This window comes from Ictalurus furcatus, chromosome 6 (assembly GCF_023375685.1).
Source record: "Ictalurus furcatus strain D&B chromosome 6, Billie_1.0, whole genome shotgun sequence".
Taxonomy (NCBI): Eukaryota; Metazoa; Chordata; class Actinopteri; order Siluriformes; family Ictaluridae; genus Ictalurus; species Ictalurus furcatus.
The window spans coordinates 844,601-916,689 of record NC_071260.1 but is presented as its reverse complement, the minus strand read 5'-3'; the positions used below and the strand labels follow the sequence as shown (position 1 = coordinate 916,689).

The 72,089-nt window shown below is 41.5% G+C and overlaps 4 protein-coding genes across 11 annotated transcripts; 2 read left to right on the top strand and 2 right to left on the bottom strand.

Annotated features, from left to right (window-relative positions):
* The first annotated feature begins 15,796 nt into the window (after nt 1-15,796).
* On the top strand, nt 15,797-27,173 carry LOC128609324 (aspartate--tRNA ligase, cytoplasmic-like). Its single transcript, XM_053627857.1, has 9 exons — nt 15,797-15,884; nt 17,039-17,173; nt 23,350-23,497; nt 24,013-24,159; nt 24,241-24,283; nt 24,547-24,627; nt 24,717-24,828; nt 25,258-25,329; nt 26,320-27,173. The coding sequence occupies exons 1-9, from the start codon at nt 15,797-15,799 to the stop codon at nt 26,409-26,411; spliced, it is 918 nt and encodes a 305-aa protein (XP_053483832.1). The 3' UTR covers nt 26,412-27,173.
* Nucleotides 27,174-27,252: 79 nt separating this feature from the next.
* On the bottom strand, nt 27,253-35,452 carry LOC128608436 (protein lifeguard 3). 5 transcript variants are annotated; one of them, XM_053626126.1, is made up of 12 exons: nt 35,320-35,452; nt 31,851-32,080; nt 31,137-31,207; nt 30,916-30,980; nt 30,782-30,835; nt 30,630-30,680; nt 30,505-30,544; nt 30,250-30,287; nt 29,926-30,013; nt 29,537-29,632; nt 29,312-29,365; nt 27,253-28,938 (listed from the first exon to the last, which is right to left on the bottom strand). In XM_053626126.1, the coding sequence occupies exons 2-12, from the start codon at nt 32,056-32,058 to the stop codon at nt 28,789-28,791; spliced, it is 915 nt and encodes a 304-aa protein (XP_053482101.1). In that variant the 5' UTR covers nt 32,059-32,080; nt 35,320-35,452; the 3' UTR covers nt 27,253-28,788. The 5 variants fall into 5 exon arrangements, with proteins under 5 accessions (XP_053482101.1, XP_053482104.1, XP_053482102.1 ...); XM_053626129.1 differs by having other exon boundaries at nt 29,965-30,013; XM_053626127.1 differs by having other exon boundaries at nt 31,851-32,077; nt 35,320-35,400.
* gmppaa (GDP-mannose pyrophosphorylase Aa) lies at nt 35,306-44,037 on the top strand. 4 transcript variants are annotated; one of them, XM_053626121.1, is made up of 14 exons: nt 35,306-35,436; nt 36,670-36,726; nt 36,869-36,966; nt 37,525-37,628; nt 38,061-38,253; nt 38,452-38,511; nt 38,606-38,736; nt 38,899-38,913; nt 39,906-40,040; nt 40,447-40,544; nt 41,343-41,389; nt 41,875-41,967; nt 42,194-42,362; nt 42,758-44,037. In XM_053626121.1, the coding sequence occupies exons 2-14, from the start codon at nt 36,687-36,689 to the stop codon at nt 42,856-42,858; spliced, it is 1,284 nt and encodes a 427-aa protein (XP_053482096.1). In that variant the 5' UTR covers nt 35,306-35,436; nt 36,670-36,686; the 3' UTR covers nt 42,859-44,037. The 4 variants fall into 4 exon arrangements, with proteins under 4 accessions (XP_053482096.1, XP_053482098.1, XP_053482099.1 ...); XM_053626123.1 differs by lacking the exon at nt 35,306-35,436 and adding an exon at nt 35,666-35,814; XM_053626124.1 differs by lacking the exons at nt 35,306-35,436; nt 38,899-38,913 and having other exon boundaries at nt 36,533-36,726.
* A 400-nt stretch (nt 44,038-44,437) lies between these two features.
* Nucleotides 44,438-54,176, bottom strand: si:ch1073-416j23.1 (rac GTPase-activating protein 1). The gene is made up of 15 exons (XM_053627856.1): nt 53,965-54,176; nt 52,625-52,827; nt 52,279-52,415; nt 51,241-51,313; nt 51,071-51,127; nt 50,785-50,883; nt 50,014-50,149; nt 48,976-49,127; nt 48,635-48,796; nt 47,547-47,642; nt 47,071-47,269; nt 45,606-45,711; nt 44,899-45,324; nt 44,714-44,851; nt 44,438-44,624 (listed from the first exon to the last, which is right to left on the bottom strand). Exons 1-15 carry the CDS (start codon nt 54,044-54,046, stop codon nt 44,570-44,572), a joined length of 2,121 nt encoding a protein of 706 aa, XP_053483831.1. The 5' UTR covers nt 54,047-54,176; the 3' UTR covers nt 44,438-44,569.
* Nucleotides 54,177-72,089: the final 17,913 nt, after the last annotated feature.

Here is a 72,089-nt window from a genome sequence, read left to right as displayed (position 1 = left end):
CTACTACTACCAGCACCTCTACAACTACCACTACCACCACAACTACTACTACAAGCCCCACCAACACTACTCCTACTACTACCACCTCTACTACTACCACCACCGCCACCACTTCTACTATTATTAGTATCACCACCACCACCAACACTACTACTATTACCACCACCACCACTACTACTACTACCACCACTACCACCACTTCTACTACAACCACCACCACTACTACTACCATTACTACTACCACCATCACTACTACTACCACCACCACTACTACAACCACCACCACAACTACTACTACCACTACCAACACCACCACTACTACTACCATCACCACTACTACTGCTACTACTACTACTACCACTGCCACCACCCCCACTTCCACTACTACTACTACTACTACCATCATTACTATAACCACCACCACTTCTACCACTAAAACCACCACTACTACTAACTCTACCACCTCCCCTACTACTACCATTCCCCACAACACTACTACTACTACTACCACCACCAACACCACTACTATTACTACCACCACCACCTCTACTACCACTTCCACCACCACTACTTCTACCAATACCTCCACAACTACTACTACCAGACCCATCAACACTACTACTACTACTATTACCACCACTACTACCACCACCACCACTACTACTAATACCTCCACTACTTCCGCCACCACTGCCACTACTACCATCACCACTACTACTAATACTAGCACCACCACCACCACTACTACTTCTACCACTAGCACCACCACTTCTACTACCACAACCACCACTACTACTACTACAACTGCCACCACTACTACTACCCCCACCTCTACCACCACCACTACCACTTCCACTACCACCACCACCTCTTCCACTACTACTGCTACCACCACCGCCACTACTACTACCACTACCACCACTACTACTACGACACACCACCACTACTACTAGTACCACCACTACTATTATCACCACCTCCACCACTAGTACTACTACTACTACTACTGCTACCACTACCACCACCACTACTACTACCACTACCACCACTACTACCACCACCACCACTACTACCAATACCTCCACTACTACTACCACCACTTCCACCAGTACTACTACTACTAGTATCACCACCACTACTATTTCCACTTCCACCACTACCATTACTACTAGTACTGCTACCAACACCACTACTACTACGAACACCACTACTACTGCCACCACCACCACTACTACTACCAGCCCCACCAACACTACCACCACCACCACCACTACTACCACCACCACCTCTACAACTATTACTACCACTACCTACACCACCATACTTCTACTACTACTTCCACCACTACTACTACTACTACTTCTACCACCACCACCACTATTACTACCATCACCACTACTACTACCACCACCGCCACCACTACTACTACTACTGCTCCCACCCCCACCACTACTACTACCACCACCACCACCACTACTACAACTACCACACCACCACCACCACCACTACAACTACTACTACTACTACTACTAGTACGACCACCACTCCTAATACTACTATTACTACGTCTACCACCAACACCACTACCACTTCTACTACTACTACCACCAACACCACCAATACTACTACCAATACTACGACTACTAACACTTCCACCACCACCACCACTACTACGAATACCACCACTACTACTACTACAAAACTCGTACCACCACTACTACTACCACTTGCACCACTACTACTAAATCCACCACCAGAACTACTACCACTACCTCCACCACTACTACTACTACCACCACTACTAATAGCACCACTTCCACCAGTACTACTACTACTACTAGTAGCACCTCCACTACTACCACCACCCGATTACTACTACTACCACCACTACTACTACCAGCCCTTACCAACACTACTACTACTACTACCACCACCACCACCACCACTACTACTACTATTAACACTACCACCACCACTACCACTACTACTACAACTACTACCACCACCACCACCTCTACTATTACTACCACTACCACCACCACCACCACTACAACTCCCACTACCACCACCACCACCACTACTACTACTACCACCAGTACTACTACCACCGCCTTCACCACTACTACTATCAGTACTACTACCACCACCAACACTACCACTACCACCACCACCACTACTACCACTACCACCTCCACCACTACTTCTACCAACACAACTACTACCACAATCACTACTACGACATCTACCACCACTACTACTACAACCACCACCACTACTACTACCACCATCACTACTACTACCGCTTCTACTACCACCATCACTACTACAACCACCACCATGACTAGTACTACCACTACCACCACCAACACTGCTTCTACCACCAATACTAACACCACAACCATTACTACTAATACTACTACCTCTACCATCACCACCACCAACACTCCCACCACTACCACAACTACTACTTCTACCACAAACACCGCTTCTACTACCACCACCACCACCACTACTACTACTACCACCACCACTACTACCACCGCCGTCACCACTACTACTATCAGTACTACTACCACCACCAACACTACCACTACCACCACCGCCACTACTACCACCACCACCACTACTTCTACCAACACAACTACTACCACAATTACTACTACGACATCTACCACCACTACTATTACAACCACCACCACTACTACTACCACCATCACTACTACTACCGCTTCTACTACCACCATCACTACTACAACCACCACTACTACAACCACCACCATGACTAGTACTACCACTACCACCACCAACACTGCTTCTACCACCAATCCTAACACCACAACCATTACTACTAATACTACTACCTCTACCATCACCACCACCACTTCCATTACTACTACTTCTACCACCTCTACTACTACCTCTACCACAACTACTACTACTTCCACCCCCACCAACAACACTACTACTACTACCACCACTACCACCACTATTATTACTTACACTACCACAACCACCACCACTACTACTACTACAACCACCACCACTACTACTACCATTACTACTTCCACCACCACAACTACTACCACTAGCACCACCACCACTACCACTACTACTAATACTTCTACCACCACCATCACTACCACCACTACCAGCACTACAACTACAACCACCACTACTAATACCACTACCACTCCCACCACCACTAATACTACTACTACTACTATTACCACCACTACTATTACCACCAGCACTACCACCACTACCCCTACTACTTGTACCACCAGCACTACTACCACCACCCCACTATTAATACTACCACCACTTCTGCTACCACCCCCACCACTACTACAACTACTGCCACCATCACTACTACTATGATTACCACCACCACTACTACTACCAGCCCCACCAACTCTACTACTACTACTACTACCACCACTACTACTATTACCACCACCTCTGCTACTACTACCACAACCACCACAACCACCACTGCTTCTTCCACCACTTCCACCACCACCACTACTGCTACCTCTACTACTACCACCACCACCACTACTACTACCACTACCAGCACCACTACTACTACCAGCCCCACCAACACTACTACTACCACTACTTCCTCCACTACTACTACTACCACTACCACCACTACTACTACTGCCACCACCACTACTACTACCAATTCCATAACAACTACTAGTACCAGCCCCACCAACACTACTACTACTACTACTACTACCATCACCACTACTACTACCACCACCACAACCACCACCACTACTACTAATAGCACCACTGCAACAACTAATACTACTACCACTACAAACACTACTACCACTACCACCACCACTACTACTACCAATACCATCACAACTACTACTACCTGCCCCACCAACACTACTACTACTACTACTACTACCACCACCACTACTACTACTACCACCACCACCACCACTAGTACTACTACTACTACCACCAACAACACTACTATTAATACCACCACTACTACTACCACCACCGCCACTAATACTTCTACCTCCTCTATTACCACCCCCACCACAACTACTACCACTACCACCACCACTAATACTACCACCATCACCACTACTACTACTACAACCACCACGACTTCAAGTACCACTAATACTACCACCACCACTACTACTAGTACCACTACTACAACCACTTCCACAACTACTACCTCTCCCAACAACACTACGACCACTACTACCACCACTACTACTACCACCACCACACCACCACTACTACTACCACCACCACCACTGCCAGTACCACTACCACCACCGCTACCACTACTACTACTACTGACACTACCACCACCACCACTACTACTACCACCAACGCCACCACTACAACTACTACGATTCCCACCACCACTACTACTTCTACTACCACAACCACCAACACGACTACGACTACAACTCCTACCTCCACCACCACTAGTACTACTACCACCACCAACACCACTTCTACTACCACTACTACTACCACCACCACTAATACTACCAGCCCCACCAACACTACTACTACCAGCTCCGACACCAATATTACTACTTCCTCCACCACTACTACTACCACTACTACTACCACCATCACCACTACCACTACCATCAACAGCAATAATACTAACACTACTACTACCACCTTCAATACTACTACCACTTCTACTACCACTTCCACCACTACTACTAACACTGCCGCCACCACCACCACCACAACTACTACCACTTCTACTACCACCACCACCACCCCTACCACTACCACCACCACCACTACTAAATCCACTACTACAACTACCACCACCACTACTACTACAAGCACCACTAACACTACTACTCCAACACTTCTTCCACTTCTACTACCACCACAATCACTACTACCACTGCCACTACTACTACGACAACCACCAGCACTACTACTTCCAGCCCCACCAACACTACTACTACTAATAACACCACTACTACTAATACTGCCACCACCACCACCACAACTACTACTACTACCACTACAACCACCACCACTACTACTACCACTACTACTACCACCACCACCACTACTACTAGCACTACCACCACCACTACTACTACCAGCCCGTCAACCGTACTACTACTACCACCACCACTACTACCACCACCCACTACTACTACTACCACCACCACTACAACTACCACCACCGCCACCGCTACTACTACTACCACTACCACCACCACTACTACTACCAACCCCACCAGTACTACTACCACTACCACCACCACTACTACTACTACCATCATTACTACTACCATCAGCACCACTACTACTACCACCAACACTACCACTACTACTACCTCTACCACCACCACCACTACCACTACTACAACTACTACTACCACTACCATCACCACCACTACCACTACTACTACCACCACTACTATTACCACCAACACCACTTCTACCACTACCACTACTGCTACAAGCCTCACCAACACTTCTATTACTACTACCACCACCACCACTTCTACTACCACAACCACCACCTCTACTACTACTACCATTACCACCAATACTACTACCACTACTACTTCCACCACCACAAGTACCACCACTAGCAGCACCGTCACTACTACTACTAGCACCACCGCCACCACTACTACTACTACCACCACCACCACTACTACTACCACTACTACTTCCACCACCTCAACTACTACCACTAGCACCACCACCACTACCACTACTACTAATACTTCTACCACCACCATCACTACCACCACTACTGCTACAACCACCACCACCACTACTACTACCGCTATCACCACCACCACCACCACTACTACTACTACCACTAACACCACCACCACTTCAACTACTACTACTATCACCACTACTATTACCACCAGCACTACCACCACTACCCCTACTACTTGTACCACCAGCACTACTACCACCACCCCACTACTACTACTACTACCACCCCACTACTACTACTACTACCACAACTACTATTACCACCCCCACCACTACTACTACGACTACCACCACCACTACTACTACCAGCCCCATCAACTCTACTACTACTACTACCACAACCACCACAACCACCACTGCTACTTCCACCACTACCACCACCACTACTACTTTCAGCCCCACCACCACTACTACTACTACCACTACCACCACCACCACTACTACCATTACCTCCAACACCACTAATACTACCACCACCACCACTATTGCTACCACAACTACTACCACCACCACCACTACTACTACCACAACCAGCACCACTACTACTACCTGCCCCACCAACACTACTACTACCACAACCACCATACTACTACCACTACTTCCACCACTACTACTACTAACACCACCACCACCACAAGTACCACTACCACCACCACTACTACTAGCAATACCAACACAACTAGTATGACCAGCCCCACCAACACTGCTACTACTACCACCACCACCACTACTACTACCTCCAACATCACCACCACTACTACCACCACCACTACTACTAGTACCACAAACACTACTACTACCACCACTACTTCTACCACCACTGCCACCACTACTACTACTACCACTTCCCCCACCACTACTACTACCACTATTACTACCACCACCACCACTACTACTATCACCACCAGCACTACTACTGCCACTACCACCACCCCTACTACTACTATCACCTCTACTACTACCACCACCACCTCTACTACTTCCACCACCACTACCACTACCACCACCACTACATCTACTGCAACCACCACCACCACTACTACTACTACCACAAATTCCACCACTACTACGAAAACCACTACTAGCGCCACTCCACTACTACTACTACCACCACTACTACTACAACCTCCGCCACCACTACTACTACTACCACCACCACCACTACTACTACCACTACTACTACTACCTCCACCACCACTACTACTACCACAACCTCCACCACTACCACAACCACGACCACTACCACCACCAACACTACCACTACTACTACTACCACCACCCCAACAACTACTACTACTACCACCACATCCACTACTACCACTACCACCATCACTACTTCTACCAATACCACCACAACTACTACCTCCACCCCCACCAACACTACTACTACTACTACTACGACCACCACTACCACTACTACCACCACCACTACAACTACTACTAATACCACCAGCAGTACTACTACCACCACTACTTCTACCACCACCGCCACCACTACTAATACTACAACTTCCACCACCACTACTTCTACTACTACCACTACCACCACCACTACTACTACCACCACCACCACTACTACTACCACCACCAATACCACTTCCACCACCACCACTACTACTACCACTACCACTATCACCACAACTACTTCTACTACCACCACCACCACCACCACTATGACTATTACCATTTCCACCACCACCACAACTACTACTACTACTACCATCATCCCTATTACTACTACTACCACCACTACTACTACTTGTACCACCACCACCAACACTACTACTTCTACCACTTCCATCACCACTTCTACTACCCCTACCACCACTACTACTACTATCAATACCACCACTACTACTACTTCCACAACCACCACCACCACTACAGTACTACCACCAATACTACTACCACCACTGCCACCACTACTACTGCTAGTACCTCCACCACCATTACTACTACAACCACTACCTCTACCACCACTACCACTACTACTAGTATCCCCACCATTACTACCACCTCCCCACTAATACTACTACCACCTATACTACTACCACCCCCTCCACAACTACAACCAGTACCACCACCACTAATACTACCACCACCACCACTACTACTATGACTAAAACCACCATGACAACAACTACCACTAATATTACCACCACCCCTACTACTACCTACTACTACCACCCCTACTAATACTACCACTAGCCCTTTCTTAATTTTCAACCATCCTGTGTGTTCTCCTCTCTCTCCATTCCTCTTTATCTTGTAGGATTCTGTCTGTATCACACTATTGCATAAAACCTTCTGCCACATGCTGAGTTCCCAAACACTGTTCACATGTGCTAGGCTATTCTTACCTGTTCTGCCGTCTTCTGGATTCAATCCAGAGTGATCAACATGACCCTCTAGCCAGTTCTGAAACTAGGCTAGTTTTTCTGGTGAATACCCTTTTGATGGGTGTTTGACAAAAGAGGTCAATATTTTCCCTCTCCTGGTCCCTAGCCTAGTTTGTACCTTTTCTACTAGGCCTATGGGTGCATGACAGGTTCTAGTGTTTGCTACTTGCTTTAGTGTTATCGTTTTTAGAATACCCTTTCCTTCTAATATTTCACATCTCAGACACTTCTTTACTTGCCATCCATCCCAATTACAGAGGCAGGTCTTACCTAGCTCTCTGTAGGTGGACGCACAGTATGAACATTTCAGACAGTCACATTTTATGTTAACTTCTTGTTCAAATATCGCTGTTTTCAGGTACTTCACTCTACATGGTCCACAGACCACAATACTACCTATCTGATATTCAGGTAGGTTCCAGTCTCTAAGTTCCAATCAAAGATGTTAAGGTCCCCTGAGGTCAACCTCTTATATGGGTCTGAGTCTCTTCTAGGCCCTAGCCACTTCACTCGGCTACTGGGCTCATTACAAATGACACATGAGCCCTGTGGGTAGGGTGTGTACAGTAGGTCGACAGGTGATCAGGCTCCGGCTTACCCAGCCTACCCTGGCAACGATCCTTTTCTCGATCCATTGCCCTTGCTATTACAATTTGCTTAGGGTCCACTATTACCCTTTCTATGCCTACTTGTTTAGTTATCAGGGAAACCCTCCGTTCCCTGCTCATTCCTCTATCCTGAGGATTTCCTAGGTCTTGTCTACTTTCCATATTAAATCTCTTATGGATTGTAGTCCGTTATTCTCCAGTAGCACAGCATTTGATCCAGTTATTTCTTTAACCTGATCCTCTGTTCCTAACGCCCTTTGGAACCTCTTTCCTTTCGGTTTATGACATCTAGTTAGGAATACTGTATCGCCTACCTTTAACGGATTCTTGCTGATATCACCCTTTTCTAGTGTCCTATGTCTTGGGTATATCTGTGGATTGAGAAAGTACAGACATTCAGGGATCAATTCATCCCAGTCCCCTAGTTTCTCATTCCTCACAAACCGCTCTTTTACCTCCCTGATAGCTCTCTCAGCTATTCCGTTGGTTTCAGGTCGGTATGGCACTGAGTGTATTATTTCAATTCCTTTCCCCCGGCACCACTTTTGAACTTTATTACCACTGATATTTTGGGCATTGTCCGTTCGTATGCTCATGGGTCTAGGATGGTGTAAAATCCATTCCTCTAGTGCCGATATTACTATGTCCTCTGTTGCTCGCCTACAGGGTTTTGCCACTGTCCATTTTGTATGGTTATCTATTATTACCAGAAAGTATACATTCTTTGCTTTGGTTTGTTTTCTTATCGGTCCCGCAAAATCAATACTGATCTGTTGACCTTCAAATTCATGTGGTAATTCAGACTGTTGTGTCTTTCTATTAGTTACTGTTTTTCGGCATTGAGTGCATTCTAACTTCATGCCGTTATAGATCTTCACTATGTTAGATATATTTAAGCCTAGCGTATTACACTTGTGCTTGATTACCTTCGTACTTGGGTGTTTTAATTGATCGTGAAAAGTTTGAAGCGTTCTTTTTGCATCAGTTTTTGTGACTGCATTTATGTGGTATAAAAATCTATCGACCATGCGATTGCCTTCTGCTGTGTCCATTATCTGTTGTGTGTGGCTCACCTGATGATAACAGAATGATTCAATGTTTTGTCTGAGTGAATTTATTTTCTCCCAGTCCTCTGACTGTGATACTGATTTCTTTCTTGCATTAAAGAACCCATTGTGTTCCCAAGTGTCTAAGCCTTCTGTCATCCCTTTGTAGCCATAATATGAGTCGTTTATGATTACACATTCTGTGATTCCTAATTCCTTAGCCTTCTCTAGCACTTTCAGAATTGCTCTTATCTCACCTGCTTGTGCTGATTCCTCCATGGTTCCTTTATCTTTAGTTATTTCTCTTTTGTTTTGTGTTAAAATGTAACCCCAAATAGTAACTCCATCTCTGTGACTACCGTCTGTATAAAACCTAGGTAGCTTGCTCTGAGACTTACTTAATTCAGTAAGCTTCTTTTTCCTCGGAGTAGTAGGCCTCTGAAAGACAAACTGTTGGTCTTCCAAAATCATCATCCAACTATCCCATCTCTAGACATGGATTTTTCCCTGTAATTTTACTAGGTTTTTCCTGTACCTATTCATTTCTCCTATGGGAGATACAAGATAAATCTTTTTGTTTTTAGCTAGAGCTTTGAGCGGTAATAGCCTCTTAGCTATTCCTGCTAAGATTTCTCCAGCTGATCCTGGCTCTAATTTTAGCTCTGGTCCTATTTTAGTATCTGTAAGGAAACAAATGGGGATTTTATCTCCTTTATTCCTACACACTATGGTTAGGCTACCATGTTCACCTATTACCTCAATCTCTAGGTCCCTCTCCAGATCTCTACGGAGTATTTTCCCTGAAGTTAAGGCTTTGTGAATTAATTCCTGCCTTGTTCTTTAGCTCTGTCTGTCCAGGCAGAATCCTTCGCATCTCCACGAGTGGTGTCAAATATTGGTTTGGCCATTTTTGCAAAATTTTCAGTTAGGCATCTACAGAATCCTAATGATCCCATTAAGCTCTGTACATCTCTCTTACTGCTCATTTGTTTTGTTTTTAGATTTTGCAGGGTTTCCTTCATAGTTTTTGGAATGCCCTTGGTTTCCCCTGTCAACTCAAAACCTAAAAAAATTACACTATCACGTAAGGCTTCTATCTTCTTAAGACTAGGTTTTAGCCCTCCTTTAGTTAGCCTATCTAGCACTTGATCTAAGGGGTCTAAGTGCCCCTCCTCAGTTTGAGTAATTAATAGCATGTCATCTATGTACACGGTTACTGGCAGTCCTGCCAATATTTCTAACATACATCCTTGGAACACATTTGGTGAGTTACAAAGTCCTTCAGAAAGAACTGTGTACTCATATTGACTTTGCTTGTGAGTGAAAGCTGTCTTTCCTTGACTTTCTTTATCTATAGGTATTGACCAAAACCCATTCGCTAAGTCTATCTTCGTCAGGTACTTCCCTTTTTGAGTACTATCAACTGCATCTGAAGCATTTATCAGATATCTAGTATCTGGTTTCGTAACCTTATTTAGTGCTTTGTAATTCGTAACTAGTCTCCACGGCCCATCTGGTTTTGCTTCTGTTTGTATTGGAGAGTTAGTAGGTGCCGACTCATTTCTGTCGAGTTTTCTTAGGATACCTAATTCAGTTAATTCATCTATGGTTTGATCAGTCTCTCTTGCAGCCCTGGGGCTTAAAGGATATTGTCTCTGTGGCCGATGTATACCTTCTTCTATTTTATGAGTATACTTGGGATCTACTTTTCTGCAATCATTTTTTAAATTTTGCATAGAAGTTTTTGTATTTCCTCACAATTTCTTCCCATTTATTTTTATTCTTTCCTGTAGTTTCCTGTAATTTTTTTTATTATTCTCTGTATTTCAGCTTCCTGATCTACCTCTTTGTTCAAGCATACTTTTCTGACCTCTTTTCCTGCTAGTAAATTTTCTGCGCCTATTATACATTCTAATTTGCCCTTTTCATGTAGTCGTTTAGTAGATTCTGTTCCATCATAGCTTTGTATGATCACTCATTTTTTCTAATGGATTTCCAGCCTCGCTTGGTTTAACTACTGTAATGTCCGCCCCTGTATCTACTTTGAAATTTGTACCTTCATATTCAAGATACAAGTTATCCTCATTTTCTTTGATTTTTTCTGAGGTCAGCAGCTCTTTTAGCGAGGCTGCTGGTTCCTTGTTGGTATACATAGCTTGGTTTTATTACATTATTTTCAGGGGAGTTTGATCCTATTAAGAGCTCTGGTGTTTCTTGTCTAACCATCCCTACTCTCTTGTTTGGACTATTTTGAGGTGTACCACTGTCTTTCTTCCGTTGCATTCTCTGCTTGGGTGTAAGCTTATCCCATTCTTATTTGGGAATCCAGTTAGAGGGTCTGCTTTGGGGTTGCTTTCTGCCTTGTGTTCCCCCTCCCCCTGTCTGCTTATGCTGTGGCTGTGTTTGCTGAGATTGTTCTTGTTGTGGATTATAGGCCTTTTTGAACCCTTTAAAGTATCTATCTTCCAGTTTCTCTCTACGCCTTTGGTTAAAGGGCCTATGGCCCCTCTCTTCCCAATCCTGTGCTTGAGGATGTAGACCTCCTTCTGGTTTTATATATTTGTGATGTGCAGCTGCCCTTCGCTTAGGCCTTCCCTTTCCTGGTTGGGGAGGGTGCTGTGACTGGTCAACAATTCTGTTTTGTCTTTCTCTTAATAAATAAGTATTTCTGTCATATCTCACGCAATGATCTGATAAAACTTTATCATGACATTCTTTACCTAGTAGGAGAAATTCCCTTCCTCCGGGTATGTATACCTCTCTTATAGCTTTTTGCAGGTCTTTCAGAATACCCCAGGTATTCTCTCCCTTCTCTGCTAAACCTTTGGCTGTTACGAACATTCCTAGAGTTTTGACAGAGTGGACTAACTCCTTCTGTCTCTTTTCTTCCTCATCCTCAGGTATTATAGCCCTATAGATTTCTAACATGTGCCTGGTGAACCTGCAGTTTATTCTTAATTGGATAAACTGTTCTAGTATTTTTCAGCCCCTGTCTATGAACGCTTCTCTCTCATAAAAATCTGGTTGTGGCATGGGAGTCGAGGCTAAATGCATTCTGGGGCCCTTTGAGAAGGATTTGGATTTTTCCCAAGTCCCCGTCCTTGGGTTTGGTCTTAGACCATTATCCCACTCTGTTCTAGCATTTGGTTCATTATAGTAATGCTTATAGTGGTCTAGTGGCACCACCTGCTGGGCTAATGCGGCTACAGCATTTTGCCTGGAGTCAGCTTTAGTGGCTAATAAATTAATTCTGGTGTTTCTGTTTATTGTGGGATCCTGTAATATTTGGAATGAGTTTCCTGCATTTAACGCAGTGTAAAGGGCTCCGTTTGTTAACCATGGAACCTCCTCTTCTTCCCACTTATCTTCCTGTGCTAGGTTTATCGCTTCAAACGGTTTACCTGTGTGCGTCATTCTATATTGTACATTACCTATCTCTGCCATGGGATAGAGCGGGGTAGGTTTATACATAGGAAGGGAGTTCTGTGACTGGATTACATTTTCCCCTTTGGTCATTATTTATTTCTGTTTGGGGCAATTTGTCATTCCATACTCTTCAAGTTGTCATGGTTTGAATGTCACCTGAGGTGCTTGGGAGTATGGAATTATGTGTGATGGCAGCCTAGGCAATGGGACTATATGCCCTGGTTGCAGCCCTTGTGGATTATTTGGTGGACTTTGGTTAATTAAGGCCATTAGTCCTGTCTGCATTTGCCTTCCTACCTCATTTATTGGGTGTACCAACCTTAATTCTATCGGTTCACCTGCGGGGTCGTTGGCTGCCTGTTGAATCCCTATAATCGACTGTGCTACACAATCCATTACAGGACAATTAAAGACTCCGGTTGACAAGTATGGCATCACTATCACTTTTACCCTTTCTGCTCTGCCTTTATTAATTACTGCCCTCATTATTTCAGCTATTAGAGGAGTCTTTTCCTCTAGGTCTGCCGCCATAGGATTTACAGGCAGCAGTGGCCCTTCTACATGCCAGATCAGTTTAACTTTTAATGTGTGTTCTTTCCCTAGCTGCTGGGCAACTATAGCTCCTTTTGGAGTTGGCCCATGTCGAGCTACGTAGTTAAGTCCTAATGCCTGGAAGCCTTCTCCCGCATTATCATAAATAGCCCTAGCCAACCGTCCTTCATGACTGAGATCAGCATTAGCTGGGTTCACTAGTACATCCCCTTGCTCTTCTAGCACATCGTCTGTAATTACCTGCACTGTTATCCCACCTCCCATATATATGGGAGTATACATTCTGTTTGGTTTCACAGGTAACGGAAGATTGATAGGTTTAGATTGTGGCGTGGGGGGGAGTCGGCCTTTGGGGAGTTTGAGACGGTTTGGAGGTCTCAAACAGCAGGTTTGGATATAAGGGCACTGTAGAGGCTTCGTCAGAACCGGAGCCTTCTCCGTCTATCTGTCTCCTTCTTGCCCTCAGCCTTCTACTTAATTCTGCCTGTAATCCCTCTAGTTCTGCTCTAGATGTTGCTGATGACATGCTTGGGGGTTTCGGAGGTGCAACTCTTTCCTCCTTTTGCGGAGTTGTAATTGATTGCCCATTCATATCGTACACTTTTATTTTTAGTTGCAATATCAGTGGTATATTAGCGGGTGCTGGGGTGCCTTCCCTAAGGAACATAGCCACTTCTTTTCCATTAAGTGCTCTTATTAACTCTGGCCACGGCCATTGTCCTCCTTCTACACTTATTTGCCAGTGATTTTCACCAGTGATTTTCATTTCATCAGAATTAATATCCCAAATTTTAATCCTCTGCTCGCTTACTCTGTCATACAACTGATAGAGCATGTTAAAACACTTCTTCTTACTTTCTCAGAAGGTGTTGTCCAACAATCCCTCAAACACACACACACCCAAAGTCTCCATAAAACAAAAGAACAAAGGAGACAGCAGTGTTTCCCACAGTAACCAAAAGTTGTCCACAATGTGAAAACAACTCGGAGTGTAAGCTGAACTAACCAACAAATATTACCAAATCAAACAAAAAGTTCCATCAAGAGAAAAGGCCCCTACTGACTTCAAGTCTGATAAACAGTCTGCACACAATAACAAATATAATGTATTAACTTTTAAAGACTTGTTACAATAAAAGTAACAGTGTAGCACATAAGGCTGAGGAAAAAACACTAATAAATTTAAATAAACAGAAACTCTAACCTAGTCAGAGCATCAAAACAGAGAACCACATTATTACAGAGGTAGATTTAAGAGGAGTGAGTCCATAAAATCTAGGAGAAGTAATGCAACGACAATATTTTAAATGAAAATCGGAGTACTGTAGAGCTGGAATAGTCCCCTGCTTCTTACGCTGAAATAAAGTCTTTCTGAACACCGTTATATGTAATGCGAAGCCGAGCTGGGTGAAGTATTCCATAGCGAGCGCCCTCAATACCATGAAGTTGACGCCAAACCTCGTTAAAAGCAGCCCGAGCCCGGGCAATCTTGGCTGTGTGGTCCGGAAATACTGAGATGGTCAAATCCCTCAGTTTAATCCGCTGGAGCTCTCTCGCGCGGCGTAAAATGTCAACACAGTCACTGTGATAGTGACTGTGACCGGGAGTGATATCTGCACACAATAGCTCGTGGTCGTGGTCTAAAACCAGACCAAACGCCTCCTTCAGCAAGGCCACTACAGCAGCAGTTGTACAGGTGTCAGGGCCCTCTGGATCTCCGACTATCCTAATGCTATTGCAGCATGACCTGGACTCCAAATCCTCACATTTATTCTCTAATTTTGTCACGGTCGCAGTGAGAGACTCGATAGTAGTCTTCATTTGAACTATGGCATCAATGCAACCGGAGAGATCGTGCTCCATTTCCTCAACAGTACCTTTCAGTGTTGATAAAGTAGCATCGGTAGCAACTTTATCACTGACCAGCTGTGTTTTAACGGCTTGCAGGTCAAGCTTGATAGTCGGCAGCGCATCCCAGAGAGTCTCCTGGAGCTCCTTTTTAAAAATATCGGCAATGACCTTCCTCAGCAAAGCCAGCAACTCAAGCGTGAGGGCAGCCAAGTCAGAATCACCGCTCTGCGATGTGGATTCAGGGGAACAAGGCAACTCGCTCACGGCACGCACAGTAGTCCTCAGTTGTGTCTGAATAGTACTATGGGTTTTCGTGTTTTTTCCAGACATTTTAACATACCACAAAGTTAAAAGTGCAAACAAAAAATGGAGTAGAATAAGTCAAAATCTATTGTATGACCGAAAAGCGCAAGTTAATAACAATTTTAATCCAAATCAGCAGGAGCCTACAACTTCGCGTCCTACTCCATTGGCAGCCCAGCAGCGCCCCCTTCTGCTGTTTTTGTTATACCCTATCCAGTGAGAAAGAAGAGAAAAAAAATAACGATCGCTTTCACTTGCCCATTCTCGCCGCCGGCCAATCGGAGCGCAGCGTTCGGATTCGAAATTGGCGCTTTTTTCGGGTGTGCCACCTATGGTTGGAAAAAGAAACACGTTGTTCTGATGAAAAACCACATCCAGTGACTGACTCACACACACACGTGCAGAGTAGAGCACACTGTCCTTTTTGAACACGTTCGTGCGACATATACTTTTGATCCTTATCGAAAGCATCAGTGGGTCTTGTTGCTATGGCGATGCTGGCAAACGTAGGTGTAATATTTAAATTCTGAAGCTTATCTTTTGTGAAGCATAATGTTTTAGCACCCCTCTACACACACAACCGCACCCCCTTCTAAAGCTAACCGGTTAAACGGCAATGAAATAATGCAGTGATCAGGCGTTTGATCGCGATGAAAGTGAAAATGAGCTCTGATGTAAACAAGCACGGAGAAGCAGGTTGCCTTCGGATACCTGAATGACACACACGTGAAACGACTTCCTGTTCTTTCATGTGCCAGATTTAGCTGTGTTTATCCTGCAGCAGCGTGGCTCCAGGGGAAGAGCACTGATTTTACCTGAGATGCTCCATATTCACAAAAACATCATAATAATAATAATAATAATAATAATAATAATAATAATAATAATGATACAAAAATTAAACAACTCTCACATCTCATGTTTTTAGCTGCATTTATGTATGACATCACTTCCTGTAGTGCATTAGTACACAGATTAAAAACGCACACATGGACGTGTAGGTCTTGGAGAGAACTGTTACAACTCCAGTCAGTTTTAAAATGTCCTGGTAATATAATATAACATTGTGTGTGTGTGTGTGTGTGTGTGTGTGTGTGTGTAGCGCCGAGTGAAGGAGATACAAACGTCTTCATCGTGTCCTATTTTAAGACGAGTGCGTACCTGACTCAGTCTCATCACATCTACAAGCAGATGTGTATCTGTGCTGACTTTGACAAGGTCTTCTGTGTCGGACCAGGTAGAGTACATACACTCACACACACTCACTCACACACTCTCACACACTCTCTATCACACAAGCACCATTCTTTAGTCGAGTCCACTTCATCATCTTTACTAGTAACATTTTATTCTATTCTATTGGTCAGAAAGGGTGTCTGTCTGTCTGTCTGCCTCTCCCTCTGTCCTGTCTGTCTGTTTGTCTGCCAGTCTATCTCATATCTCTCTCTCTCTCTCTCTCTCTCACCCGCTCTCTCTCTCCCTGCCGGTCTGTCTGTCTGTCTGCCCACCTGTCTGTGTGGTCAGTATGAGGTGTGTGTGATAGCTGTGTGTGCTCTGTGTAGTGATGAATTCAGGAAGATGAAGCAGAAGAAACTCTGATGAATTGTGCTGGGCTGAAACACAGTAAAGGATAACAGGAAGACAGGAGCGTGGGACTAGGTGAAATAAAGGTGAAGACAGAGGTGTGTGAAGAGGAGGTGAAGGTCAGACTGGAATCACAGCCTGGATCAGGAGATCTCTTCTCTCTCTCTCTCTCTTCTCTCTCCCCCCTCTTCTCCTCTTTTCACTCTCTCTCTCTCTCTCTCCTCTTTTCCCTCTGGTATTAGAGCTGTTCTGGATATAAAGCCCGGTTCTAGATGAGCTCTCTCCAGGTATCTTGGTCCGTTTCTCTCTGACAGCTGACGGAGGTGATGTAGATCTGGTCTCTGTCAGTATTTAACAGCTGTACTGATTGAAAGTTTATTGCGTTATTCTTCTTGGAAAATGAAGCACACGAGTTCCGAGAGAAGAAACGGACTGAAAGGAGTTTAGCGATAAGCCGTGTGATGTTTTTGTCAGCATGGTTTGGGACTGCTCTGTTTCTCAGTGAACTTGTGAAAAGTCGTTTAAACGCAGCAGAGGAAGAAGACCGGCTCATTGGCATCCTCTAGTGGTCACATGACCGTACGTGTGAAACCCTGATGTGTCCCCAGAGCAAAAACAAGAATAATGAGTAGTAATAATAATATGAACGCACTGGGTTTGGTGTGTGTGTGTGTGTGTGGTTATATGGTATGTCTGGCGGAGACGTCTCCTTTCCCTAAAACTTTATTATATGACATTTAAATGTATTATTTACACAAAAGATATAACACTGGTGTTAAGAGATATCGGAGATGTTCCTCTTTTACGGAACTCTTTTTACAGGTGTGTGTGTGTGTTTGTAGGACGGTGACCCACACTCTCTCCCACACCAGCGGTTTTGGGGTTCCCCTGGGTTCTCGAGCTCAGGCAATCACCCTTGTACAGAAAACCCCAGACCACAGAGTTCTTCAGTACAGCAGACTTAATGATCTGTATTACTAATATACCTCCCTCTCTCTCTCTGTCTCTCTCTCACTCTCTCTCTCTCTCTCTCTTTCTCTTTCTGTTTCTCTTTGTCTCTCTCTCTCTCTGAGGATTGTGGGTAGTGGGCGAGAGTGCAGGTGGTTAAAGCATGTCTCTAGTGTTTCTAGTTTTTTTCACATTCTTTCTGTTTTCTTTTTTGGTCTATTGTTCTAAAGTAAGTGTTTTAGTGAGGTTAACAGTGTGTGAGCCGACTATTGTCGGCAAAACTCGCTCCAAAATGGAGATTTCTCCCGCCTGACCCTGAGACATGGGTGTAAATGCATGCCAGATGACTCCATACTAATGGAAGAAGTTCTAACTTCTTTCAGTAATCAGGTCGGTGGTTTAAACATCAGATCAGCTTCTCGGATGAACAAAGCAGTGGTGATTTTTCTTGCCGAAGTTGAAATGGTTGATTCGCTAATTGAACAGGGGCCAGTGATAAACAGTGAGTATGTCTGTGTGTTTCCACTTCCCAGAGTCTCTAAGAAAATCGTGCTGTCTAACGTGCCTCCTTTTATTAAAAATGAAACTGTAAAAAGTGTGCTCGAGCACTACGGAAAGTTAACAGCACAGATTAAAATCAATCCTTTGGGTTTAAAAAAAACGGACATTAAACACGTCATGTCTTTCCGCAGTTTCACCTACATGATCCTAAACAAACAACACGAGCCGGTCTCTCTCTCTCTCTGTTAAACTAATGCTAGGGAATAAAGATTACACCATCTTTATCAGCTCTGAACAAATGAGATGTTTTGTGTGTGGTGAACACGTCCATGTCAGACAGACATGTCCGAGCAGACAGAAGCAGACAGGTAGAGACCCCGACAAACCCAGCGTGTACCGAGCAGCCGAGCGTGTCTACAGCTCGTGCAGTGCCAGTGACGAGTCCTACTAGAGGCAGAAACTCTCACTAACCGACCTGAGACAGGTGTAACACCTGACAACACTGCTGAAACCCCAATGGGTCACAGCGCTGATCCAGCTCCACAACGTAACCCTAGCATTAAAAGGAAAAAAAACTGCAAAAAAGCAAGAACTTCCACCCCCACAGCCTCTGTCCCTGTCTCAAACAGACCCTACCGGAAGTGAGGAGCACTCACAGCCTCTGTCCCTGTCTCAGACAGACCCTACCGGGAGTGAGGAGCACCCACAGCCTCTGTCCCTGTCTCAGACAGACCCTACCGGGATTGAGGAGCACCCACAGCCTCTGTCCCTGTCTCAGACAGACCCTACCGGGAGTGAAGAGCACTCACAGCCTCTGTCCCTGTCTCAGACAGACCCTACCGGGAGTGAGGAGCACTCGCAGCCTGTTCATCCAGAAGCTGATCTTAACGTTTTACCAGAGCTAGAGAAGGAAATGCAGAAAACTTGTTCTGAGACGGCTTTAGAAAGCTCACAATGTGATAATGAGTCAGAAAACGAATTTGAAGATATAGAGAGTGGCTCTGATGAGGATGCTGATTCCTCTAAGATGATAGCTAGACTACACAAAACTTTCAATAGTTCTCAGATTTTTATACCACATCGAAGATAAAAACTTTTTAAGATCTGATGAAAGGGGTTAAGAAACCCAAAATTGATGCCTTTTTTCCTAATCTCTCTTGTTTTTATCTGTCATGTCATGTAGCAATGCAGAATGCCCCTCTTGAAGAACTTGACCGACCAAAACGCTACCGATTAAAAAAATTAATGCCAAAAGTGAAAAGTATAATACAATACAAGTCCAAAAAGAAGAGGCAATGTTAATTTAATTTAAATAAATAAAAACATGGCCTCTCTAAACAATTACTCACTTGCTGTCACTACCACATTGAGCACTTTCCAGCAGCATCACTGGCATTTTAACAATAGGTTATTACAGGATCACCACTTTATTCACGCTTTTACACTTTTCTGGAAGTCTTGGAGAGAGAGAAATTTTCAGTATGCATCAATAAACCAGTAGTGGGACATAGGTAAAGTTCAGATTCAGATCTTCTGCCAACAGTACATGAAAAACAGCACCAGAGAAATCAAGGAAAAGATCGACTTTCCTGAAAAAGAAATACTGAAACTGACAAAGATGACAAAATTCTACGGATGTTGTCTATTTATGAGGAACTGTGCAGCGGTCGGCCATGTGATCCTGAGGCCACTGGAGGGCTTCGGAATGGACTGCCACGGCTGAGCGGGTGTGGGAGAGGTGAACTTGGGGAACCGCTCTCGTTTGGGGGGCTTAGTGCAGCTGCTCGACGGCTGTCGAGCGGAGGGTCACCGGGGCTGGATGGACTGACCTCTGAATCATATAAAACATTCTGGTCTTTGAATTGCTCAGATCTGCACTTTGTTACACTTGGATGTATAGAGACGGAAGTCTTGCTCCTCAGCTGGAGAGGAGCTTTGGTCACTCTGTTGCCCAAAAAAGGAGACCCTGGCAGCTTAAAGAACTGGCGTCCTGTGTTTCTCCTTGGTACAGATGATAAAATCTTTTTAAAGGCATTAACAAACCGCCTTAAAAGACTTTTAGTTGCGGTGGTCTATGAGGACCAGTCATACTCTACCCCAGAACACTCTGTGGAAATGTTTGAAAAGACATGGTGCGCAAATGAGGGTTGTTGTTTTTTTTTTGTTTTTTTTTAATAACAGATGATGGTGAAATTGTTTTTCACTGCTGATTCTTTTTATTAATCTAACCATTTCTTTACTTTTTCATATTGAAACATTTGGATCTATTTTTTTCTTTTTCTTTTTGAATGAGTGATTATTCTGTTTTTTCCTAAATAATTGGTAAATAAAGAGTTTTAAAAGTAAAAAAAAAGTCTCTCTGTGTCTCTCTGTCTGTCTCTCTTTCTCTGTCTCTCTCTCTCTGTGTCTCTCTTTGTCTGTCTCTCTTTCTCTATCTCTCTTTCTCTATCTCTCTTTCTCTGTCTCTCTCTGTCTATCTCTCTCTCTGTGTGTCTCTCTCTGTCTGTCTCTCTTTCTCTGTGTGTCTTTCTTTCTCTCTCTGTCTCTCTCTCTCTCTCTCTCTCTATGCGCATGCGCGGTAGAGGAGCAAGTGCAGCTTGTTGAGCGTGTGAGAGCGGTTGGCATTTTGCCAAAGTTTTTCGTCATTTAATGCAATTTTTTCTGTGTAAACATCTTGGATTAATTACTTTTTTGTGTGAACAAGTGTGAAAGTGAGCAAGTATGTGTCTGTGTGTGTGTGTCCCGGTGGAGGAGCATGGCGGCTCCGAACACGCAGCTGTTTGAGAGTTTGACTCGCCGGCATGGTGTGAGGATGGTGTGAAAAAATGTCTTACAGGGGACGAACGCTGGTCATCAACAACTTGGCAGCATCAACCCTGTGGCACAAGCTGGCATGTGTGGATCCACCGCCAAACCTGCTCTCAAACGTCCAGGCCCTGCTAGTGGACTTCTTCTGAGACAGACTATAGTGGATCCCTCAAAGTGGCCTTCATCTGCCCAAGGAGGAGGGGGGGCAGGGGCTGGTCCACGTAGCCAGCAGACCTGCAACGTTTAGACTCCAGTTCATCCAGAGACTCCTCACTGGACCCAGGAGTTTGGTATGGAGAGCAGCAGCCTATAGGCTGTTGCACACAGTAGGAGGACTCGGGTTGGACAGAACTTTATTTTTAATGGACACAAGAACACTAGACTTTGCTGGATTACCAGTTTTTTATCGTGGGCTTTTTAAAATATGGAACCTTTTTAAAAAACAAATCAAGGGGTGCAGAACACCACACTGGCTGCTGGAGGAACCCTTGGTTCATGGTGGGCGATTGGACATCTCTGGTGTGACCACTCCTTCATTATCTAGGGTTCTGGTCTCCTCGGGGATTGTGACACTCCGGCAGCTGGTGAACATCACAGGGACGGACCTGTCACGAGCAGAGGACTTAGCAGCGCGCCTGGGACTATGGTCCCTATGCGTTGCAAATAAGCTTCTACATCACTGAAGGTCCACCCTAACGTCAGAAGAGCGTGCTCAGCTGATGGACAACAAAACAAGCGAGACTGGGCCTACAGAGGAAGAACCTTTTCCCCAGCTGGGCATCGCTCCAGACCTATGGGTGTGGGAGTCCCCCCTGGAGGTCAGAGGTGACATGAACATTGAGACAGTGTCTGGTAAACTTCTGTACAAAGTCTGTGTGAAAGATCAACAGGTTCAAGTGTGAGCTGATCAATTTTATCTTTGGCTAGGCAAAAATGGCGATATACCTGAGCAGGAAAAACAAAATGGCACAAAACACAGACTGTGATGCCATAAAAGTTCTCTCCAGACTGATCAAATGACGAATTCTGATTGATTTGAACTTTTACAGAAGTATGGGAGACTTGGAGATGTTCAAGGCAGTGTGGTGTTGTGAGAAGGCTCTGTGTTCTGTAGTGGAGGGAGAACTTTGTTTTACACCAGTGTTAGGCTAATAATGTTCATAACAGCTGTTCGTTGTTGCGCTGACATTTATTTATTTATTTATTTATTTATTTATTTATTAAATGCTCCTTTAAATATTTATTTATTTCTATATTGAATCACCTTGACTTTAATGTGTATAGTGTGACTTTTGATAAATAAAGGATTGTAAAAAGTCAAAAAGTCTCTCTCTGTCTCTGTCTGTCTCTCTCTTTGTCTCTCTCTCTGTCTTTTGTCTCTGTGTCTCTCTGTAATTGCCGTGTGGGGTGTGGAGTGTTGGGTGTGGGGTGTTGGGTCTGTTTGTCTCTCTCTCTCTCTCTGTGTCTCTCTGTCTCTCTCTGTTTGTCTCTCTCTCTCTGTTTCTCTCTCTGTCTGTCTGTCTCTCTCTGTGTCTCACTCTGTCTGTCTCTCTCTCTCTCTCTCTCTCTCAGTGTTCAGAGCTGAGGACTCGAACACTCATCGTCACCTGACGGAGTTTGTTGGTCTGGATATTGAGATGGCGTTTAATTATCACTACCACGAGGTCATCGACTCCATCACCGACACCATGGTGCAGATCTTCAAAGGACTCAGGGACAAGTGAGACAGACACACACACACACACACACATATAATAATAAACTGTTTAGCAGGTTTTTACACAGTGCAGGGTCCCGTGATTTTCGGAGGAAATATGATTTATGTATCATCATGTGTTCAGAGACGAATAGGGAAAGTATTTGTTTCCCCAAAATGTTGATGGTTGAAAGAAGTTTCTTCTCTAGAACCGTGAGGAAAAACCCCCAGCTGTATGTGTTCTCTGGAACTGTTTGTTTTGGGGAGTATTGTCTGTGTACTAACTTTACTGCTTCGATATGGTGAGAGAGCAGTACGTGATGGTGCTCTGTAGCTGTTAGATCATCTGTAGTGTTCAATATCAAAAGCTGCTGACTCTGTGAAAGTCTCGGCTCTTCAATACTGTAGATCGTAGTGTGAAGGCTTTTGCTGTTATCTAGTGGCCAAACAGAGTAAATAACGGACTCTCTCTCTCTCTCTCTCTCTGTGTGTGTGTGTGTGTGCGTGTGCGTGTGTGTGTGTGTGTGCGCGCGCTCCAGTTTCCAGTCAGAGATCCAGACGGTGTGTAAGCAGTACCCCAGCGAGCCATTTAAGTTCCTGGAGCCGACGTTGAGGTTGGAGTTTACGGAAGCCGTCACTCTGCTGCGCTCAGCTGGAGTGGAGATGGGGGATGAGAAGGATCTCAGGTAACACACACACACCTACCTATACACACATTCTGTTTGTACCCAGTTTTAGTTATTAATAAATATATTTGACTTCCTCAGCACTCCTAATGAGAACCTGCTCGGTCAGCTCGTCAAAGAAAAGGTAATAATAATAATAATAATAATAATAATAATGAACTGGCTTTATTTACATTTTATTCTACTTAGTAGGAAAATATCTAATTCAGTCCGATCCTGTAACGGATCCTTTAAAGGACACCGATTAGAATTGGATTTGGAAAAGGTTTTTTCCTAATTGCTGTGTGGAGTGTTGGGTGTGGGGTGTTGGGTGTGGAGTGTTGGGTGTGGGCTGTTGTATATTGTGCAGAATACGATAACGTGTCGATGTGTTCACGTGTGCTGCAGTATGATACAGATTTCTATGTCCTGGATAAATATCCTCTGGCGGTGAGGCCGTTCTACACCATGCCCGATCCCCACAACCCGGTGAGTCTCTGTCTGTTTTACACTGCTTATCTGATCCTCTGCAGCATGGCTAATATGTGTGTGTGTGTGTGTGTGTGTGTGTGTGTCAGAAATACTCCAACTCATACGACATGTTTATGAGGGGAGAGGAGATCCTGTCTGGAGCTCAGAGAGTCCACGACGCTCAGCTGCTCACAGAGAGAGCACTTCATCACGGCATCGGTAATCTCTCTCTCTCTCTCTCTCTCTCACTCACACACACACACACTCTGCAAAACTCTATTTTGTTTTTCTGACATTTTTAAGATTAATGTGTGAAATGTATAACAGCTATAAACGTGAGTCAAGTGATTCGACTCAGTTGTCAATCAGTATTTAAGTGTCACTATAAACATTCCTATAAATTACTTTAGCATATATGGTGAATCAGATGAGTCAAATGCAGTGATTCTAATGATTTGATTCAACTGTGAATCAGTTTTAAGTGTAACTGTAAAGTTATAAATTAGCCTATGCAGTGAATCAGATGAGTCAACTCAGTGATTCAAATGATTTGATTCAGTTGTGAATTAGTACTGATACAGTGTGAAGTCACTCCTCTTTTATTTGGATTGTAACTGATCAAGTGTGTGTGTGTGTGTGTGTGTTTAGACTTGGAGAACATTAAATCCTACATCGACTCGTTCTGTTACGGAGCTCCGCCCCACGCTGGAGGAGGAATCGTAAGAGACTATCCTCTGTTTCTTTCTTCACTACTTAGCACACTTGATTGTGATTTAGGACGTAGCCCAAGTCTTATGTTCTAAATGTTACTCACTTAGTTAAATAGTAGTGTGCTATCTGGACTTTGTATGTGCAGTAGTACTGTGTGCTGTTGGGACGTAACCGAACTCTTGGGTTGAGATAACTTTACATATACTCTTTAGCACACTACAGTAAGATTTGGGACACACCCAAAGTGCAGAAAGTATTTATAGCAAGTCTTAACCATATTACACTAGTGTATGGTTTGGGACGTGGCCCGAGTTCTCTCCTGTTTGTGGGAAATGTTCACGCACTGTTATGCAATGTGAGACATAACCCAAGTTTAAAAATACTAGCATGCTAAATAGTATGCGAAAACGTACCTCCAACAACGTAAGCCATGCCCCAAATGTGTGTACTGTCCCAGTATATGTACTGTTGCCCTAGAGTCAAGTATTGTCTCTTGTTATTAAGTACACTAGTATGTGACTTTGTTTAACGTTTACAAGAGTAGTTTCCCAAATACCATCATGACTTTGACTGAGTACACTATTAGGAAATTAGGATATAGTGTAAATCATTGCATACTAAATAGTGTACAGTAGTATGTGATTTGGAACACAGCCCAAGCCTAATTAACGGTGTGCTAGCTCTGTAGCATGTGATATTGGCTTGTAATTTGGGGCAACCAAATTCTAAACAACCCGTCTAAATACTAGTGTACTACTCAATAGCATAATTAAAATGGTTTCTGATTTGGGACACAGTCCAAAGTCTCATATTGTGTGAGGTCAATTTTAACACAATACTTAGTGTGCACTACTCTGTGATTTGGGACACGGCCCGTGTCTGAGCGCTAATGTACCCTGATGATCTAATTGGCCACTGTTTTGATGTGCTGTTTAGTGTAGTGCTGTGTGACTTGGAACACAGCCCGATCTGTATGTGTGTGTGTGTGTCCTCTGTCAGGTTTGGAGCGAGTCACCATGCTGTACCTCGGGCTACACAACGTGCGTCAGACCTCCATGTTCCCCCGTGACCCCAAGCGCCTGACACCCTAAAGGCCAAAGGTGGCACTTCCTGGCTGACCTCACTAACACACACACACACACACAGAGGTTATGGGATCTCTCCGTGATTAAACGATGATAATAAATTAAAACCAGCTCATTTTTTAACGTTTGATACTGATGTGTACGATGAGGTCCATCCTGACTGGTGAAGGGACAGAGTGAACATTAAACAAGTGTGCTTCAATCTGTATAAAGGGAATCTGTGCTCTAATGGTGGTAAAGGGGTGGGTCAGGCCATGTCTCAAACCACACAATACTGCACTAAATCGTGTGAAAGTATTATGGCAGTGTTTTTGACAGTTCTACAGTGTAATTTTGGGTAAAGTCAAGTAATACATATTGATGTATTGAGTTTACTACGCTAGTATGTGATTTAGGACGTAGCCCAAGACTTAAAAATAGTGTACTTAATAACATGCCACACTATACTAAATAATAGTGTACTAAACGCCCTGATTATGATGTTTTGTATATTTAATCATGTGTTTTGGGACGCAGCCCGAGTCGTACACTGTCTGAGGTAAAAGTTTTGACACACTCGCACACTGCAATGTACTAGGGTGTGGATTGGGACGTGGCCAAGGTCTTATACCGACTGAGATAAACTGAGTTCAGGTTAGTTGTTTTCTACAGAAATCATGTTTACTGCCTGAGTGCAGAGGAGGAGGAGGAGTTTTAAACATCAGAGCAGTTTAATAAATAAATAAAGACATTACTAATGAATTAAAGAACAGATTCTCATTACTCTAACACACACGTGTGCGACTTTTTATTTACTCAAGAAGAAAACTTCAAAGGAAAATGAGGGGAAAAGGAAGGAAAAAATATGACAAGGGAGTGAAACAAAAAGAGTGAAAGAGGAAAGAAGAAAGATGATGAAGAATCACAACTGCTCACGTGCAGCAGTGAAAAAAAGAATGAAGGTAAGGAACAAAAAAGAGGATGGATGGCTTGATGGATGGACTGATAGGTGGATAGACCGATAGATAAATAAAGCTTGTAAAAGCTTGTAAAGAAAGAAAAACAATGAAGAGAGGAAAAATTTTGTGTGTGTGGAGTATAGCTGTGTGGAGTATAGCTCCCTCTAGAGGTGAATTTGGACAAAACTTCACGTCACTTAGTCACTATAAAGCTTGGTCTGAATAAACCACACTGTTGTTGAGACACCTTCACGCCCTGTTCGGGGACTTCACTGTCACGTTCGTTTTGTGTGATTGGCCTCACGATGCAGTGATCCAACTTTGCTGATGATTGGACAAATTTTTTTTTTTAAACTCACAGTGGTGGGAAATCCAATTTGCAGAAACTACTTTAAACTCTGCTTGACCAGAAGAATCATGGGAATCGAGGAATCGCCTTTCTACGATGTTGTATTGTTATTATTGTAAACATATTTCCATATTTGGCCTGTAGGTGGTGCTATAGTGCTGGAGTGGTGTACATTAGAACTTCATACACAATGGTGGAAGCGTTCTGATTTTACATAACATCCAAATCCACTCAGGTGCTTGGCCAATAAAATACAACCTAATGAAGGAGAGAAACTTTTTTAAAAAGAATATATATATATATATATATATATGAGAGAGAGAGAGAGAGAGAGAGAGAGAGACAGAGAGAGAGAGAGAACAGGTCGGTAGTGAACTTCTCTCCTACAGGTCCACACAGAGCTTCACTCAGACGTTAATGAGATCGTCCTCTCTGTACTGAAGAGTCTGATCTCATCTGTTCTGTGTAGATCGGATGACTGACGAGACCAGCTCTGCTTCTCTTTGTGTGTCTCAACTCAGTCACTATTACACACACACACAAAACTCTGCAAGTTGCATTGTGAATTTAGAAAAACATTGCAGCAAAATTCAACTGCATGAAATCCTGTACAGACTGGATATAATGATAATAATAATAATAACGAATAAATGCACGGTTGAGAGCGAACACGAGGCACACACACTGATTACTGATGCAGATTCGCTTTTATACATCGGTTTTATTTTTATATTATGAAAATAGAAACTGTCTGAAGTGAAAAACATTAACACAGAACATTAACACTCTGACTTAGTAAAGGTGTGTGAGTGTAAAAACATTATTAACAGCTTAGAAAAATTTAATAACAGGTTCTGAGGATCACGTGTAGTTTGTGACATTTCAACCCAGAAGAATGAAATCATGGGCGGAGTCAATGCAAATGTATTAATTTATGACCTGTGGTGTGATTTACTGCAGTGTGAGAGTCAGAAGGACACAGACCTTGTGTGAATGAATACAACTGACACACACGCACACACAGAGAGAGAGAGAGAGAGAGAGAGAGTGAGTGAGTGAGTGAGTGAGTGAGTGAGTGAGTGAGTGAGTGTGTGTTTCAGTCTGTGCTGCTCCCGGTGATCTGCAGAAGGAAGAGGAAGATCTGGATGATGTCGGTGTAGAGGGACAGAGCTCCGAACACGTACTCCTCCGGACTCAGGCTGTGAGCTCGGTTCCCTAACAGCAGCTGAGTGTCGTAGGCCAGGAACTACACACACACACACACACACACACACACACACACACACACACACACACACACACACACACACACACACACACACACACACACACACACACACACACACACACACACACACACACACACACACACACACACACACACACACACACACAAAAGAAAACAACAGCAGCTCAGTATTCACATTAACTGTTCACTTTCAGTTTGTCAGATTTCTGTCGTGAATCGGCTAAACCAATACGTTATGTGTGTTGATCATATAGCTCACGTATAAAACACTTCCCAACAGCTGCTTCAGTCAGTACTGTTGCTGCTGACACACTGCAGGTGCGGTATTAACGCTGTAACACACACGGTGCATGAGTGAGTGTGAACTCACCAGGGTGTAAACGATGGCCCCGAGAGCAGCGTACAGCATGTGCAGCCACGGAATCTGAACACAGTAAAGAGGAAAACACTCGGTTTCATTTATTACTGTACAATTCAGGACAGAGCACACACACATTCACATAATCTCTCTCTCTCTACCTCACCATCACCTACTGTACATTATACACAGTGAGTGTGTGTTAGTGTGTGTTATAGTGAGTGTGTTAGCACTTACATAATGAAAGGAGAGAACGATGGTTGTGATGATGCCGGTGATAAAAAGCACGATGGCCAGAACACAGAACAAACCGGTACAGGAGGTGAAGTCCACCTGGACACACACACACACACACACTCTTCAGTCAGAAACCGATTTTTGTGACCATCAGGATGATGAATATTGAGAAGATATTTTGGATTATTATAGAATATAAATGGTAGATTCTGACATCATTGGGGTAAAAGGTGACTTAGGGGTTCTGTGTCTGGAACAGTCTGGGTCAGTTTTAGCAGCAGGGAATAAATTTTTTAAGAGGGACAGATGGCCATTGTAAGCCGAGACAACAGTTTCATTCGATAAGGCTGAACAAAGGCGTGTTTTCAGAGCGCGTGTCCAGTCTTTACTTTGGTCTGGAAACTGAAGACTGTGACCACGATACACACCAGCGCCGTTATTCCCACAGCCAAGAACACGGCCTTCGTCTCGTAATAACTAGAACCAAAAAGGGGGGGGGGGTGTTTTAACACAGCCATTAACACAGTCATCCATGTTAGTTAATGTTTAATACATGAATTTTGTAAAATTTGTAAAATGTGAACATTTTACGTAGTTTAGAGCTACGAGGATAATGTAGTGTGTGATGATGCTAAAATAAATATGTCTGCCTCGTCACAATAACCTGGTGATGTGTGTGTGTGTGTGTGTGTGTGTGCGTGTGTGTGACTAACCTTGAAATCGTTCCTGCCATGTAGGACATGGCGAGAGTCTGTGGGAGACAGAGAACCGGATTTAGCCGTGCACATTTCAACGCCTACACTCATTTACCGGAGAAGAGAAGAACAATGCAGCCATCCATGGAAGCAAATATTTTGGCTGCGTTGTTCTTCTCTTCTCTGGTAAACGAGTGTAGGTGTTGAAATGTGCACAGCTAAAACGTTCTGAGGGCCTTACAGCCTGAGTTTCGGTGCGGTTTAAACACTTACGAATATGAACAGAAGGACCAAATTCAGAGGGAACCGTCTCCTGTGATAGAAATGGACATTTTTCTAAATTGTTTAATGCACACTTGTACGAAACATAACCGAGTAGGATAAAACCTCAAACTCGCCTCGCTTTTTCGCAGCACACCAGCACGAGGTAAGTGACGAAAAAAACACCGCTGCGGAGTAAGAACAGTCAGGAAACACTGAACCGTGAGATCGTGGTGAAGATGTTTTCACTTTGTGTTAGTAATTCATGTGGATAAATAAAGAAACTCACAGCGACACCCAGTAAATCACAGGATACTGGATGACGAACAGACGCACTGGATCACTGTAGGAAATAAACACATGCATGTTTTCAGGTGTGTAACGCTGATGATGTGTTTTATTCTGTTAATTAATCATACTCACACAAACGTGAACACGGCTACGATCGTGGCTGTGAATAACAGCTGGGCCGCCAAAATAAGATAAACCTGCAACGACACCAGCGTTTTCCTCCTGCGTTAACTTACACGCTGCTCCTGCTAAATTTTAGGTTTATAATAATATAATATGTTTATTTAATATCTTAATGCGTTCTCAATATTTACTCTTCTTCGGTACTTACAGTACAAAATCCTATGCCTCACCTTTCTGATGAATGCGTGTCGGATACTTTTATTTTCCCACAATGCACTTTGGTCATAGGCCTCCATGTTGCCTGAGACAAAAACAAAACGTTACCTTTAATTATTGGCCTTGTGTGCCTCTTTCATTAAAAAAAATCAACAATATAGAGATGCGGTGTTGATTCCGTTGAATCGAATGATGGTGAAATGATTTCCTTTCAGATTCGATAGTGGGGAAGTTTGAGAAATCATGATGCACCGAATCATTTCATAAAGAATCTACTTTAATAATCTATTGCAAGATTTCATGATGAACTGAATCATTTTCTAAAGAACTGATTCGTAGTGATATGTAAGATTTAATGATGCATGGAATCGTTTTCTAAAGATTTGATTCATAGTGATGTACGATTTTATGATGCACTGAACCATTTCCTAAAGAATCGATTCACAGTGATACATAAGATTTCATGATGCTCTGAATCAGTTCTTAAAGAGTTGATTCCTAGTGAAATGTAAGATTTCATCATGCACTGAATTGTTTTCTAAAGAATCGATTCATAGTGATACCTAATGTTTCATGATGCACTGAATCATTTGCTACAAAATGGAGTGGTACATAAGACTTAATATATATAAGGACATTTAAGCATTTCCTGATGTACTAAATCATGAGGTAAACCCTCATGTTGTTTGTGAGCGAGTGAGAGAGATAGATTTGTCTTGTCCCTGTACCTGGGTTGGACGGAATTGTTCCTGAGGACATGTAGGTGGGAACAACAGGTGGTATTCCCGGTGGTGGTGCTCCTGCTCCATGCCACACTGGAGTGGGAAAGGTGTAGGGTGTGAAAGGATAATTCCCCCCCTGTGGCTGAGCGCTGTAATGCTGTTGTTGATGATGTCGGGACTCTTCATAAGTCGGAGGGACATCAGACTTAAACATGGTGATGATAATGATGCTTCTGCTGTGGAATTTTAAACGTGTGATCAGAACTAGACTATAATTATACTTTACAGAGTCTTTTTACCCACAATGGACCAAAAGTAAAAAGTTTTAGACATGTTTAGACCTGCTTTATCACACCAATAAAAAGACCACTAGGTCCACGCCACGGTTAAAGTCACAGAGATCAGACTTTTTCTTGATTCTGATGTTTGATGTGAACATTAGCTGAAGCTCTGGAACTGTATCTGCATGGGTTTATGTATTGTGCTGCTGCTGCTACATGATTGGCTGATTGGATGACTGCATAAGTGAGTAGGTGTACAGGTGTTTCTAATAAAGTGGACGGTGAGTGTATCTATCCGTCCGTTTTTAATTAGCTGCTACCGTTAGTACTTTAAAATAGTTGCCATGGAGACTATAACGGTTTTAAACGGCGACCTCTTCTCTACACATGTACACTACTTAGGGTGTGAATCATGACCCTTTACACCCTATACAGTGTACTACATATCCAAGCTCAACACATTTAGGATTCAGCCTGTCACATTCGCGCTTGTATTTCTTAGAATTTAACGGATTATTACATTTTTGGAAGTTTCATTAAAATAGTTTGTGTCTTTCTAATTGAGTTAAGATGTATATACAGTATCTCACAAAAGTGAGTACACCCCTCACATTTTTGTAAATATTTGATTATATCTTTTAATGTGACAGCACTGAAGAAATGACACTTTGCTACAATGTAAAGTAATGAGTGTACAGCTTGTGTAACAGTGGAAATTTACTATCCCCTCAAAATAACTCAACACACAGCCATTAATGTCTAAACCACTGGCAACAAAAGTGAGTACACTCCTAAGTGAAAATGTCCAAATTGGGCCCAAACTGTCAATATTTTGTGTGGCCACCATTATTTTCCAGCACTGCCTTAACCCTCTTGGGCATGGAGTTCACCAGAGCTTCACAGGTTGCCACTGGAGTCCTCTTCCACGCCTCCATGACGACATCACGGAGTTGGTGGATGTTAGAGACCTTGTGCTCCTCCACCTTCCATTTGAGGATGCCCCACAGATGCTCAATAGGGTCTAAACCATCACCTTCACCCTCAGCTTCTTTAGCAAGGCAGTGGTCATCTTGGAGGTGTGTTTGGGGTCGTTATCATGCTGGAATACTGCATACTGATCATGCTCTGCTTCAGTATGTCACAGTACATGTTGGGATTCATGGTTCCCTCAATGAATAGCCGTATGAGTGCTGCCAGTATTGCTGCAGAGGTTGAAGGGGTGGGGGGTCAGCCTGTCAGTGCTCAGACCATACGCCGCACACTGCATCAAATTGGTCTGCATGGCTGTCGTCCCAGAAGGAAGCCTCTTCTAAAGATGATGCACAAGAAAGCTGGCATACAGTTTGCTGAAGACAAGTAGACTAAGGACATGGATTATGAGACCAAGATAATCTTATTTGGTTCAGATGGTGTCAAGCGTGTTTGGCGGCAACCAGGTGAGGAGTACAAAGACAAGTGTGTCTTGCCTACAGTCAAGCATGGTGGTGGAAGTGTCATGGTCTGGGGCTGCATGAGTGCTGCCGGCACTGGGGAGCTACAGTTCATTGAGGGAACCATGAATGCCAACATGTACTGTGACATAATGAAGCAGAGCATGATCCCCTCCCTTCGGTGACTTGGCCGCAGGCCAGTATTCCAGCATGATAACAACCCCAAACGCACCTCCAAGATGACCACTGCCTTGCTAAAGAAGCTGAGGGTGAAGGTGATGGTTTAGACCCTATTGAGCATCTGTGGGGCATCCTCAAATGGAAGGTGGAGGAGCACAAGGTCTCTAACATCCACCAACTCCGTGATGTCGTCATGGAGGAGTGGAAGAGGACTCCAGTGGCAACCTGTGAAGCTCTGGTGAACTCCATGCCCAAGAGGGTTAAGGCAGTGCTGGAAAATAATGGTGGCCACCCAAAATATTGACAGTTTGGGCCCAATTTGGACATTTTCACTTAGGGGTGTACTCACTTTTGTTGCCAGTGGTTTAGACATTAATGGCTGTGTGTTGAGTTATTTTGAGGGGACAGTAAATTTACACTGTTACACAAGCTGTACACTCACTACTTTACATTGTAGCAAAGTGTCGTTTCTTCAGTGTTGTCACATTAAAAGATATAATCAAATATTTACAAAAATGTGAGGGGTGTACTCACTTTTGTGAGATACTGTATATATATATATATATATATATATATAGAGAGAGAGAGAGAGAGAGAGAGAGAGAGAGAGAGGTGATGTAGATGAAGTCAGAGCGCTGTGTTAAACCCACTGGAATAAAGTTGGTGTGACGTTTTGGAAGTTCGATATTCGCAGATAAGCGGAAATTAAGGGACCGTCTCTAAAGTTACATATGACATTGTTAAACACGATTCTAACTTCAATAGCATTTGAAGGGAATGACTTACAGTCATATAACCAACTGTAAAGTGTTCATCTAGGTGTCAGCTATGATGCCTTTTAGATTTTTGATATTTATTAAAATAAGCTATTAAATCATATGTAAATTAGATATGAATTTCACCACAGAATGGGCCCATACACAAAATATGCCATTATTTAAATCTCAATAGCATTTGAAGAGAATGATGTACAGTCATGATCACAACTGTAAAGTGTTCATCTAAATGTCAGGTGTGACGCACACCTTTTAGATTTCTGATATTTAACCCTAAAATGCATGAACAAAAAAACCCTTTCATAATACATGGCAATATTTACTGATTTCTGATATATAAATATCAGAAATCTAACAAGTGTGCGTTATACCTGACACCTAGATGAACACTTTACAGTTGGTTATATGACTGTAAGTCATTCCCTTCAAATGCTATTGAAGTTAGAAACGTGTATTACAATGTCGTATGTAACTTTAGAGACGGTCCCTTAATTTCCGTTTATCTGCGAATATCGAACGTCCAACATCACACCGACTTTGTTCCAGAGTTAAACCCTGAGTGTTTAAAGTGTTTTAAAGCGTTTTAAAGCCCAGCTTTAAAACACTTCAGGTTTATTTCAGACCTAAATTTCGAGCTGTGTAGTGTGAAGTCTAATCTAATAGTGATTATAGATCAAAGAAAACAGAAACAACACCTCTAATCTAACAGTGATTATGGATAATAAAGCTCGGCGCTGTAAAATAGGTTAATATAGTGTGTAAAAGTGATGAATTGAAGGAGAATAAAAGTGAAATAGTGCACACTCACCACTGAGGAGATCTCTCGGCTCTCTACTGACTGGGATACAGCTCGCGCAGCTGAGGCGCGCGGACTCGTTACCCTGTTCTGCGCATGCGCATCTCGGAAACAACGGCTACAACAGAGGTTACAGCCTCTCTACCTGTCTGTCTGTCTAACTAACGAACTGACAAACTAACTACCTGTCTCTCTGACTAACTAACTGACAAACTAACTACCTGTCTAACTAACTAATCAACTACAGTGAGGGAAATAAGTATTGAACGCATGAACATTTTTTTTTCAGTAAATATATTTCCAATGAGTTTATTCACAGGAAATTTTCACCAGACATCAGTATTCACTCAGGAAATCCGGAAATATAAATAATTCACAATATTAAAGTCCATAAATAAAGTTATGTGTAATAAAGTGGAATGAAACAGTAAAAAAAAAAAAAAAAAGTATTGAACACACTAAGATAAAGCAGTTCTGCAAAGCAAGGCAAAGAACCAGCTGAAATCTGTAAGTAATTAATTATACCCCATATCTGTGCAAATCAATATCAGCTGGGTTAGTAAACTGATGGTCTATAAAAAGGCTTTTCGTTACCCAGGTGTCACACAAGAAACATCTCATGATGGGTAGTCTGATGTCTAAGATTTATTTTATACATTCAGTTTGACTAATTTTCCTATATATATATATATATATATATATATATATATATATATATATATATATATATATATATATATATGTATATTTAAAAGGCAATGAAGTGATTGTGATAAAGTCTGTTCTGGATATGTATGTGGAGTTTGTCTTCTGTACTTTTTGACATTTTAACTAACAAAATAAGCACTGAAAAACAAACTGAAACGTAAATAAAGTAAATCACTGCAGTATCAGACAGCAACAATAATAACATTAAGATATAGTATGATGATATATAATATATTATAATGAATAAGCTATACACTATATGTTCAGATTATATATTTAGATTATAACTGTATATAACGATTTTAATAATAATATTTTAGTTAATTTTAAGCAGCAACAACAAAATAATAATAGTAATAATAAATGTTAATAATAATAACCATGTGTTCGGTTAACTGATTATTTTATTATTATTATTATTAGTAGTAGTAGTAGTAGTAGTAGTAATAGTAGTAGTAGTAGAAGAAGTCATTATGATTGCCGACTTAAAAAAAACTTTTATTTTGAAACCTTTATTTCGACATCTGAAACCCGGAAGTGCTACCAAGTATAAACACAGACACGGAGTGGTGATGATGATCTGTATAAGTTAGTTAAATGTAAACGCTCTCACTGTTACAGTACAGTATTATTTTGTTTTATTATTTATATCAGACTGGAAGTGTGTCAGCATGCTGAAAGCTGTCATTCTCATCGGAGGGCCACAGAAAGGTACAATAATAAACTCTACCTGTACACAACTGTTCTGCCTGTACACAGCTGTTCTACCTGCGCAGACAGCTGTTGTACTTGTGATGTTCTGTTCTCTCTCTCTGTCTCTCTGTCTGTCTGTCTGTGTGTGTGTGTGAGACAGGTACGCGGTTCCGCCCGCTCTCCTTCGAGGTTCCCAAACCTCTGTTTCCTGTAGCAGGAGTTCCCATGCTCCAACACCACATCGAGGCCTGCGTGAAGGTTTTATTCTTCTTCTGAACGGATTGATTGATAGATGTAGAGATAAAGAATGATCTGTAAAATGTACATAATAATAATGAAGTGCATATACGGTGCCCTCCATTAATATTGGCACCCTTGGTAAATATGAGCAAAGAAGGCTGTGAGAAATTGTCTTTATTGTTTAACTTTTTGATCTTTTGTTCAAAAAATTCACAAAAATACTCTGCTGTCATGGATATCAAACAATTACAAACACAACACAGGTTTATCCGAAAAAATCTTTGTTAAGTATAGGTGTGCAACAATTATTGGCACCCTTTTAGTCAGTACTTTGTGCTAGCTCCCTTTGCCAAGATAACAGCTCTGAGTCTTCTCCTATAACGCCTGATGAGGTTGGAGAATACATGGCGAGGGATCTGAGACCGTTCCTCCATACAGAATCTCTCCAGATCCTTCACATTTCGAGGTCCATGCTGGTGGACTCTCCTCTTCAGTACAAAAGGTTAAACAATAAAGACAGTTTTTCAAATCTGCGTTATCAGTGAATGTGGATGATGAAGAGTTTTTTATGATCAGGTGCCGAACATGAAGGAGATCTTACTGATCGGATTTTATCAGCCGAACGAGGAGCTCAACCGCTTCTTATCCTCAGCACAGCAGGAATTTAAAATCCCAGTGAGGTCAGTACGCGCAGCAGTCACGGCTGATCCCCAAAATATAAATATATAAATATGTAATCGCACATTTTTTAAAAATAGTACTGTGGGGAGAAAGAGTGTGTGGTTGGAGTAGAATGTGGGCGTGGTTCTAATTTGCATGTATAATAAATATGCGGGGGAAGCAGATGATTATAATGATATCTAGAACGTAGCAGTTTTATCACATCACTGTTCTTATATGAGAATGTAGAGGTGAAGATTAAAAACGATGAAGGAAGGAAAGGTGTGAAGAATGATAGAAACAAAGACATGAAAAGAGAGAGAGAGAAATAGAAATAAAAGTGAAAAATAGAAATAAGATGAAAAAAGTAATAGAAGTAGAAATATAAAATGAAGAGTAAAATAAAGAAATGGTCGTGTATTGTATTTAATGATGTGATGTGTGGTGTTGAGGTACCTGCAGGAGTACGCGGCTCTGGGGACAGGAGGAGGGATCTATCACTTCAGAGATCAGATCCTGTCCGGTTCTCCTCAGCAGTTCTTCGTCCTGAACGCGGACGTGTGCTCGGAGTTTCCTCTGGAAGACATGCTGCGTTTCCAGAAGGAGCACGGAGACGCACACAGCTTCATCATCCTTGCCACCACGGTCATTAACACACACACATTAACACACACACACACACACTCTCTCAGACTACACTACTTTATCTTTTCATTAACACACACACTCATCACAGGTTTCATTTTTAAAAATGGCTTCCACATAAATTATTCAGCAGCACATAGAATAACACTTGATCCAGCACTGACCTGTGTGTGTGTGTGTTTGTGTTTCTGCCCACAGGCCAACAGGAAACAGTCACTGAACTACGGCTGCATCGTGGAGAACGAACACACCAGTGAGGTGATGTACAGCGAACACACACTTATCACTACCGAGTGTACAATACACAGCACCGAGTGTACAATACACACTCACACTTGTTGTTCCTCTGCAGGTGCTGCACTATGTGGAGAAGCCAAGCACGTTCGTCAGTGACATCATTAATTGTGGGATTTACCTGTTCACTCCGGAGATCTTCCAGCACATCGGTGCTGTGTTTCGGAAAAACCAGCAGGACGTGATGCTGTGAGTGAGAGACCGTCTCTCTCTCTCTCGCTCTCTCTCTCTCTCTCTCTCTGTGTGAGACTCTCATACATACATTATTTCATTCCTTTTGGTTTCCATATTCATTTATTCCTCCTGTATATTTTCTTTTCGTTCGTTTTGTCTGATGTTTTCCATCGTCAGGTATCCGTATGAGGGGTAAGTCACGCTACAGTGTGTGTGTGTGTGTGTGTGTGTGTGTAGAGTAGAATTAGAGACTGCACTGTAGTGCCTGGCATTATTATAGAAATATAAAATGAATAAATGATCATAAATATTATTTTTATGCGCGTGAAACAATTTGAGGTTTGAGATCAAGAGATGAACGAGACGAATCAGGATTTCAGCTTTCATTTCCTGATATTTACGTCTAGACGTGCTTAAACGGCTTAGAGCATGGCACCCTTTTGGTATCAGACCACCCAATTTTTAGGGTGAGCAAAAGTATAGGAACAGACAGTCTTGAAGCAAATGAAAGTAAATAATATTTGTTTGCATATCCCTTGCTTGCAATAACTGCATCAAGCTGGTGTCGACTGACCTCACCAAAACTGCTTTTACCACAGCGTCTCTAAGTGGGTGTTTGTTTGAGGGGGTTTGTAAACTCCTAACTTTGTAAGATTTTACACAACGAGCCTGATTTATCAAACTGTATACGTGCACATCGATTCGTTCATGAAAAGTGCGTTCATACGGAAAAGTCATGGCTTCGTACGGCTTTGCGTAGATTACCGTTTAATTAGACTCACTAATGTGAACCTCGATGAATTAAATCACGCAAGTGTTGAGTTACTGTGATTTTGTATAAGAATCACACGGTCGAGTTTAAATCACTTATTCCTTTCACTTGCACACCGATTTTAATGAAGTCATCTTTTCACTTCATATTAATGACTTGAGGGGGGAAAAAGCGATTTCAGAACAAATCCATAAATTAAGACTAGATGTTCATTTAGGACAAACGTAATGGAGCCTTACAAAAGGTGGAGGAGTTGATGCGTGTCTATCGTAGCTGACACGCTGTAATGGCTGAGCTGCATTACTGGAAGATTTAGTGCACCGTGCACTTTCGTCGTGTACACGCCATTTTCTCTCTTTTTTTGCCTTTTATAGAGTAACAGGTGTGGGGTGTGTATGTGTGTGTGTTGCAGAGATGAGCAGTGTAACGGCTGGCAGAGAGCCGAGGTGATCCGTCTGGAGCAGGATATTTTCACGGCTCTGGCGGCTCAGGAGAAACTCTACGTGTACAAAACCGACCGCTTCTGGAGTCAGATTAAATCTGCAGGGTGAGTCCATCAACATCATCTGCTTTATTACATACATTACAACTAACTCTTTTCATGACCTTGATTTAGTATCTCGTGTCTTCATTAGAGTTGTGTGCATGAGTGATTGTCAAAGCATGATCTAAATATATAAACATTAAATGTACAATAACAAGATGTGCTGGATCAAGCGCTATTTTATACGAATAATGAGTGCGGAAGCCATTTTGTTAAACAATCAACAGTGATTAATGTGATATTTTTAAAAAATAATTACAGATACAGTGCCATTGTATAGTATTACTCCATGATATAGAACAATACTGTAGACACTATAGTATCTCTCGTTGGATTTCTCATCATACGCAGGCTATTTTTAAACCTTTCGAACACCAGCGTTGATCATTTTGCGTCTCTATTTTTTCAGATCAGCGATCTACGCCAGTCGGCTGTATCTAAACCAGTACCATAAGACCCACCCTGAGAGACTGGCCGCCAATAAGGACGGAGGACCGAAAATAATCGGTAATTGTTTCATGCAGGAGTTCACATGGAGTTCAGTTCGGCTTTATGATCCTGATTTAAAACGTTAACATTTTTAATGCTCCGGTTAGACAGTACACAACTACCAGTAACCGGTACGTGCATATTTAATATATGTTTCATCATATTTGACTTGTTTTCAGTTGTTTACTTTTATTACATTAAGGTTGCTTAATGAGTCTAATCATTAATGATCCCTCGACACATTGCTTAATCATTTTTTTAAATGTTTTTTTTCCCCCAGTCCTTCCTTTTATTTATTTTGTTTTATAAAATTTATAAAGTCATGAATAATGTAGTACATGTAATCAATTTTTACTTTCATATTCCTCAGAAAAGCAGGACGGGAGCAATTTTTAATTTTTTTTTTTTTACACCAACTCCTCAGATACATTCAGAAAAATTAGTACTAAAGTATACCTTTAGGTTGGTACCTTCAAGGGTACTTCTTTTGTACCTTTTATATGTGGATATAGTGAACCTTTAAAATGATTTGAGGTACATAAATGGATATTAATTAGTAATGTAAAGGTACATTACATAGGTGGATGGGGTACGCTTAAGGATAACACCCCAACGACAGAGTGGTACAGTTTAGTACCCTTTATTCTGAGAGTGTATCCTGTGCGTCCTCATTTACTTCACAGAAATTAAAGTGTACTTTCTTTAAAAAGAGGGAAATGGGAATAAATGGTTGACCTGATGTGTCTATATACGCTAATGCAGGTTGGAAGAAAAGCACCAAAACCTCTACTAATGTCCAATACGTCTGATTTCTAGGAAATGTGTACGTCCATCCGACCGCTAACATCGACCCCACTGCTGTGGTAAGTCCTGAATGTAGAAGTCCTCACTTGTAGGAGGCTTGATTAGTATTCCTGTCCTGGGAAAAAGAAAGTACACCCTCCTTTAATCCTATGCTTTTATTTCTCAGGGCTTCAGTAACAATTATGTGGTTGTCAAAAACTTCTAGAAATAAACAAATAACCTCAGATAGTAAGGAACACAAAGATTTCCATATGTGGTCTGAAAATTTCCCAAAAAGTAAACCAATGTTTAGAATCCAGGTGGGAAAAAAATAAGTACAGCCTTCATATAGCCACAGTCATTAAGAGCTATTAGCAGCCTGGTATTAATAATGAAACACACAAGATTTCTAAGGTCCCATGACTCTGTATGTCATCTCTCTCAGTTGCTGCTGTTGTGATGAGAACTAAAATGATGAGTGTCTAAAATGTCTCAGAGGTAATTAGTTCCAGTCTTAATAATCTTTTTTTAAAATTATTATTATTATTATTATTTATTATCGCAGTTGGGTCCGAACGTGTCGATAGGAACCGGAGTGACGATCGGGGCCGGGGTTCGAGTCAGAGAGTCCATCATCCTCCACGGAGCCACCTTACAGGTATTTTCTTTATTTTAATTCTCTTTTTATTCTTAAGTATATCCTGTTATTAGTGTGATATGATAATAATGTCTTTTTATTAAAGGTTTTTTTTTTTAATAATTACAAACTGATTTCTTCAAACCTCGGGATAGAACCAGGTGATTCTGTCACTCATTTCATTTAGTATGCTCATGGAAGTAACGCACCTGAGCAGGTGATCATCATCGTGTGTGTGTGCCTGCAGGACCACAGCTGTGTGTTGAACAGTATAATCGGGTGGGACAGCACCATCGGGAAGTGGGCGAGAGTGGAGGGAACCCCGAGTGATCCGAACCCCAACGACCCGTACGCCAAAATCGACAGCGAGACTCTGTTCAGAGACGGAAAACTAACACCGTCCATCACCATCTTGGGTACGAGTTCACACACATCCAACGTCATCATCATAACCTGCTGCAGATGTACATCTTATATTTATATAGCTTCTGTACATGTACAGTGCAGACAGAGTTTTTTTTATATATAGTTTTGAATGGCACGTTGTGTAGTGTATATACAAGTACATCTAGTGCCCTCCATTAATATTGGCACCCTCGGTAAATATGAGTAAAGATGGCTGTGAAAAATTGTCTTTATTTAACATTTTGATCTTTTTGTTAAAAAAAATTCACAAAAGGTTAAACAATAAAGAATGTTTCACAGCCATCTTTACTCATATTTACCAAAGGTGCCAATATTAATGGAGGGCACTGTATGTTTTGTGTTTTTGTATTTTATCTGTAGTTGTGTGTTTTTCACGTGTTTGCAGGCTGTAACGTGACGATCCCGTCTGAAGTGATCATCCTCAACTCCATCGTCCTGCCGCACAAAGACCTCAACCGTAGCTTCAAAAACCAGATCATCCTGTAACAGCAGTTATACGATGTTTTACAATGTGTTGTGAAAATATTGGCACCCCCACTTTGTTCTGTTGCGCACGAAGCTGCACATTTGAATATAAATCTGTCCAGTAACAGCAACAACTTTTATTTAGTACTTTATTTTATACATAATTACCAAACTTGCTGTTTATTTAGCTGTTCATGTCCAGTTACTGTAATGCCAAATTTTCCTGTAGCTAGCTACATTAATACCTTATGTTTAGCTACTGTTCTCCAATGACAGCCCATTGTTATAATGCTAACTAACTTATTTAATTACAATTTTCCAATCAACAATGCCATTCGCAGATTCGCGGAATCTTTGGCCAGCTCTCCCTAAATACCCAGATACTCTGTAGATCCACCAAATGGTGCTGTTTGTGATCATATCTGGAATTTGGTCCCACTATTCAGCGGGTCAGTTGGCAGTTGTGATTGCTTAGATGTCTGTGGAAGGATGTACCTTATTTACATAGAGGAGGTGATTTGTTTGAGGGACCGGGTGAGGGTACGCCTTCAACGGCATGCAGTATTTTTCTCTAGATCTTAACAGCTCCCGCTGAGGGAATGAGACCATATTTCCAGATGCACCGAGACCTTTTGAAGGATACTAAAAATGTACAGTCAACTTCTTTTTTACATTAAACATACTGTGTAATGCATATAGACCTTGGGTGAGTTTAAGGTGATCTCGACACAGAGCAAAAGGAGCAATGTAGAAGAACTATAGTGAGGTATGATCTCCACTCAATCAGTTCTATAGTAACAGCTCGTTCACATCTGGGATTTCCCAAAAAAAAAAAAACGCCTGTGTAATTGTTAATGTAGTGACCTAAGGATATGTTCATGTAACATTTATGGAAGGAGTCTCCAGTGTCAGTGCTGGAACTGTAAGTTTTTTTGACATCTTCAGGAAAATATGAAACTTTCCAGAATGTACATGGATGCACCGAATGGACAATAAAGAAGAATAACTTGTGTCATTTGTTCTGTTATGATAACGACATGAACGTCTGTGTGTGTGAGAGAGAGAGATTATATATCATGATGTGGGCAAGTTACATCAAGCTAGACATACCTTGATGTGTAAAGTTTATTTACATTTAAATATTTTCATAGTGCATACCAGGAGAGTAAGAAGTGCCAAAAACATCCTCAGTGGAATTAGACATGCATTTTTTTATATTATATATATATATATTTATATTTATATTAATATAATATAATATAATAATATATATATATATATAATTAATATATATTTATATATATATATATTATATAATATATTATATATATAATATAATATAATATTATATATATATATATATATATATATATATATATATATATATAAAATTTTAGCCATATGTTCACCATGCATAGTTTGTAACATGATCTGGATTAAAGTACCTAGTATTTTCACACATGGCTCAGATTGTGTTTTACCCAGTAGGTGTGTCCCCTTAATCTTACACAATACACTCGTATCACAGAGTTTCAGCAATATTACATCATAACAATATATATATCATTAAAATAAAATAACAATATTCTTTATGTATAATTATAGTATAATTAGTATAAAATGCTGATTGAGTCACATGACTGTGCAAGTAAACACTACCCCTCATCATTATAGCAAAACACAGTGCACTGCCTAGTGAATACACACACACACATACAGAGTTCTGTGTCTCTCACTTTGGTGAGGTAAAGAACTTCTTTTTCGTTGGTTCGGGCTTTGGTTTGGTTCTGGAAGACAGTGGGATTCTAAAATTAATTTTTAGTGAGGTTAAATGTGTGTGTGTGTGTGTGTGTGTGTGTGTGTGTGTCCATCTTACGGGTTGTTGAAAGCAATGCCCAGGGTCTTGATCCTGCCCTTGATGGAAGAACCACCTGGAGTCCTGCTGTATTTACTCAGCTCAGGAGAGGTGATGGGTTTGAACATCCGATCTGAATCACACACACACACACACACTCTGCATATACTTTGATGCACACAAATGATATTTAAGGCAACAATGACCTGAAGCATACATCGAAAGCAACCCAAGACTTGCTGAAGGTCGTGTGTGTACCTCGGTCTGTGGATGGAGTGGAGTTGCTGATGTTGGATTGTATGACCGAAGAGATAAGCTGATCTCTCTCCACGTGTGTATCTGATCTGATCTGATCTCTCTCTGCAGTAAGGAGACTGTTCCAGTAATCAGCCGGGAAAGAGAGCAGCCGCAACACCACCTGAAGCAGAAAGATCACGACAAGGTAACACCGGACAGTACAGACATGTTCAGGAACACACTCCTGCGTGTGGAACTCAACCTTGGGCTGCGTGTTGGTGTCTCTCATGATGCTAAGTGGAGACGGTTCCGGCATGCTGTGTCCGATAATGGTGGGCCCAAAAACACGAGCCAGATTATTCTGATCCATCCGACACTGAGGACTCTGAGTAACCCTGAAAGCACATCCACCGTTCTACTGATTAATATTTACACCATGTTTACAGTAAAGACTGCATTTACACAACATGTACACAAGTGTTCAGGTCTTCAGTAATAATGTCAAGAACATGCAATGTTTCAGAGGCACAACGCTTCAGTTCCAAATATAGAACATGATTTTCAGTTTCACAAATAATCTGTTTATGTAGAGTTCTTATTTCTAAAGCTGTGTGTGCGTGTGTGTGTGTGTGTGTGTGTGTGTGTGTGTGTGTGTGTGTGTGTGTGTGTCCATCACCTCTGTAGATGCAGTATCAGGAAGGCGAGAGTCTCCCTGTTTGGCTGTGGAAGTTCTCCGATGGCCTGGATCATCATCGCTGAGCTGTTATCATCATCTGCTAATTCTGTTAATCACGGATTAACGTGTGAAAAAAGCATGGGACTGAGGTACAGAAGCCACGCCTCCCGCACTGAGAGAGACAGATACAGAAGCCACGCCTCCCGCACTGAGAGAGGCAGATACAGAAGACACGCCTCCCGCACTGAGAGAGGCAGATACAGAAGACACGCCTCCCGCACTGAGAGAGGCAGATACAGAAGCCACGCCTCCCGCACTGAGAGAGGCAGATACAGAAGCCACGCCTCCCGCACTGAGAGAGGCAGATACAGAAGCCACGCCTCCCGCACTGAGAGAGGCAGATACAGAAGACACGCCTCCCGCACTGAGAGAGGCAGATACAGAAGCCACGCCTCCCGCACTGAGAGAGGCAGATACAGAAGCCACGCCTCCCGCACTGAGACGCCACACTTCCCGCACTGAGACAGACAGATACAGAAGCCACGGCTCCCACACAGAGACAGATACACAGGCCACGCCCCTCTCCAGCTCTCTTTCCTCCTCAGGTTCCACAGAGACAGATAGGACAGACCCGGTGAGTAAACAGACTCAAGCCTCATTTACACACTTTACTCATTAGAGTAGAAATTCAGTAGTCGATTCTAATTCATGATTCAGGATGGGGAAGCTGTGACCTGGAGACTAAACACTATCTGAATTCTCAACACTAAATAAAGTTCAGGGCTAATCAAACAACACACTCTTTACCCACAGCAGGGACTAAACGTGACGAAACTCGCTTCAGTCCTTTAACAAAATGCACCTTTTACACATCCAAGAAGTAACGTTTTAGCTAGAAATCCGAGTTAAAAACACCACAAGCTGGTTTAAAACTGATCTACTGGCATCATAATATCACCAACAATCAGTAATTACTGTCAGGAGAAAAGAAAAAAATACAACAAAAATATTAGTTCAGTGTTAAAATAAAGCTGAATAATTTGTTTGAAACATCATAAAGATATCAAAATATTTTTTGTAACTTTAAAAATGGTTAAGTGCCAAAAGTTCATTATGAAATCCACTGAACTATTTCAGAGGGGAAAAAAATCGAATTAATTTTCCCTGGATGCAAACATAATATTTTCATTTATAAATGCATTAATGATGATCCAGAATTGCCCCTGAAGGATGAGAGAACTGTTCACATTATGGATGCATGATGTATGGATGCATCAATCTTTCAACCAATGAAAATGACAATAAATAAATAAATAAATAAATAAATAAAAACTTCCACTGCAGGTGTAACTCACCACCTTAAAGTTCAGTATGCCCGGATTTCCAGTTTCGGCCATGAATTTTCACTTCAGGTAAAGTTCTGAATAAAAGCAGGTGTGTGTGTGTGCGTGTGTTGAAATGTTACCCGCTGCCTCCATGAAGGTTTTGTGGAGTGCGAAGGTGACAAGTGGCTCTCGGAGTTTCCTCAGGAAGTCCTTCAGGAGGCCACACACCACGTGAATCTCATCCACTCTGTGCAGCAGCAGAGGACCTTTAGCACTGAGGTATCGCTCCCGTAACTCCTTCACTGCTCGCTCTCCTCCCGGCACACGGTACAGTCCCTTCTACACACACACACACACACACACACACACACACACAATCTACTGAGTTGACTTCACATGAGTTCAGGGAGGAAATGGGGTAGATAATAAAGGAGAAGAAAGGAAGGAAAGAGGAAAGGAAAGGACACAAAGTGGAAGCGGAAGGCAAGAAGGAAGAAGAAAGACAAGGAAAGGATGGAAAGGGAAGAAAATGAGGTAATGAAAGGGGGGAAAAGAAAAGGACAGTACAGGACTGGAATATCCCCGGTGCAGTCTGATCAAAAGGGCATGCGTTTACCTCCTCAAGGCCACGTCGTTCGATTTCTTTAACACACTGAATGATCAATGCTGGGATCCGGGGCGGAGCGGAAGGACAAAAACTCTCCAACGTCTCCTGCAGAGGAAAATAAACTCAAACATGAGGAACCTGGGAGAACATATTAAGATTATCTAAACAAGAATGAAAATAAGATCGTAGGAGTTTGTCCATCCATTTATCAATCCTCTGTCCGTCCATCCAGCATTCTTCTATTTATACATCTTCTATCTTCCATACATCTGTTCATCTATCTCCATTGTCCATTCATCCATCTGTCCAGTTCCCGTCCATCCATACATTTACAATTTCAGTATTTAGCAAACGTTCTTACACAGAGCGATGTGCAGAAGTGCTTTGCAGTCTCTGTCAATAAGCAGTTTTGGGGGTGCAGTGCGGGCTGTGATGAGTGCTTTAAGCTAGCTTGGTGCTGGTCTGTTTTTGGCTTTAAATCTGATACAGCAGCTACAGGAAGCCAGCGAAGGGAGCGTAGGAATGGGGTGGTGTCGTGCAGCTGCATTGTGGATCAGTTGCAGAGGTCAGATGGGTGCAGAGGCAGACCCGACAGGAGAGTTGCAGCAGTCCAGTCTCAAAATGACAAGGGACTGAACAAGCACCTGAGTGGCCTGTGTGGATAGAAATGGCCTCGTGATCCTCCTAATGTTGTAGAGGAAGACCCGGCATGAGCGAGTCAGTTTAGGGATTAGAGGCGAGAAGGACAGTTGGTCCGTGGTTACCCCAAGGTGGCATGGGGAGATCCGAGAGGACATCACAAGATCTTGACATGAGGATGCATCACCGGGGATATATAGCAGCTCGGGTTTGATTTAGTTTCACCTGATAAGCTGCCATCCATTATGAATGGATGGCTCCATCCTCCTTCCATCCATATGTCCACCAATCAATCAATTCTACTTCCCTATGTCCATCCATCGTCCCTGTATGTTTAGGGAGTAATGTCTTTGCATGCATTATGTGTGTTTATGTGCCTGTTTATTGTCTGTGATGTGATGGGATGGTACCTTGGTAAAAAGGAAAGTGGCTGAACATGTGTGTGTTGTGTGTGTTACCTCACTAGGCTGGACTGTTCCCTGTGTGTTAGGGAAACATTTTTCCACACACATATGTTTACACTCGGGATGAGCGACCACACGGCAGTCCCTGCACTTCACTGCCACTTTCCCAAAACGGATCCTCTTCCTACAGGGAGTGCATGTTTCGGGTCGGATCACCTGTGCAGGGTATAGAGGGGGAATAGAGAGGGGGTAGAGAGGGGACAGGGAGGAATGCATGAACATCACAACATGAAGCAAAATGGTAGTGTCCCAAATGCTAGTGAGGCAGAAACTCATACAGTTTTGGGCAGGAAGACATGCTGGACAATATTATGCTGGACGTTAGCATGCTGGACGTTAGCATGCTGGACGTTAGCATGCTGGACGTTGGAGTCCACAATGGGATCAAGAGACAGAGGAACTTTGGGTTCTGCACTAGTCTCGTCCATCTGTGTAGTCACCATCTCAACCTCAGTGATTTCAGAGGGAGCCCACACTGATGTCTGCTCTGTAACACAAACACACAATTTTATATCTTCCTCCCTGAACAAAACAGTAACTCGTTATTGGTTGGTATTAATTGTGGGTAATTACAGGCAACATGTCACATATTCACAGATCTATTAATAGGCTACATAATGAACTGAAGACGAGAGTCCACCAGTGTGGACCTCAAAATTTGTAGGATCTGGAGAGATTCTGATGACTGGCTAATGAGGTTTATCATACGACCAGTGTGTGACTACCTGACCATTTTCAGATCTTAACAACCCTTGACATCACTTCCTGGCAATCATTTGCTTCCAGAGAGAATTAACTGATAGGCAGGGAATATACCAGCCATAGTGCCATCAAGCCAGCTGCATCGGTTGGCATAATTATACTGACAAGTCGATATGTCAGATTTCTTTACATGGTAGGATTACCAATTCACAGTCTCTAGCAATCAGATGAATGAAATCTATACGTTGTGAAACCGCACGAGGACGAAACGCGTCAACCGTGAACAGCTGAGACCATGGCAAAGGTATATTCTTAAACAAGCTCTTTTAAGTCTCAGAAACAACTTCCACTTCACATTTCCCAAAACTCTTTTGCTTTTCTTCCCGATATGGTCAATGGTACCTCACTCCAAAATGAATGAGAAACCTCACATTTAAGTTATGCATGAGGTCATTTGCATTGCCCATTTATGGATATTTGTGGGCGGTACCTAGGCAGGAGAAGAGGCTGAGTCACCTGCGCACAATTTCAAGAAGATTCATAAAGCAGAAAAGGTGTGCACATGCAAAGTTTTGGTTTGAAAAAGTCCTAGTTTTAAAGATTTATAAATGAGGTCCCTGGTTACTAAAAGTGATGAGATCATCAGTGGCGATGATGTAATCGAGCCTCACCGCTCACAGAAGGGAGGAGATCAGCTCGGGTTCTGATTGGCTCCGGTGTTTCCTGAGTGATGTCAATCACCATGTGGATCTGACCGCCATTATCAGGGGTAGTGACTGATGCTGTAACCACTGTCGCCTCCACCTCCTAATCACACAGAGGAAATGAAGTTCATGTTAGAGTCCATCACATATCTCCACATACACTGCATCGTGAGGTCACACGGCTGCCTGGGAAATATAGACAGTTCTATATCTACAGAATTTCCTGCAATTTTACTGTTGTCTATAATTTACTGAATCTCTTCAAAAATGATGAGACGCTTCAACTAAGTTATCTAGGCAATGATAGCTTATCAGATTATAATATTGATCGATTAAATTCAAGTTAGTAATTAAGGTGACGCTGTTGTATTATTAAAACTTCTAAGGTCTTACTAAAAAAAGTATTGGAATTTGCAGGAAGTTAGCCATGTTGAGTGTGATTATTTTCTTTTCGATGTTACTAAAAATATTAATTTTGCTTAAGGCTTAAACTGATCTTTTGAACCATTTAATAGACATAAAAATCTTTTGATATCCAAAATAACTTTGTGCTTAAAAAGTTTATAGTTCTTTGTGTTTCTGTTAACAGGTGAATACTCGAATGTTCTTTTTCGGTAAGCATTTTGGTCTTAACGACATTCATTACAATTAACATTATTTATTGATTCATTAATTCTGACTTCTGAAATTCTGCGTAACAGCGTTTTGAAGAGAAATCTAACGTATAAACTCATGAACCTTCTCCGATGGTCTCACACTGAGCAGATCTCCAGAACGTCCACCGAGTCGCCCACGTTTCTGTATCGGAAGTCCAACGTTCGGCCCCATCGACGAGCGCTGAAAACATGCAGGAAGACAGCAGATGTAAGCAAAGCGTTTCTCTGTAAAAACATTCCACATTAACACACTGAATTCTGATCAATAGTTTTCATTTCTAATCAGAACATCCATAGTCAATATTCATGGGGGAAAAAAAAACTTGAAAAGTTTAATTTAAAAGCAGAATGACATGAACGACGCTCACTCTTTTCTCCCGAGGTCTCGACTTCAGAGGCTTCACAACAGCCGGACTGTCCAAATCCTACAAACACAAACCACCGAGCTGTCTACTGGATTTTGTCGCATGACAAAATGTAATACGGTATGTCAAATTAATATTCTTATAAACACCTGTTTCTGGTCACCTGAACCTACCAGGTCATCATCGGTCCTGTCGTAGCTGATGTCAGAATGAGACAGGAAAGACGACTCGTCGATCACGGATAAGCTGTTATTCATTTAAAAAGGAGGCATTTTTTAAAAGTCTCCCACGTATAAAATATTTGTAATTATTTAAAAAAAAAAAAATTATTAAAACATACAGTCTGAAAATGACCACAGTATCCATGTTTTCCCACATGCTAAATGTTAGTTCCATAAGAACCCTGTATAAGCACCAGGGGGCAGTGTACGAGACCTAAACACCTCAGCATTGCCAAAAACACTGCTGCAGAAATCATTCCCCAGAACCTTCCTGCCAAACTGGCAAAGGTTTCAAATGAAAAGGAACCCTGATATTTATTTGGGGTTCATAGAACCACAATTACTCGTGTTACTATTTCACCCCTCCTAAACTTCTGGTGTGGTTACGCCCATCTAGCAGCAGCACAGATTTCCTGGAATGGTACACCTCTAAATAACACTCATGGGGAGAAAAACAAGATAAGAGCTGGGCATCCAGCAGGTCTGTAGGCAACGGTGATGACATCCACCACCCAGGGGGTCAGAATCTCCTGACAGGTTAGTGATCCATCCTTACCTCTGCAGTAAATGAACAGAGATGGTCCAAAGAACACTACAAGGCTCATACTGGATAGAGCCAGGAATATACTACAGCAATTTATATCAATGTTTCTGCAATCAAACTCCCACCTTCCTGAATAGATTCCTGTATTAGAGACCCACCTAAAATTCCTGAGTTCCTGAAAAGGTTGCCTTGGTGGAACGCACTCAAACTTACCTACTGGGAGAACACCTAAACTTACTAAGCGTTCCTGAAAAGCAAAAGCTGGACTGAGGACAGGTTCAAATAATACTGTAAGGCAAACCCAAGGCTTGGCAAGAAATGGTCTACAGCAGGGGACGTCCAATTTGATCTGTAAAGGTGGTGCAGGAGCCACAATATCATTTGATATATATGTGTGTGTGTGTGTGTGTGTGTGTGTGTGTGTGTGTGTGTGTGTGTGTATAAACCGTTTTCCTCTGTGCTGTGTGATGTTAGCTCCTTGGTGATGGAAGCTGGCCAGCATGTTTCGCTGTTCCTCATTAAGGCAGGCATGTGATTTGCTGTCCTGAGCAAGAATTTCAGTCATCAGCAGCATCTGACGTTCCTGTTAGTAAACACACACCTGATGATAATCACTTTCATTCAGTGTACACAGAGAATGGTTTACAAATCATTTAAAAAAAAAAAAACACTACCATTATCACACTTTAACCTTCACACTAAACTGTTTCAGGTTTCAATCTGAAATAGTACACAACTGTTTAAAAAAACTTCATAAAAACACAACAGGGATCATGCTTGGCAGTGTCGTACCAGGTACTGATAGTCGGCCTCGACTTTAAAACGTTTCTTGATCTCCACATCCACCTGATTGCGGGCGTGTTTGAGTTTGACCTCCAGGGCGGCGCGGGCCACGTCCGATTTCACCAGCAGCTCTTTGTATTTCTTCAGCTCGAGTTCTGCGTGGAGCCATTTCTTCCTGACTGCCTCGAAGTTCTTCACCACCTCAATAAGCTCTGCAGGAGAAATGATTTTTACATAAAGTCAACACATACATATTATATTATATTATATTATATTATATTATATAATATATACACACACATATACACACACACACACACACACACATATACATACATACACATATATATACACACACTATATATATATATATATATACACATTATATATATATATATATATATATATATATATATATATATATATATATATATATATATATATATATATATATATATATATATATATACACACACACACACACACACACACACACACACACATTTGGAAAATAAAGGTTTGGAAAAAAATACAATAAATTCAACCAAAAATAAAATCACCAAAAATACAGAATAATAATAATAATAATAATAATAATAATGATGATGTAAACAAGAAATATTAAGAAAGTAAAAAAAATAATTTGAGGAAAAACAAAAGAAAATAAATAAATATTGTTGTATGTTTGAACATATGAAAAAGTAAAAACTAATTACATAGAAAAGCAAAGTAATACTTGCTATTTTGAAGGAAAAATAAATAAAAGAATAAAAATAAATAAATAAAAGAAGGTTGTATAATCCCCTATACTGGGCATTTGATCACGTGGTTTCTCTCTGAAATAAACACACTTCCCCTGTGACATGTTTCAGTGGTCGTACAGGAAGTGATCTGATCTGATCTAATCTACAGGGAAATGAAATAATCACAGATGCGATATGAAACACGGAGATTAGACAAAACCGCAGGAGAGAGAAATAAAGTGTGAGGAAAAGAGACTGGAGTAAACTGGTTTGTTAGGAAAGCAGGTGGAGGTGTATGTACTGAGCTAACAAACAAACAAACAATATTAAATATTAATGACCGGTACTGAGTATTCATGATTTCTGCTGAAATATGTAAATTAGGTTTAAATGATAACGAAGAGAGCGCACCTCGCGCAGGTGAGTTACGCGCATGCGCACAACGCTCCCAAACCCGAGACTTTACCAAGCACCCGTGTACTTTATTATATTAATGAATTAATGTGAGATTAATCTGTGTTTGGAGTCTGACGAAATGAAATAAAATAAAATGAACAGACTGATGATGAGGATGATGATGAAGAAGAAGCAGCGCGCGGACCTTACCGAGCTCAGAATGTGTGTTTTGCTCTAACGCAAGCCGGTGTAAGCACAGAGTCAGCAGCTCCCTGATGAACTCCTCTCCCATGATGCAGTGCGACACAACACCTGCTGCACGACCAGCAACATCCACTCACTCTCCTTTATTTATATACGTATATTTCTGTAGGAACTGCTGTGTTCCTACTGTGGCCTCTAGGGGGCAGTCAGAGACTGAACTACATACTGTTTACACACTCTCTCTCTCTCTCTCTCTCTCTCTCTCTCTCTCTCTCTCTGTGTGTGTGTCTATACACACTATAGAAATAAATACACACTATAGAAATAAATCTGCTGAACTCACCTCAGTTTACTTTACAAAAGTCTATTACATAATCATTATCATCCACTATATAATCAATATAATCTCCTATGTCTATCCAGAAACTTGTGGTTTATTTAACGCTACAATTGATATACAAATGATATTTTAGATAATTAAAAGGTTATTATTGTTTTGTTTGAACTGTTCTATAGCATATGCTGATATAAACAACAGTTGATGATCATTTGGTACAAATGAAATTTACCTCAGTGTGGACAATACAAACACAGCTTGTCCATCCATCCATCCATTTCCCATACCGCTTATCCTACACAGGGTCATGTGGAGCAAGGAGCCTAACCCCGGGAACTTGGGGCACATGGCACGGGGCACCCTGGATGGGGTGCTAAACCATGGCAGGGCTCAATCTCACTGATTCATTGTTTAAAATGATGTCAATATCAGGATAATTTTTGGTAATATTGAGGGGTTTTTTTTTTACTGAATATGTGAGTGTGAATGTGAATGTGAAGCTCCATCTATTAATGAACCTGTTTATTTTTATTGGAATGTAATTTATGAATCTTCTGTACTCACTTATCGTTTCTCCTCCACAGTCGTCTCCGGTTTGTGTCATCCTCTTCCTCGAGCTCTCTCCCGCTGTGTGTACAAATCCACTCCGCTCTCACAAACACAGGTTTGGGTTCAAATTTTAAAAACTCCTCCCCAGAGCCGTGCTGATAAAAATGTAATTCTGATAGCGAGAGTCGGGCGGAAAATATAATAAATATCTGCTTTTCTCTGGAACACAGTCGATTAGAAAACCCTGTGGATAATCTGTGTGTAACAACAACAACAACAACAACAACAACAACAACAACGCCACATCTGATTTATTATTCAATGTGTTTGTGTAATTAGTTTGAGAAGTGTAGTTCATTTTGGCCCTATTCACTATACAATCCACATAAACACCCTCATCAGTCCACTGTGGGCGTGTCCCAATCTGCACCCTATTCACTATACAATCTACATAAACACCAATGATCAGTCCACTGTGGGCATGTCCCAATCCGCACCCTATTCAATATACAATCCACATAAACACCATCATCAGGCCAGTGTGCGCACGTCCCAATCTACACCCTATTCACTATACAATCCACATAAACACCATCATCAGTCCACTGTGGGCGTGTCCGAAACCATGCACCCTATTCACTATACAATCCACATAAACACCATCATCAGTCCACTGTGGGCGTGGCCCAATCTACACCCTATTCACTTTACAATCCACATAAACACCATCATCAGTCCACTGTGGGCATGTCCCAAACCATGCACCCTATTCACTATATAGTATAGGATGTAACATAGCTAACATTTTCTTTAGGTTACTGTTTGTTTTCCCACATCATTAGAAATGGTTACCATGGTTACATGTAGCTGGTTAATGTAATACAACCTATACATTGTAAATACAGAACTTATCTAGCTTCCTATCTTGACTCGACTTATTACGAGAGCTAGGGCTAATAAGGTCCAAAAGCTTGTAAAGCAGTGGCCTAACATGCTCTGCATTATTGGCACGCTAGCGTCACCCGCTGTGCGTTCTCTCGCTCACCTTTTCTGAAATCGTCAGGTCAATTAACGTCAAAATATTCAAAAGAAAATACAAATACATGCAAAAATACAGATGGTCAGGAGATGAAGCTGATTGTGGTCCTGCCCGAGTTCCACCCTGTTCCACATAAACTGATGAAAAAAAAAAAAAAACATGTATGTAATTGTTGGTACGGTGAAGTTGTCTCAAAGTAAGGAGCTGTTTATGTAACATTTCTGGAAGGAGTCTCCAGTGTCAAAGCTGAAGCTGTAAAGCTTTAAGTTTTCTTCAGGAAAATCTTCAGGACAGAGGAGTTTCCACTTCTTCGCGGTTTATTGGTAGCACAACGAGCTGCGTTATTTTGTCTAATTAACTTCAGGAGAGAGAAAGAAGAGAGACTGGTGAAGGAACGACTGTTTATTATGACGGTGGCATAAGAGGAATAAAACACTTAGGGATGTGCTGTTTTAGGATAATAATCAACGTAACGTGATATCCTCTCATGTGGTAACAAAGCAGCTTGGTATCTCACAGTGTGACAGTTTGGACTTCGATCCTGAGCTTCTGTTAGCATGAGAGTATGTGAAACCAGAGAACTGATTAGATTAGATTAGACTCTCGATTTGCAGTCAGTAGTGTTGGGTGTGCTTCTGTAAACAATGATTAGACTGAAACTTTAGGCTACATGATACCTGAATTAACCTGTTACTCTATTAAACAGTGAACCACGTCATCACGTTATCAGCCGATCTGATCTGATCTGATCTGAACTCAACGCTCAGCGTGTGTGTGACACACTTACCCACTTGTTCTCGTGTTCGCTTGTGTGTGTGTGTGTGAGTGTGTGTTGAGCCTTTAGGGGAGTGAATAATTTGCTTTTCGATTTGGAATGGCATGAAAAACGACATGCAATTTTCAGTGACATTTCTAAAAGATAATTAGACAGAAATGTCACTCACTCTGTCTAATCTAAACTCGGACCGCATCTTAAAAAGACTGAGCCCTTTTGTTTCATTTATTTTGTGTGTTTTAAAATGAATTACAGACGTCTCTCTGTGTGACCTTTCAGGTGGCATTGTAGGTTTAGATCTGAAGGTCAAACAAAAACATACAGTGCTGTGAAAAAGTATTTGCCCCATCCTGATTTCTTATGTTTTTGTGTATATCTCATCCTAGATAGTTTTAGATCTTAAAACGAGATAAAACAAAGGCAACCTTAATAAACACACAGTACGGTTTTTATTCATAATTTTTTTTACTGAAGCAAAAAAGTTATCCAACGCCTATCACCCATGTGAAAAACGGATTATTTTCCTATAACAGCAGTAAGCTCTGACACTGGAGACTCCTTCCATAAATGTTAAACATCTCCTTCATCAACGATTTCACACATTTTTAAATCTGTTAATTATTAGTACACGTCCCTGTGAGTGAGCTGTTACTATAGCAACGATAACATATTAGAATGAATACATTAATAGAAACCTGTGATTTTCAGCTGCACTATTTTATAGAAAATGAATCAAGACATTCTGACCAATCAGAACCCAGAATTCAGTCGTGCCGGGCCACTTTGGGTCACTGCATTCTATCACACTTTTCATTTGAAGCTTTTCTGCATTCGCATTTCTAAAGTCATTGTGTAGATTTAGTTTTTTCATTTAGTGTAGATTTAGTGTACATGAATGTTGTTTTTTTTTTTTCTTCCACTATTAGATCCCTGTAGTAATCTCCTTTAGGGCTGTGTGGCTAGCAGACATCTTTAAATTCCTCATTTATCCTTCCTGCGAAATAGAGCCTGAAATCCACCAGACGAAATCCAAACAGTTTTTATGCTACATTATAATCTCATTATAAATCAGCGTGAATTTCCCCCTTCAAACCTCAGTAACTGCAGGCTGAATTAATTAGTCTAATTGAGGAAATGATAAAACGAATTATTTAGCACAAATTTCCTCGAGCTAACGCTGCTGCGTTTTTAATTGTAGAGCTTTATTTTTCATCAGGCTTTGCGAAGGCACGCTCGGTAAAGCTCTGGGTTTAGTGCGATTTGAAAATGTCAAGGTTTCTCATAGTAACCAAGCTGAACATGTTCTCTCTGTGTGAATCCTCACTTAGCAAATCTGTCAAATTACTTTCCGCATTGAAGAGAATCCATCATATCCCAGTGGAGATTAATGGCAACGAGTGTTTATTGTTTTATTTGTTCCTCCTCTCTCTCGAGACAAAGCGTCACGCTTGATCTGGGGAAACAATTAGTGTGAAAATAAAAGCTGTCTGCGTATGATGTGAATATTGCAGAGCTACTGGAAAAGGGGCAGAAAGAAAAAGTAAAAGAGGCAGAAGAACGAATGAACGGGGTTAAAGGAACAGATAAATCTATAGAAAGGGCTGCGGAACACGTCTCAGGGGCAGATAAATAAGTAAACGTGGCAGAATGAGAAGTAGAGTTGACAGCAGCAGCAGAAGAATGGTTGCAAAGGGTAGAAAATAAGAAAAGGATAAAGGAATTAGGAGAGGAGGTGAGAAAGCATGGCAGGAAAAACCTTTACAAGAGCAAAGTATGAGTAAAAGGGACAGAAGAACCTGTGGAAGAGACAGATGGATGAATGGAAGGGGCAGGAGGATTAATGGAAAGAGAAGAAAAAATAGAAAAATAAGTGCATGGGGTGGAAGAATGAGTGGATGAATGAATGGGTCAGAAGAAGAAGTGGATGATCAGAGGAGGTAGAAGAACATGTGGAAGGTACATGAGGGAAAGAGGCAAAAGAAAGGACAGAAGAACAAGTAGAAGTGGTAGAATAATACTGCAAGGAACAAAGTATGATTAGAATGAAGTGGAAGAGGTAGAAGAACCTGTCAAAGGGATAAGGTCATGAGTGGAAGAGGCAAATGAAGACAGGGCAAGTAGAGGAACAAGTAGAACAAAGTGGGAGGTATAAATGGGGTAGAAAAAAGGTTGGATGGGGAAGAACAACAATGAAAGGGACCAAACAGTGATGGCCAGGGACAGAAGAACATGTGGAAGGAGCAGATGAAGGAGTGGAAATGGTAGAAGAACCTGTGAAAGGGAAAAGGCCACATGTTCATTACAGTGGAAGAGACAAATAGTAGAAACCTGCAGAAGAACCAGGTGTGGAAAAGGGAGAACAAGTGAAAGGTGTGGAAGAGGGAGAAGGGAAAGAGTCAGAAAAATGAGTGGAGAAAGTTAAAGGAATAGATAGATGCCGGGGCTGAAGAACAAGTGGCAGGGGCAAATACATATCTAAAAGGGTCAGAAGAACAAGTTTGATTGTAGAAGAGTACGTGTCAAGGGTAGATTGGGCTAAAAGACCAAAGAATGATTAGACAAATCAGAGGAACCAGATGTGGATGAGGTAAAATGAGTACAAGAATGAGTAAGAGACTAATGAATGAATAGAAGTGAAAGAGTACAAAATGAATAGTAGAGGAACCTCTGGAAGAGACACAAGAACCAGAGGAACCAAATGTGGAAGAGGAAAAGAATAAGTGAAAAAAAAAAGGCAGCTGTGCCAAATCTCATCCTCTTTCTGAGTGTGTGACATAAAAATCATAGATCTGTCTCAGTTTTTCATTATGATGAGGATAAAAGCATGCTTCACTCTGTTCTGGTCTTTTTTTTTTCGCTTTAAGCCGTCAGTGGAGCTGTCAGAATCCTCGTTTTACACGGTCTTAAACTCCACTTACACACAGCGTCTCTCATATAACATCAACACAATACTCACAAATGCCTGTATGAACCTCACCATATTTCTTTGTAGCTATGTAATGTGTGTGTGTGTGTGTGTGTGTGTGTGTGTGTGAAGCAGTAAGTGTGATAAATCCCAGAGAATAAAAGAGGAGAAACTCATTACAGCCTCACAGCTCATGTTGGCAATACTTGTCCTACTTGGTGAAAAGGGCATTTCACGGTGTGCTTCTGTGGATTTAAAAATGCCCGACACCCTTAGTAACATCGCTTCCAGGATACTGGATTCAGATTGGTCAGAAGGTGTGGATTAAGTTTCTATAACAGCAGCTCTGACTGTTCACATCGCAGGTTTATATTAATGCGCTCGTTCTGATACATTATTGTATGTTTCTATAGTAACAGCTCATTCACAGGGATGTGTACAGCGCTCGCTCCACATAAAAGGGTTAAAAAAACAAACAAAAAAAACGTGTAATCACTGATATGGAGAAGTTTTCTGTAAGGAAAAGTTTCTTTAACCTTTCAGACAGTTTCAGAACCGTTTTACAATCCCAAAACCCTCTTCCAGTTTCAGAGCCCTGTCTCATATTTTCACAACCGTGGCTCACAGCTTCAGAATCCTGTCCAATGGTTTCAGAATCCAATGTCTCAGCTTCAGAACCCTGTCCAACAGTTACAGAACCCTCTCCCATAGTTTCAGAACCCATTTCCCAGTCTCAGAACACTCACCCACAATTTCAGAATATTCAGTTCCCCACTTTCAGAACACTCTCCCAGGGTTCCAGAATCCAGTTTCCCAGTTTCAGAACACACTCCCACAGTTCCAGAACCCTTGTTCCCACTTTCAGAACACTCTCCCAGGGTTCCAGAACCCATTTTCCCAGTCTCAGAACACTCTCTAACGTCAGTTTCAGAGCCCTGTCAGAGCCCCCATGGCCATTTCAGAACCCTCTCCCATGGTTCCAGAACCCAGTTCCTCAGTTTCAGAACTCTACCCCCTGATTGCAGAACTATGCTTCATAATTTTACAACCCTGTCCCATAATGGTTCTGCCTTATGGTCTAAAAACTCTGTCCCACTGTTCCCATGAAACATTTGTAAATGTATTCCTTGTTTTTCAAAATGATGGGAATTTCTTGCCTTCATATCCATCCCGAATAAAGGAAGTGAATAGGGACGGACTTTATCTCAGGCGCACTACTGAGGTGACTACTGAAGTGATGATGTAATAAATGTTATCCCTCCATCCCTGTGTTACCTACAGGACTTAAAGGTGATGTAGCTTTATTAAGCATTGATTAATTATCATCATTTTAACTGCTCCCTCATGTAATCCCCTGAGGTTTGTGGTTTTATAAGACATGCAGATTTCCAGGCGTATCATGACAGCAGTATTAGCAAGTGGCGCTTCATTAATGCGGGAAGCTAATTAGCCCAGAAACATGACTGCGGTTCTTATCTGTAGTGATAAGAAGTGGATTATGGTGATGGTTCTGCTCAGCCTGCTGTGGATAATTACAATTACTGTAATACATTGTAAAAGAAATTCTGGTTAATTAACTCTGATTAAAAAATCATTACCATTCTGTAATGAACATGTGGCGCAAGTCCCTGTTTTATTACAGAAACTGATTTTGGTTTTAAAGCGAGATGGGAGATTCCTGAGATTGTTATTGGCAGTTCTTCAAAACACAAAAAACGTTACTCCACGTGTACATCACGCACATTAATGTTGATATTTTAGCCGAAATATCGTACTATTCCTCTCCTGAATTCTCTGTTTGTACTCATTCAGTGCGTTTACATGGACAACAATAATCCAGTATTAACCCGATTAAGACGATACTCTGATTAAGAAACTAGCATGTAAACAGCAATTTTTAATTACCTTAATCTGATTAAGTTCATACTCGAAGTAAACACAAATGGAATTAAGACGTGTGGAGTATTCCTGTTTTAGTCGCATTATCGACGTGTATTACAGACATGTAAACACCTTAATCACACTATTAACGTCGTGTGAGAGTTTTCACCGCATTTTGCGACAGGACACGATCACACACGGCAGCGCTCAACCGTTTTACGGCAAACAAGCGAGTCGGATGGCGTGGCGCGGTGACGTAATGACGTGCTGTTAATCGAAATATGTTCTATAACATGTAACACAGGAACATGAAAGGATTACTCTAAAAGCGACATGTAAACACCTTAATCAGAATATTGTCTTATTCAGAATAAGGTCAATAATTAGATTACTGCTGTCCATGTAAACGTAGTCATTGACTCTCACTCTAGGATTTTATTTGTACCCATTGTTTAGTTTAATTAATAATATTCACTTATCTTTGCGGTTCTGTTGTATTGTTTATTGTAAAATGTGTAGGATGTAACCGTGTAACCAGGAAGTAGTCAGAACTGAAGATGGGAAAATGCTGAGGAGGTTAAACATGGCTCAGAATTTAATTCGTAATGAAGGAATATTCTTGGCGTTGTTTAGGTACTAGAGAGTCAGAACGTAGACAGGAAGTAGAATGATGCTAGAGAAGGTCAGGACACTGTGACTTCTGGTGGTGTGGAGGGGTAGTGTCCTGGTTTGGTGTCTGAAATTTTTTTCTTCTTTAATTTTGGCATCACAAGGTGTCACGCCTCTCTCCCATCACGTGTCCAATTCCCAGAATTCCACACCTTCATCCAGCTAGTTCTGCATCTCAGTTTCCTTCAGTAGATCTCTCTATCTATCTATCTATCTATCTATCTATCTATTAGCCTGTCTATCTATCTATCTATCTATCTATCTATCTATCTATCTATCCATTCCAACAACTGATAGAAGACTTCATCAGCCAAGTATGGATGTGACAGGTCATGTGAAATAAAGTTTTATGAGGAATTCTGGGAAATTGTGATGGGAGTGGTCAGAAACGTGATACAAGTCTAATGTGGCTACCAAGTAATGGACGCTTATGGCTTTTGGTGAATGTATGCTCAGACTGACCAACTTCCGAATAAGCAAAACCAATTCTTTTTTGGAGAAATTGTTCCTTTAATCTGAACTCCTGGTGTACTTCTGCGAGCCACATGCAAGGACGTTCATACGGCATCTTTTAAACCTTTTGAAACGTAAACGTGGTGTGAAATTGGAGTCGAGTCGTTCCGATTAAACGCCGTCCTCCTCGTTTGACTATAATGGAAGAAGCAGGCTTCAAAGCGTGGATCTGTTTGAAGTGTGATTTAAGAAAAGCAGCTTCTGTAACAGAAACACGCTTCTTTCAGTTGGAATTTTTTAGACGTTAAATCTCCTTGTTTAGCTCCGAGGTTACGTCAGACGACGAGCGCCATGTTTTAGCCTCTTGTAGATGAATTGCAGTAGATGGGAAATTAATTAGAGAAGCGTATCTGCACTCACAGGCCGCTGGGATTTTTCTTCCTGAGGCTCTTTAAGCACACTTTGTTTGACTTAAAGGTCAGTGTGTTTTATTTTCTAACTACAGCGATTAATAAGCTTATCACTGTCGCGAGATCAGTTCGGTAAACGCTGCCCTCCACAGAAAGCAGTGCAGTCATATTTCTCGGGAAGATTTAAATGCCAAGCTGTACAGATTATACATTTATCCTCCGTGTGTTCTGCATTATTGTAGTTCACCCTCATTATTCAAAAAAAAAGACAAGCTTGGCCATGTCTGCTTATATACTGGAAAGATTTCCAACCCTGTAGTAATAATAATAATAATAATAATAATAATAATAATAATAATAATAATAATAATAAATAGAATATATTTATCCTAATTAAAGAAATAAGTAAAAATAGGGTTAGGGTTCTGAAACTGGGTTCTGAATCTGTGGGAGAGGCTTCTGAAACTGTTGAACTGGATTCTGAGACTGTGGGTTAGGGTTAGGGTTATGCTAACCCTAACCCTAACCCTAGTTTTGTATGAGGATATGTGCCCTAATATATGATACTACTACTAATAATAATACTTATTGTAGATTCTACCTGCACTCCCTAAGCAGGTTCTAAATCACCCGATCTTCAACATCTGATTCTAATTTGATGGATTTGAAGGTGTGATAAATGTAGGGGTGTACTTACTTTTCTTGTGTGTGGGTTGTCTAAATGAATGTTCCTATGGTATTTCATGATAAATGAGTCGTTTGAAGTGCAAGGTATCTTTAAAGATATGAATGCACAGTGCAGTGTTTTGAACACTGAACAGCCTGTGTTTTTATTTACTGACATTACAGTCTTCACTCAGATTAACAAAAAAAAAAAAAAAAGTGTGCGTGTGTGCGTGTGTGTGCACGTGTTAAATTATGACTCCTGTGTCTTCCTTTAATGAACCAGACAGCAGTGGATGTGTTTCTCTCTGCAGATATTTTAGTGACGTGAGGACACACAGTTCATCTCATATTAATCATAATTTACTTAATTAGGGGAGCGTGTTGTTTATCTTCTACACAGTAATGAATAAATCAGCAGATAATCATGTCATTCAGGCTTCATGACATAATTATAATCTGTATATCATTATCTGGCAGCATATCAATATATTGTCACAGCACTAATATAAAAAAAAATCCATTCATTACCAACATTTCTAAGAGCATGTTATACACACACACACACACACACTCTGACTGTGTGTTTCTGTGTTTTCATCAACCTCATGACCTGAAGAAAAGTTAATTAGTCTCCATATTCTTCGTGTTTATCTTCACGCTGTGTTCAACAAGCACGACTTATTAACACATGGACACAAACTTGATCATCACGTTGAGTTCATTTATAAATAAAACACGCTTAATTCATCAGATACACATAGACAACGTGGATAAAAAATAAAATAAAGACATCACAAATAAGTGAGAGGGAAAAGATGGGAAACGTAGTGTGTAAAACATCTCCAGATTCTGAAATTACTCAGCAATTTATTGGAATAAGACCTCGGAAAAACCTGACCTCAAACACGGAAAGCTGCATTGGAACAGTCACACCACTCAGAATTCCCAGTAGGGAACCCGGCTCACCAGTTCTCTGACATAAACACTTAAGTTTTATTAAGTAATGAAATAAGACATTATTAATATGAGCTACGATGAGAACCTTATACGTTAATCACTAATCATGCAGGAATAATTAATCATCTTCTTTGTGTATTAAATGAGTCTAGCTATCCAAATACGACCTTGCTCTGGAGCCAAAGCACTGGATATATTGTTTATAATGTTTATATTGTTTATATTGTTTATATTGAAACTCTGGAAAATGGACTTTCTGATTTCTGAGTACTGTGGATTCCAGCAAAAATCTAAAATGTGTGATATAGCACGTGTTCAACTTAACCCGCTTTACAAACTCAATTAAATTATCCGGGGTAGTAAGGTTCATTATAAGCTAGCAAACACACGTGATTTATTTTCTATTGGTGAATATGAAATACTAATACACGTCCTTCCTTGTGTGCGTGACATGATACATGATATATATATATGCAGGAAGGGAAATTATGTCAAAATGCTGTTTATTGACTACAGCTCAGCATTTAACACTATCATTCCCTCTAACATCAGCACCAAGATGGAGGACCTGGCTCTGAGACCATCTCTATGCCAGTGGATCTCCAACTTCTTGACGGACAGACTACAAGCAGTTAGGGTGGGCAAACATGCCTCACCCCCCCATTCACCCTCAGCACTGGAGCCCCCCAGGGATGTGTACTGAGCCCCCTGTTGTACTCCCTGTACACCTATGACTGTGTGGCCACTTCCAACTCTTCCACCATTATTAAGTTTACTGATGACACTGTTGTGTTTGGCCTGATCTCCGATAATTAAGAGCCTGGAGAACTGGTGCCAGGAGAACAATCTCCTCCTGAACGTCAGAAAGACAAAGGAGCTGGTTGTGGACTTCAGAACAAAGTAGGAGAGGAGCTACCAACCCCAGTGGAGTGTGTGGACAGTTTCCGTTACCTTGGTGTCAACATCACACAGGACCTGACATGGTCCTGTCACATCAACACACTTGTGAAGTAGGCCACCTCCACCTCAAGCGCTTGAAAGACTGTAAACTGCCCTCCGAGGTGCTCAGGAACTTTTCCCCCTGCACCATTGAGAGCATTGTGACCGTTAACATCACAGCCTGGTTTGGGAACCGTACCATGCAGGACAGACGAGCTTTCCAGAGGGTGGTGCGAACAGTTGAGCGTATCATCCGCACTGAGCTCCCTGACCTGCAGCCCATCTACAACAAGCGGTGCTGGGACCAAGGCCAGGAAGATAATGAAGGACCTCAGCCATTCCAACAACGGACAGTTCTCTCCGTTACAATCAAGGAACCCTTTCCGCTCCCTGAAGGTCAACTCCGAGAGAACGAGGAGGAGCTTTTATCCCACAGGTGATTCGGGTCTTCAACCAGGGGAACACCAAGGACTAGAACTGGACTCACACATACAACATCCACTACCTACCTCATCCTGCCTGGTAGTACAGTTTTTACATCTTACATTCACTCCCTACAATTTGCACACCTCATTTGCACAAGTTCAGTTTTTCTGCTCTGTTTAATATATTATAATTGTAAATTGTTCCTTTTCAGTTTTGTAAATTTACTTTTTTTTTTTTTTTCTCAAAACAGTCACATAAAGAGGAACTGCACATCGGTCTGTAGAAGCTTCCAGAAGCTGATGGCATCGGTAAAAGCCTCGGTCTGTGAAGCTTTGGGGTATTTTTGTGTATTTTTGGTTTTTAATGAATAAAATGGAGATGATGTCATGCAGGGACACATCGCTGCCATCCCGGCTCCGGAAGGTCTCCATGGCAACGCCGGTTCTGCCAGTGGTAATTGCTTTCAAACGGATGCATACTTTTACCAAATTAACCTTTATCAAGCGCTGGAGATGGATTAATCTTCCGCTGGGTGACTGTTAGTGTGACTCTGCACAGTCATTGTGATTTATGGCGCAGGTGATGAAGACGCAGTGTTTTCGTCTCCCCTCTTTGTTGTCTCGTCTGTTCTGGTTGGCTTTGAGGACGTCCGTGCTGTAAATATTTCACCAAATTTGGAATGTTTGCAAACAAAAAGATGTAAGTGGCTAATGAACAGTTCTCTACTTACGATACAGATACAGATATTTTAAGTTTATTCCATTTAAACATAAGAGTGTTGCAGACTTAAGGACATCGTATGATGACTGTAGTCCTCATAAATACAACAAAAATTCAAATCTCATACGATTTTTTGCCATAGTTACCTGCTGAGTCTCATCTACTGTACAACATCTACACTCTTTAAGAAATCTTTGGATAGTCTCCCTGGGAACCTTCTCTTAAATGTAAAAAAACAAACAAAACTCTTTTCCATGCACAATATTCCCAAAACGACTAACCAAAGAACAATCCAGCAGCATCCACTCAATCAATATCCATCTTAAAATAAACAATTTTCCATTTTCTAATGTTCAAAAAGATTTCTTATTTTCCATTTCAAATTAATTTCATTCTTAACAGTAAAATGGGAAATTTTTTAAATGGAAAATCTAAAAAAGGCACATATTTTAAACTTGTTCATCCACACATAGATGTTTCCAGCACGGGAAGATTTGAGGTTTGGAGCAGGGATGATGCGGGAAAAAACATCTAAAAGACTTCGGGAAGGTGGCACTGTTGGAGCTGTACAGTTAAAATATTTGATGATGCAATGACGTACACCAATATGTCTGGCTTAAATGGGTGTCGAGAAATACTCCGCTATGATCATACACAGGTTTTGCCAAGACCTCAACTTGAAAAGGTACAAGTGGATGACAACTAGCTTTAAAATATCGCTCTTGTGCTTATGTGTCCATATTTGTTTTCAGAAATATAAAGACCAAAAAAAATGTATGAAACAGACATTCAGTTCATGGACAGATGTCCTGACATTGTCCTTTAGAATTCGCTGGTATAATTCAGATTCACTGTTCCATCAATGACAGCAAGTCGTCCTGGTCCAGATGCAGCAAATCAGGTCCAAACCATGACATTACCACCATCATGTTTCACAGATGGGATACGGTTCTTATGCTGGAATGCAGTGTTTTCCTTTCTCCAAACATAACACTTCTCATTTAAACCAAAAATTCTATTTTGGTCTCATCCATCCACAAAATATTTTTGTATTAGACTTCGGGCTCGTCCACGTGATCTTTATCAAACTGCAGATGAGCAGTAATGTTCTTTTAGGAGAGCAGTGGCTTTCTCCTTGCAACCCTGCCATGCACACCATTGTTGTTCATTGTTCTCCTGATGGTGCACTCATGAACATGTGAGAGAGGCCTGTAGTTGCTTAGAAGTTACTCTGGATTCCTCTGTGACCTCGTGGACTATTAGATGTCTTGCTCTTAGAGTGATCTTTGTTGGTCTCCACTCCTGGGGAGGGGAACAATGGTGTTGAATTTCCTCCATTTGTACACAATCTGTCTGACTGTGGATTCCGGACTCTAGAGAGTCCAGACTCTTTAGAGATGGTTTTGTGACCTTTTCCAGCCTGATGAGCTTCAACAACTCTTTTTCTGAGGTCCTCAGAAATCTCCTTTGTTCGTGCCATGATGCACTTCCACAGACATGTGTTGTGAAGATCAGACTCTGATAGATCCCTGTTCTTTAAATAAAAACGAACGCTCACGCGCTCACACCTGATCATCATCCATTGTTTTGCCTCATACATAAATGCATCTGGTTTTACTCTGATTTTGAAACTGACTTTGCACATTTAATACCTGCCCTTCAGGTGTATCAATTTACACACTCTTCCACACTGTAGGTGTCGTGCATCCGCCCGCTATTTTACATGCGTCATGTTCATGAAGGAAAACACAGAAAAGGGGTTTGTTATTGTACTCATGTGAAAGTTGCAGTTGGTGTGAGAACCAGTCCTTACACTGCAAAGCCATGAACGTGGTCTGGGAGACCCTGAGGACTGGTTTGAGAAGCACTGCTTCAGGGCAGAGGCGGATCAGCGGTCAAGATTCTGCATAACGGACCAGAAGGATAAGAGGTCAAATCTCAGCACTGCTGAGTTTGACCTTTAACTCCGAGGGCTGAACTTGCACTCTGACCTCAGAGAAGAAATGCACACCACCTGCGGCCATCTTTCTTCTGTTCCTGAATCAGTAATGGATAAAAGCACTGTATGGTCTGAAAAACTTCTAAAACACTGCAGTTTTTCTGTTCTGAACACGAAGAGGGCTGAGATTATCTGTGTGTACGCGTAAAAACCTCAGCTGCCAATTTTACTGCCTCAGAATACCATTTCGTCAGCTTCTGATGTGAAATGACTTATTCTCTCTCTCTCTCTCTCTCTCTCTCTCTCTCTCTCTCTCTCTCTGTATCACAGTCATTTAAAGCTAATTTAATTTGCTGCAGCTCGTCATGCCTGATTGCAGATGTGAAAAGGAACAACTGCGCTTTTCATTTCATTTCCATGCCACTTTTCCATGTGAATCTGAAAGCTATTAAGCTGTTTAATTTGAAATTCGTCCTCTGCCGTCTGTGAGAGATCTGATTTTCCTCCGTGATAACATCGCTGTGATGAAGTTACTGAACACGTCTCTGATGCGAAGCAGAAGTTTGCTTTTATCCTTTCCTATCACAATGCATGAGAACATTTTCACAAGAAATATTCTGTTCTTCTCAACTGGCAAAGACTCTACAGGAAAACGTTGCCTAGTAGCTGCTAATCTTTACATCTTAATTATGATTATAATTGTTATAAATATGTTTATTGAGGCATTTCCTGCTCTTGTATATGTGATTTTGCTATATACTGAGCAGCTTGTCATAAAATTGAAACTAGGGGAAAACTGGAAACGGGAAAACTTTATCTAGTTATTATATAATACATTCCGAGGATATGAAAGAATATTCTTTTTATTAATATCTTAACATGCGACGTTTGACCAAACACACTCAATGTGTTGTTGAGAGAATGTCAATTTTATTGTTGTATTCGTTTTGTAAGGGTCTGACAGCAAATGAGTAAAAAAACTAAAAAAAAAACCCCAAAACAAATAAAATTGTAAATGGTCTGCACTTATATAGCGCTTTTATCCAAAGCGCTTTACACTGTGTCTCGTTCACCCATTCACACATACACAAACACACACACACACCAATGGTAGCAGAGCTGCCATGCAAGGCACTAACTTGCCATTGGGAGCAACTTGGAGTTCAGTGTCTTGCCCAAGGACACTTCGGCATGTGGGGTCATGTGAGGTCATGTGGAGTCACGTGGGCCGGGAATCGAACCACCAACCCTACGATTAGTGGGCAACCCACTCTACCACCTGAGCCACAGCTGCCCCTATAAATAAATTGTAAATAAAGCCTTTAAAAACGATACCTTCGATCATTTTTCACTGCTGTGTTTCACTGCTGAAAAAAGACAATCAGATATCCATCTATAGCCGAGTTTACGTTCGAATGGTTCGTGAGTTTAAAATTAATTTTTGAAGGAAATTGGAAATGAATCAGTTTATTTCTCTAACAGACAAGTCAACATTCGGCTCATTGTGCCATAGGGAAGCGAGGCTCGAAACACAAATCACAGACCAGACAGCAGATTTATCATTTTAATCCGTGTTAAAACTCCATAATCTTTGGGATGGGAAGTTTTTGTGTGTGTATTGTGCCATGTTTGTGTGCAGGTCCGAACTCCCTTCCAGAGTTTCCAGCCTGCCCTAGCCTGCCTTGCTCCCGCCTCCCATGATGACATCACTGAATGGCGACCATATTTAAAGAGGAAGAAGCGCAGACAGGGGGATTTGGTGTTAGGAGATTGGGTTTGGTTTGTGTTGTTTTGCCCTTGTGGCTATAAGTATTCTGTGTTCTGACTATGAGTGTGGTTCTCCCTGTACCTGTTTAAGTGTACTATATTCACTACTGTATATATGTTTCACCTGCTTTACTGGCAGTAGGGGTGTGGCTGCCATTTCTTTTGTTACTAGGATCCGTGTTGTCTCTGTTTTTGGGCTTAGGGAGTTAGGGAAGTACACTTGTATGTATGTGTGTATGTGTGTATGTATGTATGTATTTATTTATTTATTTATTCATTCATTTATTTTTAGGTAAAGTAGCTCTCTAGCAAAGAATCCTTTTGTTTATTATTATGGCCTTGGCCCACCCTGAAGATATGCCTGGTGTTGGTTCTGTGTACAGTTTTATATACACTTGCCTGTTTAACAATATACAACAACTTTTGTTGAAACCTGTTGGTGTTTGTTGTTCCTGGCTTATTTAGAGATCATTTCCTTTGAACTGCGAGCTGGTTACTCTGCATGGCCTAACATCCGAACACATCATCTTATCTCATCTGAGGACAAATCCTCACCTAGCATCCACGGTTGACGTTGCGGTTTCATTTATGGATAATAAAAATGCACATGCCTGTGTTCGTGTCTAACGATTAGCACAATTCTTTCTCATCTTTAATGAAAGCAGGTGGCATATTTTTTCAGTCCTACATCATTATGAACTGAAATATAGTAGATTCAAATGACTGTTGTAAGATCTCTAGGGTATGCCTCACTTCCTGGTTTCATAATGATTCAGTTTTTATGATTAAAAACTCAAGTACAAGTACTGTGATTTAATTCTATTAAAAAATGATCATTGGAGTGAATCATGTACTTGAGACTGTACTGGGAGTACACTAGCTCATTACTGTATGGCTTTGATTGAGATCGCTTAAACTGAGGAGGAGCTCAAAAGATCAGGAGATTGGATCTTCATGTGCAGAATGCTAATGCTGCCTAAAAAATGCCTTGAGGCAAACTGACACGATCTCATTCGTATCTTTGCCTATGATGATTATTATTATTATTATCACATTATATCGGTTTGTTCTGTCCTCTGCAGCGTGACGCCGAGCAACGTGGCATTCCTGCCTCTTCCTCTTTATGTGTGACCCTAAAGCTGTTTAGAAGTCGAGAGGGGATTCAATTAGCTCTGATGGCTGGCTAATAGTGTTTAATGAGCTGTGTTTTGGCGTGATGATGTCTTCGCGGGCTCGTCTGTGCGGCGAGGTGATGTGACACCGCCCGTCTGCGGGAGCCGGAGTGTGTGGGTGAGCGAGTGAATGTTCCTGTCATGTTTAATCGAGGCGGATTTGCTCTCGGAGCAGATCTCTGAGCTGCACACGCTTTATCAGTACCGAGGCTCTGGCAGAAGAAATCACTTTAAATGTGTGTGTAAGAAGCTCAAGGCACCGAGTTTCTCTTGATGTGAAGGTCAAACTTCACTGGAGCAGAAAAAAAAAATACACAAACCCGACATCGCAGGAACCTTTTAAGAACCTTTATATAGTGCATTAGCCTTAAGCTAACACACTTTACATTAATGTAGGAATGCACCCTTAGAACAAAGCTTTTCCTCAAAGGTTAACGGTTCTGGTTTTCTAATGAGGATATATTAAAATACTGAGCGATGGGGTAGTGTGATGAAACGGAGTTACTAGTACTGCACGGAAGTCATTT

What these genes read in the sequence shown, in the direction of transcription:
- si:ch1073-416j23.1 (XM_053627856.1), bottom strand. Translation starts at nt 54,046, where the DNA reads ATGGGAGAGGAGTTCATCAGGGAGCTGCTGACTCTGTGCTTACACCGG. An exon ending in AAACACACATTCTGAGCTCG is followed by an intron (nt 52,828 to 53,964) that starts GTAAGGTCCGCG and finishes TTTCTCCTGCAG; the next exon opens with AGCTTATTGAGGTGGTGAAG. An exon ending in CGAGACCTCGGGAGAAAAGA is followed by an intron (nt 50,884 to 51,070) that starts GTGAGCGTCGTT and finishes GCATGTTTTCAG; the next exon opens with CGCTCGTCGATGGGGCCGAA.
- gmppaa (XM_053626121.1), top strand. Translation starts at nt 36,687, where the DNA reads ATGCTGAAAGCTGTCATTCTCATCGGAGGGCCACAGAAAG. An exon ending in CATCGGAGGGCCACAGAAAG is followed by an intron (nt 36,727 to 36,868) that starts GTACAATAATAA and finishes TGTGTGAGACAG; the next exon opens with GTACGCGGTTCCGCCCGCTC. An exon ending in TCCACGGAGCCACCTTACAG is followed by an intron (nt 41,968 to 42,193) that starts GTATTTTCTTTA and finishes GTGTGCCTGCAG; the next exon opens with GACCACAGCTGTGTGTTGAA.
- LOC128609324 (XM_053627857.1), top strand. Translation starts at nt 15,797, where the DNA reads ATGACCTTCCTCAGCAAAGCCAGCAACTCAAGCGTGAGGGCAGCCAAG. An exon ending in GGTCTTCTGTGTCGGACCAG is followed by an intron (nt 17,174 to 23,349) that starts GTAGAGTACATA and finishes TCTCTCTCTCAG; the next exon opens with TGTTCAGAGCTGAGGACTCG. An exon ending in TTCAAAGGACTCAGGGACAA is followed by an intron (nt 23,498 to 24,012) that starts GTGAGACAGACA and finishes CGCGCGCTCCAG; the next exon opens with TTTCCAGTCAGAGATCCAGA.
- LOC128608436 (XM_053626126.1), bottom strand. Translation starts at nt 32,058, where the DNA reads ATGTTTAAGTCTGATGTCCCTCCGACTTATGAAGAGTCCCGACATCAT. An exon ending in GACACGCATTCATCAGAAAG is followed by an intron (nt 30,981 to 31,136) that starts GTGAGGCATAGG and finishes GTGTCGTTGCAG; the next exon opens with GTTTATCTTATTTTGGCGGC. An exon ending in ATGGCAGGAACGATTTCAAG is followed by an intron (nt 30,014 to 30,249) that starts GTTAGTCACACA and finishes TTTTGGTTCTAG; the next exon opens with TTATTACGAGACGAAGGCCG.